The sequence below is a fragment of the Plectropomus leopardus genome, chromosome 24 (genome assembly GCF_008729295.1).
Source record: "Plectropomus leopardus isolate mb chromosome 24, YSFRI_Pleo_2.0, whole genome shotgun sequence".
Taxonomy (NCBI): domain Eukaryota; kingdom Metazoa; phylum Chordata; class Actinopteri; order Perciformes; family Serranidae; genus Plectropomus; species Plectropomus leopardus.
Genome location: NC_056486.1, coordinates 5,397,261 through 5,469,349, shown reverse-complemented (window position 1 = coordinate 5,469,349; position 72,089 = coordinate 5,397,261). Strand labels below are relative to the sequence as shown.

General features: G+C 39.1%; 1 protein-coding gene across 1 annotated transcript; it reads right to left on the bottom strand.

Annotated features, from left to right (window-relative positions):
• Positions 1-12,478: 12,478 nt before the first annotated feature.
• fam184aa (family with sequence similarity 184 member Aa) lies at positions 12,479-70,996 on the bottom strand. The gene is made up of 23 exons (XM_042513178.1): positions 70,697-70,996; positions 58,208-58,285; positions 56,319-56,453; positions 55,963-56,061; positions 54,410-54,616; positions 53,812-53,985; positions 53,535-53,696; positions 52,359-52,494; positions 50,713-50,894; positions 50,438-50,623; positions 43,533-43,655; positions 42,421-42,582; positions 38,096-38,217; positions 37,613-37,763; positions 29,429-29,543; positions 27,547-27,644; positions 24,406-24,559; positions 23,005-23,132; positions 22,688-22,872; positions 20,703-20,849; positions 20,081-20,198; positions 18,256-18,360; positions 12,479-12,562 (listed from the first exon to the last, which is right to left on the bottom strand). Exons 1-23 carry the CDS (start codon positions 70,859-70,861, stop codon positions 12,554-12,556), a joined length of 3,141 nt encoding a protein of 1,046 aa, XP_042369112.1. The 5' UTR covers positions 70,862-70,996; the 3' UTR covers positions 12,479-12,553.
• Positions 70,997-72,089: the final 1,093 nt, after the last annotated feature.

The following is a 72,089-nucleotide window of genomic DNA, read 5'->3' as shown; positions in this document are numbered from 1 at the left end:
ATCAGATGACAAAAGGGATTTAGCCGACAGTGGAGTGCACGCAGCTGCACGTTTGTTATTTCTGCTCACATGCTTTCTGTCTACTTTCATTCATTCGACACGGAGAAGAGCACATCAGACTTTTATGAGGGCAAATGGTTTAAGAGTGACCACCCAACTTTTTAAAAACAGTCCTCCTATTATGCTCATTTTCAGGTTCATATTTATATTTTGGGTTTCTATTAGAAAATGCTTACATACTTTAATGGTCAAAAAAACTTTCTTTTCCTCATACTGTCTGTGCTGCTATAACTGTATTCATCCTCTGTCTGAAAAGCTCAGTTTTAGTGCCTGTCTCGTTAATCCCAATCCCGAAAAAACCCAGTCTGCTCAGACCGACCCGTTCTCATTCTGAAGTCAACACATTTTTGATGAATTGTCACACCCTTTAGCATTTCATAGGGGAAGCACAGGACACTCTTTGGTGCATCTGTGACAAACACCTAAAACACATGTAACATGTGGTTAATATTGTGATCGGATAGATTTAGGCAACAAAACTACTTGGTTAGGTTTAGAAAAAAGATCATATTTTGGCTTAAAGAAATACCATGAAATGCAACGTCATGCAACACAACGGAGCGTAATGTAAAGTTACATGATGCAAATGCGTTACATGAGTGATGTCAATGCACGAGGCCTGTACCTACACAAGTTACATTAAAATGAATGACACTGTGACCGTTAGTTTTGTGTGAACAGTTGCCTTTGGCATCGATATCATGCGGTAGGCGATGGGACAGTTCATAAGAACAGGCTGCTCTAATTTGTCCTCTGCATCTCGTTACTGTGCCGTCATTGCAGCCTGTTAAAATGACTTTAATGTCGTAACTTATTTGGAAAAAGCCTGGGACATGAGGAAGGAAGCATTGTTTCAGCAGGTGAAGGATGTGTATTTAGGTATTTATCCTTTATTTTATTTATTCTTTTTTTTTTGCCAATGTATTTTATTTATTTTATTATGTATTTATTATTATTATTATCATTATTTTAATTTTGTACATATTTATTTATTTTATCATTTTATAATTTCATTTTTTTACCTTTTTTATTATTATTAATTATTATTAATTAATTAATTAATTAATTATTGGTCCCATGAGGGATGGGCCACCAGGTGGCATGACACTAAAATAAAAGCATTCATTCAATCATTGTATTATAGCGGCACTTGTTCATCACTGAAATCTTCACTATTGGAAATGTTCCACTATTAGATGTAGAAGCCGAAATCATGGATAAATTAATAACCGAGATAACATGTTCCCCTGATGTTAACATGTAGCAGTGAATGTTATGTAAACACTTACAGCAGCGTTCGTGGATGACCATATAAAGAGATCCGTCGGGAGATGACGTCAGCTTCTCTGGAGAGCAGAAAAAAGTATTGGAAACAGATTATTCACAACATATTAGAGGTTTTTAATGACAACATTTAAAATGAACACACAGCATTGTAACATCATAAATATATATGAGAGACGATAAGTAAAAGCATAATGGGTCCCCTGCACCTGCTAAAATGAAGGAACATAATCACCGTTGTTGCCTTCAGATAGTAGACCTACTTGAATGAGAATCAATGGGTGAAAATGTGGTTCGTTTAAAGGGTAAATATCTTTATTTAAAGTTTCTGACATCATGCGTTTTAGTAGTCCATGCTTTTTTATTGCACCATGTGAATGCACACCTTGTCAGCCACATTGTGTTGCTGCTACTCGTACGAGAGTCTGGATTAACACGTCATCGGACCTCAGCCGGCGCCTCTCAGTCGCTCTCTTATCATCACACCGTGTGCTGCGATACAGAAAGGTCACACGGGATCTCAATCACGTAGAGGAGGGTGCTGTACAAAGTACCGAGGCAAAGTGAGACTCAGCAGTGAACGACTGTGTCCCTTTAACAACCTTTTTAAACGTGTGTCTTTTTCCAGCAGCAGAGAGAAGACAGAGACGAGGCCTCTGTTTTCGGTTGTGTAACCAGGACTGAAGCACTTCAGGCCACGCTGCCTCAAACAGCTGACCTGAGCTCATCTCCAGACAACCAGCCGCAGCTCGATTCCCTGATTTCACGTCCTCAAACCAGCCTGACCAGCTCAGTCCGGCTTCCCTCAGGCGCAGCAGCCTGAACGAACTCTCTCCTCTCACAATCTCCAGCATCAAGATCTAACCGGCCTCCATGGAGCGCGTTCAGCACATGACCAAGTCGGCCATCCGCCGAGCGTCTCAGATCGAGGTGAATCCACAGGCCAAGAGGAACCTGCAGGAGCTGTTCGTCAACTTCACCCTCATCCTCATCTGCCTGCTGCTCATCTACATCATCGTGTTGCTGAGCAGCTGAGGACGGCGCAGACGCACACAGAGAGTTTGGCGTGCCGTGCTATGGACACGGGTTTGGCTTAGATATGGGCTTCACTGATGCAGACCCAAATTTCTTAAACAATAATACCATCCCTATAAACAGTGGCTGAAGAAGTGTTTAGATCCTGTACTTAAGTAAATGTACTAATACCACCGTGTGAAAATACTGTTACAAGTAAAACTCTCTCTTTAAAAATGGTACTCAAGTACCTGTTGGATTATTCAATTAATAGAAAAAAATCAAAATTATTAAAAATAAATTTAAAAAAATACCCCCAAACTCTAAACTATAAGAAAAAGATTCATAAATCATCAAAATCAAGATAAAAAAAAGAAACAGACTAGAATGTTTATCAAAAAAAATTGAGATTTTTTTGTGACTGGATGGATTGAAAAATCAACTAATCTTTGCAGTTGCATTTCTTGTTAAGTAATTTAATTAATAACAAAACATCATATTTTATAAACTCTCTTTTGATTTGATGTATAAATCTCAATTTGTACAGCAACTAAAGCAATCAGAAAAACTGCAGTGAAGTAAAAAGTACAATATTTCCCTCTGAAATGAAGTAGAGAGCGGTATAAAGTAGCATTTCTATAAATTCATACTTAGGTACAGCACTTGAGTAAATGTACTTAGTTACATTCCACCTCCGCCCGTATATAAGCCTAACCCTGTTTGACAGCGATGAGGAAGATCACGGAGGTCACATGAATCCACGTGCAAACAATATCGGCAAAACTCTCGAATGTTTTCTGTCAGAGCTGATCAGAGATCAGCGTCCCTGCTTATGTTTCTCAAGGGAATGATCAAAAGTGACCCGACACCGACGGTTTAACCTTCACTGATATACCGTATGTATGTATGAATATCTGCCTCCCGCTTAACAACCTGCTGATTCACAGAGGAGGTCCTCCATTCAAGACACACTGTCTCCAAAATGTCTCCTGCTTAAGTCATAATAGGTGCAATGTGTTTAATACTGAAATATCAAGACATCACTGTTGTTTAATTTCTGTTTCCCATGAGCCATGTTGCTTTCTGCAGCCCCCCCAAACACCATCAAGAGAAACATAAACTGGAAATATATATTTTTTTCCATTAGCATTTTTATTTCCTCCTTCGTCTGCGGCTGCCAGAGACACCAGAATAGTATCTGTGACATCGAGTTTCTGTATTTTGACACTGCACTGCAGCCATTTTGGCAGTCTGAAATCCAAATTTGACAAAAAGAAAGCGGGATAGCAAAGGAGCAAACGCTGTGGCTGTGACAGGCTGAGGAACCTGTCCATTCAGTGAAGACGCAGAGCGTGACGTCTCTCTATCATCAGTATGACTGACGTGGTAGAATCGTGCATGTCTGATATTACACTCAGTGTGACCTATTCTTGTTTGACATTTAGAAATATAACACTTGTTATAAAACTTGGAGACCAGTCTAAGTACTGTAGGTCTGTAACGCAGTTTCCCTGCAAGCGTTTCTGATGGACTACATGAACATTTCACTTCTATAATTCACTATGTAAAATACGGGCCGCTTTGCTTCGGCTTCAAGTATGCAAGTCAGTTTTTTAAAACACTACACACACACACCACACACAACCTTGGACATACTGTAAGCCTGAAATATACAATACATGCAGTTTGTCAGCTGTAAAAAAGACTTCTTTTTGCATGGTGTGATTTCATTTCATGACTTTTTCTGTTTTTGCCATTAAAGTTCTGTTTCTGTTTGTTCTGTTTCTGATTGTGGCAGCAACTGTGTACAGAAACTGTAAAGTCAGATTTCCAAATCTGAAGTGCTTCATAAAGCCCACAATTTTTTAAATATATATTATTACAAAGAAATCACAATTTTGACAAATTGGCTACATTTAATTTATGTGCACTATTTTTTCCATGGTTGAGAATGTAAAAATAGAAATCACATGTACATTTGGGATTAGAAATAATTGGAAAAAATGCACTTTTGTTTGTCTATAAATGTTTGTAAAATTGTACCACCTGACTTTTAATCTATGGAGCACAGAAGAATTGCATGTCAATAAAATTATAAAACAGTTTCTCCTGCAAGTGTGGAAACTTTCTCTTTTTTTTTTTTTTTTAATTTGTAACACATCCTTATTTTACATTTCTAAAAAAATTGTTTTAACTTTTAATATACACCAAAAACAGCTTCAAAGGGATATTTTGGCCACTCTAAAGCTAATACATCATATAGATAACTAATGGTTAGTACAATTAATTACAGGATTTAGATATCGCAAAAAGAAGAAAACCGAGCTTCTAAAAATATGAATATGAAATAGAAAAAAAATGTGTTTCCTTGTTGTTGGACATCTTTAAAGCTGCTACAGTATATTCAATCATTATGTACAAAAAACACACTTATGCTTAAAAATGAACATCTAAGCTTGATGCTAATGAATTAAAATTTAATCCCCAGGTTTCATTGGTGGAAGAAAAGATGATCAAAAGTCCACAAAAAGCTTTCAAACAGTTCTCCAGCCGAACAAATATCTTCCTTTCTTTACCAATTCACTTAAATATAGTTATAGTCGAGTCATAGAAACAATATTGCCAAAAAGCTAGCCACAGTCCCATCAGGTTTTTAGCAGCTGTTTGTTATGTTGACACCTTGACATTTTAAAAATGGAATATGATTGGTTAATTAAATTTGAGCTTAATTGAAGGGATCCAATCACAGAGCATCCTGACATTTATTTTATCTAGCTAAGGGTCTTTGGATGACCAATATATCTCCTTTTAGATCAATTTCAATGTTATACATTTATATCCAGATGTTTTTTTATGGGACAAATGTAAACTGGCCAGTAATTGACACTGACCCCGCCTACTGCGCATGTCAGTATGTCACGCATGTCACGAGCATGCTACGTAACGCCAGAATTTGTATTTTCCCTGTTAATGTAACCTTTAAGCCGTTAATTGCACTAACTCTGTATTTCATTAATTGTGTTAATAAAGTTTGAAAAAAAAAAAAATTTGTATTTTCCCATTTTCCAAAAAAATCCAACACTTTCGGTTTTAATTGTTGTGGTTAAAACAGAGCAGTATTATTATTATTATTATTTTTTAGATGTATTACTGATGTATTTGAAGCTATAAGGTTATACTGTGGTGAAAACTTTTCCTCTGCAATTGGAAAACTAGTATATTTCGGACAATTTGAAACTGTTTTCAGTCATTTCAGTAGCACTGATATGAGCGTGCTTGATGCGGTGCTGCGTCATGGTTAAGATAATTGTAGATAACTAGCTCACGAGCTAATGTAACTGTTAAGACTTTTAAAAAAAGATGGACACGCGCCCCCGCTTACCCCACAGATGTATTATGATGAAGTAAACTTACCCCGTGATGCTGGAGTGAGATCCAAATATCCGGGTAATGCGCGTTGCCATCTTGCGAGGCTGCTGCATGGATGCGCCTGCGCACCTGCGCAGTGGCGATATCTTCTTCGCAATAATACATCCACGAGCAATATCCGGTGGAGAAGTTCCGGTCCAAACACCAATCCGATCAATCGTGAGCAGCTCTATTGAACGCGAGCGCACGGATTGACTGTCACGGCTGTCAACCAGCCTCCTTTTCTTATAATTTCTTATAATTTAATTTCTCATATTTTTTTTTTATGTGTGTGTGTGTGTGTGTGTGTATATATATACATATATATATATATATATATATATATATATATATATATATATATATATATATTTAGTCTGTTTTACTTGATAATATATTTTTATTATTTTTAACATTTTTATCAATTATTTGTTATATGTTATCCTTTTATTTATTTATTTATGTATTTATTCATTTAATTTATATTTGATCAACTACTTTGAGTATTGTTTTTATTTATTTTACTTATATATATATGTGCCTTTGTACTTTTGTGTTACAGTTTTGCTTGTATGAAAAGTGGCATAAAAATAAAGTATATATATACATTGGCACTGGCATACACAGTAAAAGAAGCACAAGAGAGGGCTTTATCTCACAATCATAATTTTTACTGTTCCATAACATACAACAGAAATGATATAAATATAAATAAATATAGAAACGGCAACTTATTAAAACATAAAATGTCTATTTAGTTTTTTTTATGTGACGATATACCAATCAGGGCCTAGTTCATTTCACTTTCAACTCAAATACAAACTGCAACACGTTTACAATTTCAATTTATTTCATATAGTGTAAAGATGTCACAATCTTCCTTTACAGTTTTTCTGCAATTTTGAAAAAACTGAGTTGAAAGTGAAATGAACTAGGCCCTGATTGGTATATCGTCACATAAAAAAAACTAAATAGACATTTTATGTTTTAATAAGTTGCCGTTTCTATGGTTCACTGATGGTCAGCTAATGCCAGTGGTAAAAAAGAAAAATAACACTCCAGAAGTTTTGCCTAGCAGGTGTTGAAAACAGTTCATTTATGGTTACAACATTTCAAAAAGACTTTGATGAACCTCGGGGTAACAATGGACAAAGGTCATGTGATGCCTGCAGTTATGCTAATGACCACAAGAGGCTCCCAGAAACGGTTTAATGTCCTTAAAAACAACAGTCCAGTCAGGTGAAGGACTAATAAACAAATGCATCAAATCAATCAAACAGTGCGGAAAGAAATACTAATGTGAATGGTAACATTTATGAAAAAAACAGACCAAAAATAATAATAATAATAAAAAATAGAGAGAATTAAATGTTCGTTTTTGCTATTTTCATAACAGCATTCTAATACGCATATTTTTTCATAAAAAAACAATCATACCACAGGGCCCATGTAGTAGCTGTTCTGGAGCTTTTCAATCATATGAGTCAATATTCTCAACTTAAAAGTGCTAAAAAGTGGAAATTCGAACATCTGAAATTACAGGGCAGATTATATCTGCTGATGAAGATCATGTGATAGAATCAAAAGCTCCTGAACAGCCACTAAAGGGACCTCGTGGTGAGATAGTTTTCTCAACTGCTGTTTACAAGAATGAATGTGTTTTACATAATTGCAAGTTAATTACCAGAGATTTTAAAGTTACTTGAGTTTTGCAATCCATGCTTTATTGCAGTGATTCCTAACCGGTGGGCTGCCGTCCAGAAGTGGCTTGCAGGTCCATTTCGAATGGACTGCAAGTGTAAAAAAACACTTTACTTTGAATTTCACAGAATTTTTTACATTTTATAAAAATGTAAAAATAAAATTGAATATGTGGTATTTTATCTAATATGTGGACTTTAAACTCCTTGAACCTTGATCTTCCTGGACTAGTTGGGAACCACTGCTTCAAAGTTTGCGTGTAAGTTCAATATTTTTCAACTTAGACCCTATTTTCCATGTTTTTGTGTCTAAGCAATGGAGGCGATTGGCCCAATATTGAGCGACAGCGCTGCAGCTTGTTAGCTCTAAAACAGGCTGCAGTGTAACCACTCAAGGCATGTTTGCATCGTCAATTTACATCCACTAAAAGTGCTCGGTTTTGCCACCGACATGCTCAGATTGTTATTCTTTGTGTCAACATTGTGGAGGAAGACATTTTTGTTAAGAAGGAAGTTCCTTTTTGTTTAACCAGACACACAGCCCTGAATTTGCTATCGACAAAACCACCAGACTTCACCTACATTAAAAGTAAGTTTAGTGTGAATAGAGCCAGCATATTGTCACGTCCAACGCTGTGAAACAAGGGTTAATTTCAACCAAACCAGAGATGGTGATTGCTGGAACAGAGATAAGTTTAACCAAGACGGCTTTTTTTGAGTTTTATTTTGTTTATGTCAACTCTGAATAAAGTTTGTTCTGTTGTCTGATGTTTGTCGATAGCAGATTCAGGGCTGCGTCTGGTTAAACAAAAAGGTCTATCTCTGTTGGGTTCTTTTCCATTCCTTATCCTTTTAGTGGCAAAAAAACCCACTTTTAGTGGACAAAAATTAAATTAATAAAATCAAAGAAGTTATCCTTTAAGGTATCAAAACAATGTTGACAATAAACAGCCTCCATAAGTTATTTTTTTGTGGATTTACTGGAAGCCAACGGCCGCCTGAAAGGTAAAACACATTCAAAACGTTCTCACTGTTCGACAGGTCATACCCCACGATATGTGCTTCTTGGTTAAGATTTTAGAAACGTGAAATAATCAGCAGGGAAATAAAAGGAGTGGCAGTAAAACTGGATGTGATTGTGAGAAAATGTATTAATAAGAAAAAACTAAGAAGAACCTAAAGACTTCTGCATTGTCTCATGCAGATGTCTAAGCGTAAAATGTCAAGCTATTAACATAGTTATTTGAATATATCTAATCTTCACAGTGTGCATGGAGGAAAGAACCAACTGTGGTTCAGTGTTGGGGCTACGATCCCAGAGAGGATACCGTCGTATTTATTTATTACAGCTTAATATTTACAGTTAAACTATTTAATATGCTGCAGCAGCTTTAATGACACGCAGCTTCACTAAAGCTTCAATGTCACCATGCTGATTTCATGTCTTAAGGGGACAGTTCTGTATTAGGGCACCGTGATCGAAGTTTGCTGAATATTAGAGTCTACGAAGGTGTTTACTATCAGATTTTTTTTTTTTTACTGTATTTCCCATATGATACAAACAGAAATGTCTGCTGGAGGTTCTGTCTCAACCTGGTTTCAGGAAGTGTTTCTTTTTCTTGACTCTGACTAAAAAGTGGCTTTTATTAAAAAAATATGCTGGAATGTAATTTTACCCACAGTTAGATAAGATGAATACATAAACTATCTTCTCATGTGGCTCTGAGTAAGAGATTTTGTCGTCATGGGGCTGCAGGATATTTTGACTGTGTATTTGTTAAAAACACAGCGCTGTTCTCAATTATTATCTACTGTCTGTGTTTCATGTACCATGGCTGTTAGCAGGACCATTAACTCTCCTGCTGATGTAAAGTTTTAGTTCCCTAAAACATGATCTTGAGGCCGTGCAAGGCGTTTTATTTTGAAAAGTCACCAGAAGCACCGCTGCTTGACTTCCTGCCTGGTACGATCTGATCGTGACGCAGCTGCTGTCTGTCTCTGGCAAGAATAGACTGCGTGTATTTTACGCGGAGCAGAGCTGAAAGCTGATTTTGGGACGCTGCCGAGACGCTTTGAGGCGCAAGCGGTGGAATCACACGCATCGACAAGGATGTCTGCAATCGGCTCCGGACGCTGCGTCGTGGCCGTAACGCGCCGTTGATGGATCCGGTGGAATTTCGGGTTTAGACAGAGCTCTGGGTAAATGTGGGTGTTCCAGCACAGTTTGGGGAAAATAAAGTGCTTTCTGAACATTAAAGCATGTAAACATGTTCTAGTAAAAACCCAAAATACAAATACAAACCTGAAAATGAGAACAATAGGTCCCCTTTAAAAACAAAATTGGATTATGGGTCCAAAATAAGAAAATGAACGGACTAAAATGTAAAATAAATAAATAATACTAACATGTTTTGTGAGTATTTTTTAGTATTTATACAACTTAAAAGGTACATTTGTGGAATATTTACAGGGGTCGGATGAAAAAAATAGGAAAACATAACAGTCTAACGAAATTTAAGGGTATAACATTTTTTGAGACTTTGTCAGAGATTTAATTCTTTGTGTTGGGACTGGACGGGATCTTATTATTAAGGTGCATAAATGTGTGATCCATGAATGCAAACGATGACAGTACAAACACTTCCTGAACCATTGAGGCCTCAGTTGATTCTGTTATGAAAGACACGCATCGATTAATGTAACTGAACTGTTTGTGTTATTGAATGGACCCCGGTGGTGTCAGCGTGAGAGGAAGTAAACTCAAACCTCGCGCCTCTCAATCCGCTTATCAAGAAGTAAGAAATGCAGCCTCTCTCGGGCTGACGATGACCATGCAGTTTGGAAACTGTACAGGTTACTGAATGGACTTCATGGACCCTCAGGTCATGAAAATTACGCAGCACGAGAACTATGTAAACTTTCAAGTCAAGTTAAAAAACAGACAGTACACCAAAAAAACGGAGATATGAGGATTTCAAGTGAGTGACAGCAGCATTATGATAGTGTTTCTGTTTTCACATGCTCTATGGCCTGCCCCACAGGCAGAGACATGTCGCCAAAGACTTCAGTCACCGCCATGAACTCCGAGCTCCTCATGAAAGTAAACACTCCTTGGCATTAAAAAAAAAAAAAAAAAAGTTGCAAGGAGTCGATCAACTTCTGCATGTCGCTGACTGAACTCTCTCTCTGTCTCTGGTCCACTGGCATCACAAACAGACCGTAGAAAAACAGTAGCTTGTTACATTATAAATACTGGAATAATAAAAATATGAGGAGTGCTTGATTCACTTCCTCTTGATGTTTCCCCTCCTGAGGTGTCTGGAATGGTAAATCAAGCGCCCCTCAGCTAGCTCGGAGATTTGAAAATGACTTTCAAACACAAACTGTATGTACACACTCTGAGCACTGGGACAGCAAGCTAAAGTTAGTCGTTTTTTGTTTTGTGTTTTTTTGCTGGTGTCGTTATTGTGGTATACTGTAGTTCATCATACTGCAGAGGCCATAAAAACAACCAGAATCAACAGTTAGGTGCGTCCGTTTTCCTCAATGCATGTTTGATTGTGTGTATTTACACGTGGGGACACAGCATTGACGACTAAAGGCGAGTATCAAGGCAAAAATCCGTTTGTCCTGGGTGAACTTTCAAAGCTCTTCCAGTCAGATTACAGCTTGTAAGACACATGTTTATGTAAGAAAAAGAGAAAAACTAACCCTAAAAAGAGCTGAAAACATTACTTTTAATCTACAGTAACTAGTGTCACCACTCTGTCCCCTAATTCCTCTTTGTATGAGCGTAGAATTGCTTCTGCTATAAAGATTAGGAGGGAAATATGTCATTGAGGTTCAAGAACATTTCATTATATAAAGGATAGCTCACATTTATCACAACTTGGATTGTATTTTGGCAGTTTTGTCCATCATTTCCAATCACTTAAGACAAAACATTTATTCACCAAAGTAAAAACTGCAAACCACCAATAAGTAGAAATTGTTCCTTATTGTGTAGTGTGAAACATAAAGTTTTGACAAAACTGCAGTTAACATGTGGTTAGGTTTAGGCAGAAAAAAAAAATACTTGAAAAAGTGGCCTTTAAATTGGCATTTTTTAATTATTTTGATAGTCATTTCCTGTTAATGTTTATTACGTTTCTTGCCGGACAAACTTCTTTTGAGCAATGTCACTGTGTTCCTATTTCTGAGCAATTACTTCAGTGAGCACAATGCTATTTATACAGACAGGAAAGATGGTAAAAAATACAAAAATACTGCAACAACCAAGTTGTAATATATTGGAATTATCCTTTAAAACTGAAATATTTCTGATATTTTTTTTCTAAGACTATTAATATAATCCTCACCCTCAAAATCTGATGATTTTAAAGGTTCATTTTGATCAGTGGACCATGATGTGATAATCAGAAAGTTAACACTTTCCCTCTACATTTATCATTTATTTGGGGGGAAATGGAGTAAATCCAAAGAAATGCTGTGGCTACACATCCATTTTCACCCCCTTTCTCTATTTGTAATCTCTTCCCTGTGTGAAAACCACACACTTAAACTCCAGCTTGAAATTGAAATGTCTCTTAAAAAGCTTCAAGTCTCTTCAATACCTCCACACCTCCTCGTTTCTATATTTATAGTTTACTTTTGGGTCGTAGTTTATCCAAATTCATAAACAAAAAAGTCCTGTAAAGCTTATATTTATCTCTCACCACATTAGAGCTCGTACAGATGTTGTGTTTGGCACAGCTGTAGATGATTTTAATGTGTTTATATCGTCATTCTCACCATGTATGGAAGCCCTAGGGTTTCAATCACACTCACTACTGCACATGATAGATGGGAGCGCTGTGATTAGCCGTGAACGTCTGATATTAATGTCTCCCAAATGACTTTCACAAAAACCTACAGTTTGATTGCTGTCCAACTTTAGCTCTCTGTCCCATTACCTCATTTTTTGACTGTTTTTTTTTGCCGGTCAGAAAGAGAAGTGCTGGGCGTACAGCTCCTCTTCTTTTTCAAGGTGGTCTTTGCTTTTTCCTGCCTCCGCCGCCCTCGGGTTTGATGGTGTCGCGGCGTTTGCCTCAGGAAGGCTGGAGGGGGGAGGAGAAACAGGTCTGTTAGAATGATGCGAGGAGGAGACGGAGAGATGCTCAAACTGTATGTGCAGCCAGATGCACACATTTTTAGTGGGCAAGCATACAGCATGGTAGCTCATTAAGCACCAACAGAAAATAGCAGGGTACGATTGTCTTGTGGGCGATTCCAGTCAGGCAGATCCAGTGAGTATTAGATGCCAAACAAGTGAGGGCCGATGTGATGTCCACAGGACACGACCTTACAGGGACTCAGGCTCTGTTTACATCTGGTACTAACATGCGTCTTGAACAAAGCTGGACAGCTCTGTCTGTCTGTTCACACCTGGCATCAAAGTGCGTCTCTAAATGCCTCCTTTCTTTCATCAGAACTTGGAAAATCCAGACAATACCAATACCAGAAAGCTTCATTCCTGCAGTGTTGCAGGCAAACCGCATCGCCCAAAAAAGTCTGATGCGCTCTTATAGATGCACTATATCCCCTCTGCAAGAGAGCGTGTACTTCTGCTTACAAAGAGGACATCTGTTGAGTAAGCGGCCCTTCAACGTTTACCAGGAGAAATGAATGTGGCCTTATCCAGACCACCTCCAAATGTGGTCTGAGCACTCAGACCTCAAGACGCATTAAGGACTCACTGGGTGCATTCATATCTGTACTTAGAGCTGACACACATTAATACCAGGTGTAAACAGAGCCTTACATTATTTTCCCTGACAGAAAAGGACACGAGACATGCAGAGCAGGAGCTTGGGCTCAAACCACAACCAGCAAACTTTCATCCATCCATTTTCAAAACGGTTTACATTCGATTTGAAATTGAAACAGAGCAAAAAAGAGAGAGGACGAAGACTCCATGCCCATCAAGTTGGAAATGAGCCTCAGCTTTATACACATGTACAGCACATCAAACAACGCAACTGTCAATGTACCTCCGTACACGTTCCTTTCAAATAAACTAAAAAGTAAGAAAAACTTAACTTAACTCCACTTAATTCAAAATAAAACTAAAACAGTACTAACAACGTGTTTTCTCCCCTTGAAAACAGCTCTTCTGAACAAACATCCACATTTCAAACCAAGTCTTTGGTTCGGCTGGTGTGGCGTTTTCCACGAGCAGACCTCCCAGTGTTTCCTAATCAGTGCTTGCAGCGAGCAGCACTCCTTCATGTCCTCTTACACTGTGTGTCCACTGCCTTTTTGCTGCGAGAACAAAAGCACAAAAGCTTTATCTTAATGGTTTCACATTTGCGTCTTGCACTTTTAAGTTACTGCAGTGCTTTTAAATCACTCATTCCTTCACTCGGAGTTTGAGGTCCCACAGAGACTGATTTGTAAGAGCAAAGTTTCAGGGTTGGCTTCTTTTATAAGCCGTTGAGGATTGAGAATATGTTTCAAAGAAGATTCTGTCTGAGATTGTGTGATAGTTTGATGATACGAAAAGGGGAAATGAGATGTTAAAGCATAATGGATCAAAAGGAGATTATATCTTTGTTATATTTCTCTGTTGACCCTGAACTAATGAAGTAAGACTGCAGCAGTCTGTGAAATGAATAGATTTCCTTTTCAAATCCACACACAATGATACAGCATCAGTTTTAGGTGGTAAATTTGTTATTTTTCAACCTGAACCCATTTTTCCATGTTTGTATGTCTAAGTGACTAATGCGAACAACAATTTTGAAATAAGTTTAATATCGCAATGATGCTGCTCTAACCTGTTAACACGGCCGTCGAAATAAAAAACAACAGGTTCCATGACGCATGCACTGCTCATGCATGCAGCTCTGCTGTTGTGTTACTGTTAAACAGAAAGGTCTCTCTCTGTAGGGAGTCTTTCCATAATTGTTAGACACTAATATTTAAAATCTGAGTCTCAGTGGCAGAAATGAGCACTTTAAGTGGATGCAAAGTGACGTTGCTCGATTGCCCGTAGTGGTTACCTTGCAGCCTGTTGTCACAGCTGGCTACAGCTCTCCCACTTGGACCCAAATTCCTATTATCACTTAGACAGAAAAACATGGGAAATCAGGGTCCAGGCAGAAAATTACCCACGTTAACCTTTAAACCCAATTGTGACCAAACATATTTAATAAAAAAACTCTCAAATAATTATCATAAATTTGAGGGGATACATTCAACAGTGTGGGCATGAAAAGCCACTTTTTTTTAAACACGTGCACCAAACTGTGGATGGTAGCTTCCTTGTGCGGTGGCAGTTGTCTGGTGAGGAAAAGAGGAAGAAACAGTGTCTGATTTATTCATTATCGAGCTGTTGTCTATGTAATGGATAGCTGGCCTAGTAAGTGGCTGCAACCATTTACAGATTTTCATTCCTGAAGAGGAGAAAAAAAAGAAGAACGTCACATCAGAGCTGAATAATAAGCATCTGATTTTTGACAAAAGGCCAATGTCTGCCTTTTAAGAAAATAAGCTCCTTCAGGTTTGAGGGAGAGGGGTGAGGATGGGAGGGAGGGAGACTAAAAGTGAGGTGAGAAATGCAGACGGTGGGGGAAGCAAACATCACGTTACTCCCTCCCTGAATCAGGTGAAGTGAACTGAGGGCAGCAGTGGCAGTAAGACAGATTAGTTCTCACCTCCTAAAGCTTTGTAGGCCCTGATGCTGCACCAGGGCTTCCTGAGGATGAGGAGCATGAGGAAGAGCAAGGCTTGGCATGGGATGATGTGGAGGATGAGGAGAAGGAGGAGGAAGAGGAGGATGCTGAGGAAGAGGAGAGAGAGGAAGAGGGCTGAACAGTGGCAGGGGAGGGGGGAGTGAGGAAGCACAAAGTAGCCACCTGGTCCTACCTCCTCCACCTCCCGTCCCTCCTCACCCTGTCCTCTATGACTCATGGCAGGCTGACAAACAGTATGACTGCCTGTTTTTAAACAGACACACTTTTCCACCAAAGCTGGGGCATATAGGCCTGTTTTTGAACACTAGAAAACCCTGTTAAAAATAGGTGATAGACTCATTTCCCATTGCCCATAAACAAGTATGCCTTTTTGTTGTGTTTTTTTTCCCTTTGGTATGTTACATTCAATGTCACAACGTACTGACAAACAGGTTTGAAGAAAGTAGAAAGCCATGACGACCAATTTGAAACTATCTCCGCGCACTGCTTGGCTGGAGACATACAAAATTTGTTGCTAAGGTCACAAAGAGTTGCAGAATTGAAAGAGGGCTAAGCCAGAAAAGACGTAAAAATAAGGGAGTAATGCGGAGTAGGGCTGTGTGATATAGGCTGAAAATTATATTGCAACATTGTTAGGCTACATCTGGATACACAATTTATATCTTGATATTTTTAAATCTCCTCAAAAACACTTAATTTAGGCTAGAACTGAGGGACAAAATCCTACGTTACATTTTTTTTTTTTTTACCAAATTCTCTGTGATGTGACAATATTGTTGTAATGACTATTGTTGCTTTGAGAAAATATTAATAAAATTAAATGTTTGATCAGTAATCCTTAGTAAATTAAGTGTTAACTTTATAATTTATGTTATCAATTTATGTTTATTGTACCTTATTGTTAAGTTTACTTAAAAAAATTATATTTACTTAATTTTGTGAAATTGTTGCAAGTTTAATTAAATCAAACTTTCTAAGTTTTAGCAACTTCAGTAAACCAATTTTTCTGTGCAGTATATCTTTATTCTGCTTATTGCAAAATAGTCATATTTGTATTTTCTTTAACATGTTGAGAAAACACAATTAACAGATTTCCTATTTCTATGACTGACAAAATCCTCTTTATCATGATCAAGTTAAGTCAGACTAACTTAGTTGACTAAAGTTGCTGACACTTAGAAAGAAAGAGGAAATTCCACTTGTCATTTTTAAGTTGTAACCACTTCACAAAAATAAGCAAATACATTTACATTTAGAGTAAACTAATACTTAGATATGAAGTTAACATAAATTAAAGTTAATAGTTATATGTACTTCCCTTTTTTAAAGGCAATCATTCTGCGCTCTGAAAGTGTGGTGCAATGAATAACCAAACAATAAATACATTTTAACAGCACTCATAATGAACGCTCCAGTTTGGATAATAGAAAATCTATGTGGTGCCAGATGTTGATATCATGGCGGGCCATCACAAATACATAAATGTGTGGGAAACCCTGACATCATCACCCTAAAAAAAAGCCTGAATTCAAATAAAGTAGTCATTGGATTAAATGACCCGGTGTTTCCTATTAAATCAACTTTCTTTGATGAATTAATGTAATTCATGAAGCTGTTAGATTGCTGCTAGATGGCCCCATTGTTACAGATGTGGGCTTCCCTTTGTGTGTCGAGAGCAATCTGGGATTTTTTTCCTCTGATGTTGAAGGACACTTTGAAACAGCAAGTAGCAAACTTTCATCCATCCATTTTCCAAAGGCTTGACAGACCTGACGCGCCCAGTTACAGTTGCTAAGCTGTTATTGGAAAACTGCTGTCCTGGGTCATAATGTGGTCATCTGCACAACATGATACACACTGCAATTTATCACAAAAGCACAAAGCAATTTGGCCATGGTAGAAAAGAGAAAAAAAACACACGTTAGTGACGACTAGATTAAATTTGTTGAAGTCGAGGTGTAAAAAAAAGAAAAAAAAAGGTAAAAAAAAAACTGTGAACTGTGAAAAAGCTGATTTGCTGGGGGGAAGGAGGTGTACTGCTGCTGACACTTTCTTGATACTACCACTAGGAGTTGCCAAAGTCAGAAACGTCCCTGCACATGGGAGCTTAGAAGTGTAAATGAGGGAACCAGGGATGTGTATGTCATCTCCCCACAGTGAGCAGCATGAGGAGGAGGAGGAGGAAGGGAAGCAAGGAAGCAGAGGAGTGATGTTATGATGCTGAAATCAAGCATTATTGTTTCTGAATGACTCTGGAGATCAAACAACAGGTATGACAGCTGTGTGCACATGAAAAGGATGATGAGCAGCTTTGTGTGCAGAGATCAGTCTTTCCTGACAAACGTGATGTGAGGCGGCGTGTAATGTTCACACACGCAGCAGGTTTTTCAGGAAGAACGGGGGGATTTTGTGCTTTGGTGCTTAAACAGAAAGATCAATTAAAGGTACGATTAAACAGAATGAAAGTAATTGAACATACCAGAAAACACAGAATAAAATAAAGCACAAGGATTACAAATATTACCACGTGTACATGACTTATGTTTGAGTGGAATAAGGTGCAATGACAGTACAGTAGCTGTCCTTGTCCCTAACTGCATGGTTATAGCTTGGCTGTATATCAATTTCAATATAATACAGACAAATAAACAATAATGATAGCCATCTTTATTCTCTTAAATAATGATCAATAAATGCATTTGGAAAACATAAAAGGTGGATAAGTGCCAAACAGCATGCAGTAGCTGCCGCGGTGCCTTGTGTGCATGTACTTTCTCACTGATGTCGAATTTTGACGTAATAATCTGTGAAAACTCCTGTGCATGTTTTGTCTAGAAGTGTGATTTTAGAGCATGGCAATGGAGAGCATTCAAAAAAAAACCCAAAAAAAAACTAGTGGTCACACACAGTAGTATTTATGACATCGAAAACTGTCTGAGAAATTGTTGTCTGGAGGCCACTTAGCTCAAAGTATCAGCCTGATGATGTCCTAAACACCCACATGCTCCTCCACTTGAACACCACTCACACTGACAAGGGCTCATTAGTCCACTCACCTTGATAAGAGGGTTGATTACACCAACGTTGGCACTGGAATTGAAGACCTTGTTGAACCCCGTCTCTCTGTTGACCAACTCCAGCTGGTAGAACTTCTTGTCGTCCTACAAAACAAGACGACATGTTAAAACGGATACTCCAAAACCCGGTCTTCTGAGAATCAAACTGTCAACGTTGTGCTCCTTGAATTCTTGTTTACCCTGTCCTAATATAATAAGTACAATGCGTATGTTTTAAAAATGTCATTACATGTTTTCCTTACTCTGTCATCACCGTTTTGACATGACAAGACAATGCATTGTGGGTTATTTCCTCGGGGAACGTCAGCAGGGTTGCAGACTAACAGGTAGTGGATATAAGGGCCCGAAAATTAAACTGGAGAGCTCTGTACTTTTTACCAATTTCCACGGTGAAACAGCTCTGAGACTTGACTTGCTGTAGTAGTTGGTGTTGTGCGATGTTGTGCAATGTTTGGACATACACCCATTAAACCGTTAATTGCCCACCACCCCCAAAATTGTTTTGTTTTTTGTTAAATTAAAGCCATTTAGTTCATTTTTGAGTATGTTCATCAAATTAAAAAAAATCAAATTTGCAAAATGCAAAGTGTGTCATCAACGCTTGAAGATGGATGCAACAATTATAAACTCAAAGTATCTGCTCCGTAAAGTTGCAGAAGAACAGCATTAACAGCTTATCATTTCAATTAGGTCATATCAATGAGGTCCAGACGCTCCCACCCTACGAGCAAAGGATGAGATCAGCTGCCATATAACACGGACATTTAATTGTTTTATTGTCACGTTATTTTTTATAAATCTCCGCAGAGGCATATGTTATATGTCACACTAGAGGCCACTGCTGTCGTGTTAAGCGTCATGCTAATGACTCCCGTTGTAAAGAAGTGACTCTGTAGTGGCTCTCTAGCGCAATCGGTGTAAAAAAAGGCTATAGTGTGGAAGCGAAAAATGTTTAAGTGTCAGTTTTGCTATGTTCCAGATTTACACCAAATGCTGGTAGGGAACCTGATAATGTTATCGAGGTAATACCTACAGATATTGAGCATCATTCTTGAAAATCTTTTCTTGTGAAATGTCCAGTGTAACCGTAACACTAGTGATTTCACAAGTTTATTAACCAGCAGGAAAATTTTGTTGAAGAAAAATGACAAATAAATCTTCCTTGTACCTTTACCTGAGAGCGTGTGGACTCAGAGAGGACATTTCAACAAAGCTTTCAACCTGCACATATCAAGAGTGCAAAAGCATATTCTGTGATAGTTTTACAAAAACATCTTAACCCTAGGTCGGTTTACTAGTTTTTTACTTGGCTTTTAGCTGCATCTCACTGCCATTTATCATTTAACACAAGACTGATGCAGACCCTCAGATGCAGTCTGCTCAGTTGCTTCTTTCACTGAACAAACTGCTTATGAAAACAATGAGATGTGGAGAAAATCTGTCAAACTGTAATTCCCCAGTTCAAGAATGAACTTTTTCACTCAAATATTGCTACATATTTTGGTAAAATTGTGCAGTTAGACTAAGACATTATTCATTCTATACACAGTGGAGCGTCTTTCTATCTTTTTTGAACACAAAAAACACACAGAGTGATGAGTGTTTCTCCGGGAAACAATCTTTGATGACACTGATACCACAGTGCACATTTACTGGAATCACTCCGCCTGCTCCAGATAATAAAATCTGCAACAGTTGGGATGTCGGCTGGCGATGTCTGTGTTTAAAAATAAGAAATCTGAATTTTGAGAAAACAATGAGTGTACAAAAGAACAGCAGCTCCCAGACCACCATGTCTACTCACCACCAGCTTTTTCACCAGAGCTTCTCTTTCAGTCACCATCTCTCGGAGCTCTGCTATCACATGCAGGTCTTCTGGTCGGCTTTCTCTGTTTCTTAACTTCTCCTCTGTCCCCTCCAACCTGGACACACAGACATAACAGATGTGAGCAAAGTAGGAAGATTATTTTATTTTATTATGCATTTGTATCATATTTAGCAGAATAGAACATCCCCTGATATAAGAACTCAAATACAAAATAAATAAATAAATACATAAGATAATAAATATTAATAACAAGAAATCTTCATAAATAAATAAAAATGAATATAACTAAATAAATTAATAAATAACAAATAAATTCCAAAATATTAATACATAAATAATAACAATAACAATTTAAAAATGGATATTGCTAAATAAATTAACAGATGAATTAATAAATGATAACCTCAAAAATAATAAATAAATAAATAAATACATTGTAATAATAATTCACAAAAATATATATAAATACAAATATTTTAAAATAAAAAAAATACAGACATTTGAGAGCAATGATTTGAACAGAAAAAGAGACAACTGTGACATTCTGTTAAAACAGTGTCAGCTCAAAGCAGAAAACAACAGACTTTCTCTGACTTACAGTATTTGTAGTGCTGTGATCTTGTCTTTGAGGACCTCCTGGGCCTTGTTGAAGTCAGCCAGCATGATATGTGTTTCTCTTTGATGGACTATACTTATCTCCCCCAGATCCCTCTCATGTCTCTTTGAAAGGTCTTGTTCGTGGGCCCTGCAGCACAGACAGAAGACACTCATAAATAAACCACGGGGCCACATTAGGTCATGTAATCTGTGTTGGATCCTTAAGTGTTGGGCAATATCACAAGTTTACACATTAATCACTCTGTGTGTGTATTTGAGGCTTTTAGTGCACATTGTGGATAATGCTCACAGATGCACTTAATTCCACGGTACAGAGTGATGAGATCGATGCCACATTTTTACTAAATTATAGAGAAGGACGACAAGATGTGCAGCTGCAAACTAACTCAGCTGGGACCGGAGAGCGGAGCTGGAACAGGGAATGTGGGGTGTCTTGTCATGCTAAAAAAATTGGTATCCATGGATACTGAGGGGGAAGTAATGAAGAGGGTGCTGCTTTCACACATGGGAACAAAGTAGAATCAAATTTCCTTTGGTAACATTAATCTTTGCTGGGAAGTAAACAGGATCATGAATACTGCAGACTGCAGGGTTAATGGCACAGGCTGCTAAAGCCATGACCGAGGTGATGACAAAGTCATCATGCTGCGCATCAAGTGGGACATCTCACACTGAAAAATCAACTCATCAGTGCTCTCTAGTCAACAAACCACATAATGATGGCAATGATGTTCAAGGCTACATCCACACTAGCAAATTTAGTATTTGAAATGCATAACTATTGCCACATTTATTGCCCACACTACTCCGACATTTTTTTGGAACTCAGAGTTCGTACAGACAAGGGCAAGTCAAATTCAAGGACTGTCAAGTTCAAGGAAGATGTAGTTTTCTCCACTACTGTCTGTTGAAAGAAAATGGTGCAAATTTATAAATGGAGCAAACATGCTACCAGAGCCTAAAATCAACCAAATATGAATTAACTGGTTGATTATTCTGACATGACTGGCAAAGGACAAAACAGCAGGAAAATACGGAGAGCAAAGCGAAGCAGCTCCCTCATCCCCTTGCAACCAATAAACTAAAAACAAATCCATTCAGCCGCTCCACCATTAACAGTCAGACACACACGGCTGCTTAATTACTGCCCAATTACAACTCAAAACTTGTGTTTAGGGTTGTCACTGCTGTTTTGCAGGCTAGAGAAACATCCAGGTGCTGACTATTCACTGGTGTTTACCAACTGATTGGTGCTCATATGGCATTATTAGAAAATAATTGCAGCACCAGACGTTTTTTTGACCTCAGTTTCCATGCGTTTTAATTTTTTTTATGTATTATTGTAGAATGCCTAATAAAAACGACAACTAGCGAGAGACTACCAATGAAAACTCGCTCTCCAGTTAACTCGGGTACATTTACATTTGTTAAAATGTGGATTAATGTACACTGTCCCTTCTTAAATAAGTTTGTTTTTGAGGCTTGACATTGAAAGGGAAGAAAAGTTAGGATATCTGCTGTTTCAATTTTGACATTTTTGTTTTCTTAATCTGCCTCTTGCAGGTGCCCTACTTTCTTTGTGGAAATACAATCATATACTGTATGCCAGAGTAGCTCTGTAAGAGCATGAACTCGAACAAAAGTGTGCAGGTCAGAGGTTTGTACCTACTGTATCCTGCAAACGCTGCTGACGTCATAGTATTTGATTCGCTTGAAAAATGTGCCACAAAGTATCAACTCATCATGACATCAGAAACACGTCACAGATGAGTTTCAAAGTACGAGCACTTCCCGAGATGATGATTTTAATCATGAGCTGTTCAGATGGTTATTCCCACATGACATGAGATTAATGGTATGTAAACTGGGTCAGTTACTGTTGAGTCACAGTTTACTTCTATCCGCTTCGATAAGATACAACAAACATATTAACTTCAAACCGTCTACTGAACCATTATTATGTACCTTATCTGATGGTTAGCTTCACTTCGGACCCGCAGCACCTCTTTGCCCTTTATCTCCAGCTCTCTGGTCAGAGTATCGATGGTCTCGTTCAGAGAGTGGATCTCGTGGTCCAGATCGGTGATGCGGTTGCTACGGGAACACAGCTCTGCTTGCAGCTCTGAGATGCGACCCAGGAGCTCTTGTTCCTAAAAGGCGATTCACAAATTAACAGAGAAATACAAAAAGCATAAGTCGGAAGATCTTCAGTGGGTCACAAAAAAACACAAGAAAAAAACAAGGAAGGAAACAGACAATATAAAAAGAGGCGACACAGTTACCTGCTGGTGGCTGATCTCCATAGCTTTCTCTAGTTCTCGTTTGACGTTAGTGTTTTCTTTGAGGTGGATCTGCTTTAGGTGCTCTATGGATGCAGCGTGGAGGTGGTTTAGCTCTGCACGAAGAGATGCTGCAAGACAGAGACACCTGAGTTGGAGTGTGTGCGCATTTACACATAAGGTAGAACTGACAAGCAACATCTCAGCATTGTGGGTAGAAATGTCATTAGGGCAGATTTATGATTGGTTGTTAGATAAGCTTTTATCTGACCACATTTTCAATAGTCGAACCATTGCTGGTGTTACTTTTTTAAGGCTGTTAGTCAACCAAAGCGTTTTTCCAAGCACGCCAGGCGGTAATCCGAGAAACGCACTGCTGGGTTGCGTCTGTTTGCTATAATATGGAACACCTTTGTAAGTAAAAATGTTACAAAGTCAAGTACTTGTTCTGGACGAGGGGAAGACTGATGCATGTAGGAAGAGAGGACTGTGTGGTCTGTGTGGCCACAGTATTTTATTTCTCCTCTATTGCTTCTTTCCTTGGTTTTAATTTTGTTTTTGAGGTATCTCCACTGTGATTGGACGGCTGGGTAAAAAGTGACAAGTGGAGCGTCACTGCCCTAGTAACCACAAACTAGAATTTCCGCCTTGTGGTTGTTTGCCTCTGTGAAAGTTACAATCTGCCCATACTCATATGCAGCCATGGCGATGCTTCGAAAGTGGATCTTGCTGGAAAGAAGCTACATTTTCTAAACTTTTGGATGAAACTAAATGACTGTGTGTACAAGTTATCACTAAACGTCACAAATTTACTTTTCATCTTCCTGTGAATCATTTTCCAACAAAAGCAGAGCTTTTCATCATCTGAGGTCTTTTTTAAAATTCTTATATTTGAGAGCCTGATTCTCAAGGTCGCCTTCGTATCAAAGGCAATTATTTTCTATTACAGTCTCTTTATGTCAGATGTTTCAATATAAAGTTCAGTTTTGACTACTTGTACCCTCAATGCAATTAAATCCAGGGAAGCTTTTTAATGACTTGACACAACATGCAGCGGGTAAAAGTTTTGTCACTCTTGTTCTGAGTGTGATTGGCCTTTATCTTATTTTTCTTTTTGAATGCAGTCTGCTGCTTTAGTCTCATTATCACACGGTTTCTCAGAGTCTTTTACGAGTCAAGCGTCTTGCAGTGGTATGCATCGCCTCTTTGATAACGGGTGGTTGTGTTTTTCCTCCATTCTTTTGATAGTCAAGAGATGGTGAATGAGGATGAATTTTTTGCAGGCACCAGTACGGGAATAAGCATCAACACAGCAGGTGGAAACATAATCACCACGGGCAGAAACATCTTCACCGAGGGTAGAGAAGTCATTGAAAACCGTGACGTTTGCGTGTTTTCATTTACCGAGCTTTGCTTTCCCCTCGTCCTCCAGCTCAAATCGCAGCGTCTGTAGCTCTTGGTCTGACTGCTGTCTAAGGATGTCTAAGGTCCTCCTGTGGGCCTCCTTCAGAGCGTGGACCTCCTCCCTCTGCTCCTGCTTCAGACGCTCCTCTAGAGCCTGGCGGAGGGCAGAGAAGCGAAGGAGGAGGGAGAAAGGAGAAAGGGAGAAGACATAGAGGATCATCAAAAATGCATTTCTCCATGTGGTGACACGGTTGTGAGAACTCTGAGGGTGCTCTGACATCTCAAATTTGAGGAATTTTGAGAGCTTGCTAAAAGAAAATATTGCATTTCTGAAGCCGTGTTGTTTTAGAAAATTAAACCCACAAGACGAACAATGAGCAAGAATGAACACTGCAGCTGTGTCCCATTTCCATACTAATTCTCATCAGGTTTTGAGTGTTTCATTAATGACAAAAAACTAATCGCACCCAAAACAGTAAGCATGCAGACTTAATCCGCTTCATTCTGGAGTGTGCTGTTGGACACTATTTGTCCCACAATGCACTGTGAAAAAAGAAACAGCTCACAGTTGCAAAACATAAGTACAAACAGTGAAATGTGGTGAGACAACTCAGCCAAGACATTGAGAAAAATAAGAAAAAAGTATAAAATCATTGTCATCACAATATTTTGCTTTCTCTTTGTGGAGTTTAATTGGCAGTGTCATTCCAAAGTCACAGTTTACCGCAAATAATAAAAAAAATGTGCATCAAAAAATAGCATGATGGTGTGATCAGTAAGAAATTGAGATTGTAAAAAGGATGATGACAATATAGCCCTTTCTTCCATGGAAAACAAGAACTCAGAGAATCTTTAAACGTAGGCACAGGAATAGTTCTTCTTCAGTAAAAAAGCATCATAAGTCATGTGATTTAATAAAATCATATGCAAAATATATGTGAACTATATATATTTAAACGCCATTCTGACTATGCAACCTTCATGTACCATACAATCACTGGTGTAATTTTGAGGGAAAAGAGGTTTATATTTTATTTTTTTCTGTAATGAGGGAGCTGGGTCTGACTCCTGGGGCATCAAAATATGCCACTTTGTCAGTGTCCCCCGGGCACTATTGCCAATTTTCAATTTTCTGCGGTGGGTTGCACACATAACACGCAGTCAAAATGTCACACCTGTCCGGCCCATGGTCCATACCGACATTCAACATTATAATAATCTGCAGTTTTTTCCTAATGATTTACCAAGTTAGTTTTGTTGCCTAAACCTGACTGCCAACCTCTTAAACCTCAAGATACAATTCAAAAAGCTGCTCCCTGGCGTCATTACAGTAAGTCTGGGCTTCTGTGCAGGCTGCAGAATATGAGAAGAAGGGATGAGATCACTTTGAAAAAGAAATCCACAAACAGTTTTTGGGAAGTCAGTATGGATTAGAGCCGCAACTAACAAATATGTTTATTGTCGTTTAATCCTTTGATTATCTTCTCAAATAATCGCTTGTTTGTTTGGTCAGTCAGTGTTTCCTTAAGCCCAAAATGATGTCCTCAAATGTCTTGTTTTGTCAACAACCCAAAGAAATTCAGTTCATTTCATAATTAGGAAACCAGAAAATATTCATATTTAAGAAGCTGGAATCAAAGAACTTTGACCTTTTTCATCTAATTTATTTATTTACTAAAACTTATTAATTGATTTTCACATTAGTTAGGCATTATTTGAACAGTTAACTAATTTATTATTCATTGCAGCTCTACCCTAGTTAAACAAAAACGGGCCTAATTCTGTTTTTCAGCAATATAAAATCATACCTCCTAAACAGCCTCATTTCCACAAAGGTGCATCATGTGATCCATGACCTCAACCAGGAGAAAGCGAAACAACATCAAAAGCTACCAGACACTTCCAGTCATAAACAGAGCACTACAATCACTTTGTTCAATGGGGCAGGACAGGAATCATCAAATGTTTCTGCCTGCAGTGTAATTATATGAGAGCTTCAACCATAAAGTCAACAATAAGCTATTACCACTCTGGCTCATTTTCAATATCACTGAAGAAGGAAATGAGTGAAATTGAAGTAGATGAACCTAATGTTTCACAGCGCTGAAGCTTTCTCGGCTGATTTAATTGCTTTATGAATCTTTAACCTCTAATACACTCTGCAGCAGGAAAAGAAGGATCGTTAAATTAAAATAATGCTAAAAGAACAACTGAAAATGTCTGTGTATTGTGTTGGTAGTTTGTAGAGCATCACTCACAGAGTCTCAACACTTCTCTTTTACACACACATAAAGTTATAATCGCTGTGCTACAGACTAAATTGAAAAAGAAGTCCAAATTACAACACTGGGTACTGCACTTTCCGAACTGTATGAGGCGATAATTTCTTCTCAGGAGGAAATGACTTCGGGATAATGTCGTCAGGAGAGAATCCCAGGACAACAAATCAAGTTAAATGTCAGAGAATATCTTCAGTCTTCATACTGAGAATCTAAGCTCGCACCAGACACACTATTTTAGGGACTTTTGCTGATCACAGGCTGCAGGAGAGAACAGTAAAAAATAGCTACAGCAGCAGCACATTTTTGTCCTGAAAAGCACATTTTCACAGGTGTGCAGGCACATATATATAAAAGCATTTTCAACTAATTCTGCCTGAACTTCAAGGAATACTTCAACCTCAAATGACTTTGTCAATTACTCATCCAAAAACTGTTTTTCTCGCATGTGAACAAAGAATCCAAAAAATGAGAAAATTCTTGATTAATTTAAGTCACATTAGTCCCTGTTTAAAAATAGCAGAACTACATCAAAACATCTGCTTAGCAACGCTCACACAGCAAGTGCAGTATAATCAAAGTCTCATTCATCATGTCGTTGACTGTGAAGGTATGTGGGAAAAATAAAGTTTTTGTTCATGAATTTAAGGTTACACAAGGTGAGCAACTGATATGCAAATTATCATTTGGGGAGTGAAGTTTTCCCTCAACTACCAGAATCGGAGTCTGTGCCAATGTATCTGATTAGTATCAGATTTTGATTCAATTTACTTTTAGGACTGCGGTAAACATGCCAAATCCAAAGCCAAAGAATGCACACCTACATGCATACATGCTTGATGTGCTTGGATGTGAATCCTACCCTTATCTGGTGTTGTCTGGCCTCCTCCATGGTGCTCAGGGCGCAGCAGTGAGCCTCCTGTAGTCGATGCTCTCTCCTCTGATGCTCTCTCTGCATCTCTGCAAACACACACACAAACAGATACATGTCATGTAAAAACACAAAAATGCTAAAACACAAATGTAGCATTTCTGTCTCAACCTAACCTGTTTTGTTGTTTAATTGCAATGAGCTGTCTTTTTCCATCATGCTGGAGAAACCATGACCTTATCTCCTGCTGTTGTGATGTATGTCACAACCGTAGCAGTACAATTGGTGAACAGGGAGGCTTTTACCAATAATATAAAACTGCAGTAACAATAAATAACACCAAAAGTGGGTGTGAAATAATGAAAAACTTAAAATAAAAATAAAAATAGCTTGGCTTTATATAGAGCTTTTCCAGAGACCCAAGTATGCTTTACATTGTAGAGTCAAAAAAGAAAAAAAAGAAAGTAATATGTTCGAGAAAGTATAATAATAATATTTGTTATCATTATTATTATTATTGTAACAATAATAATAATTCTAATAAATATAAGACAGATAATAACAATATAGATAATAATAATTATTACATAAATATTAAGATAACAAATAAAATAGAAACGTGATAGTGATACAAAAATCTGAGGTAAGAATGACTGAAATCCATAAAATAAAATAAAATACTATATCCATCCTGCCCCGGGGCCTCCTACAAGTAGGACGTACCTGGACCGCCTCCAGCAGGAGGTGCCCAGGAGGCATCCTAATCAGATGCCCGAACCATCTCAACTGGCCCCTTTCGACGCAGAGGCTCTACTCTGAACTCCTCCTGGATGTCCGAGCCACTTGTATCCACAATCTCATTTTTTCGGTCACTATCCAGAGCTCATGACCATGGGTGAGGGATGGAACAGAGATGGACTGGTAAATCGAGAGCTTCGCCTTATGGCTCAGCTCAACAGTCCGGTGGAGCGTCCGCATTATTGCAGATGCTGCACCAAACCGTCTGTCCATCTCACGCTCCCTCCGTTCTACCCTCACTTGTAAACAAGAACCCGAGATCCTTGAACTTCTTTGCTTGGGGCAACTCTCTCCCCACCCAGAGGGAACAGTCCATCGTTTTCCAACAGCAAACCATGACCTCAGATTTGGAGGTGCTGATTCTCATCCCGACTGCTTCACACTGGGCTGCAAACCACCCCAGTGCACGCCGGAGGTCACGGTGTGATGGAGCCAACAGAGCCACATCATCTGCAAAAAGCAGAGATGTAATTCTGAGGTCCCCAAACCGGAACCCTTCCTCCCCCTGTCTGCGCCTTGAGATCCTGTCCATGAAAATCACGAAAATCACAGGATCGGAGACAAGGGGCAACCCTGGCGGAGACCAACACCCACTGCAGTAGTATATGCAGTAAAAAAAAAACCTCTTACACTGCTCTCCTCCCTACTATAAACATATTTTTGTGATGTATTTTTCAAAGAGGTAGGTGGCCTCACCACAGAAAAATGGCTACTATGGAGACTAACATCATCACACATGAATAAAATTGGGCTCATTAAATCCCAAGTCTCAGCTTTCCAGTCATATTCACTTCATGCTATTCTAAAACTGTTAAGGGATCTCAGTGTGCAGAAATATTCAAATACAATGGGTGAAAATAACACATTTGTGCTGCATGCATAAAAAAACACAATTTCTGCCCTAATCTGCATTGGATTAGCATAAAGTGGGAAAGACTCATGGGCATCCAAATAATCTATTTTCATTCAGATATTTTGCAATAAGAGCTCTGTGAAAATAGCCATGGCAGTTTTTCCCTCGCTGAAATCAGTTTTAGTATCCTTTTGGAGGAAAGCGTCAGGTCGGACAGCTCACCTTTCAGCTGCTGGCTCAGCAGCTCCCTCTCCTGGTTGAACTGAGACTGCAGCTGCTGGAGCGACGACTGGGACTGAGACAGCTGCAGCTCCAGGGACTGTTTCAACAGAGAGATCTGGACAGAGAGGGAAAATAAATACCAAGAGAAGCAGAAATAATTAGTGGTGTTTATACTGAAGGGCAAAACAGTCATCTAAGTATGTAAAGAAATGGACAAACTGAGATTATTAATAAAATGTAGACAGGTCAGCGTGCCCACCTACTAATAATAAAAACAGTAATTACTGGCTGTGCCTTTGTGCAGCAAAGTCACAAGAAATGTCTTCTTTAGAGCCAAAAAGCCATTTAAGAATTATATATCTCCAGGAAAAAAAACAACTCGCACGACTTGCTGCAAACATTTAATTAGGTCAACATTAAAACATCTTTGTGTTTCCTCCTGTCTTCTTTAATCCTCATATAAAAATATTTTTCCAGCAGATAGTTTTGACTTTACTCAAGATACACAGCGCTGTAGCTGGAGATTACGCCGACAGCTTGTCAGACAACGAGCAACAGCAAACAGAACCAAGTAACATAAAGCCAACTAGCGTAAGCCCCGTCACAGCACACAAAACTGTTTTTGTTTTGAGCAGATATTGGAACTATTAGAGGCCAGACTGACTGCTCTGGCCCCTCCACACGCCACTCTTCCTCTAGCTCCGGCAGCTAAATCCCCGGCGGGATTTAGTGCTGTAGGAGTAGTACATTAGTGACTGCAAGGTAAGACGGGTTTAAAATGAGAGGATGAGGAGCAGGGCTGGGATGAAGTTTGTGCGGTTCGACACTGGATATGGATTTAAAAAGACCAACAGATGACCTGGACAGTATATCCTCACCTCTGTGTCCGCTACATGTCAGTGAAAATGGATTATTTTACAGAAAAATAACTGGACATACAGACTAACAAGGTAAAAATACCTTAAACAACCTGCAGCGTGTGACTGTGTGTCTAACCCTTGATGTTTTAATTAAACGTACTCCTGTGCCGACAGTCGCACAAAGCAGCCCCGGGCTACAACCTGGTAATGAAAATATCTTAATGAAAGAGAAAGTCATTATAGATAAGGATGGTGCGAGCACACACACACACACACACACACACACACACACACACACACACACACACACACACACACATAAAGCAACAAGGGAGTTGAATATATCCAGTAAATAATTTCTATTCCACTCAAACTGTACTCATGGTTGCCGTGCCAATGTGTCAATCAAATGTGCGAAGCTGATGCTCAGTTCAACCTGGTAGTGACAGACAAACAAGACCTGATTTTAGCTGCTTAATTTTGGCTTGTTTATCTCAAAAGTTTAAAAAAAGGTGGATTAATTTGGGAGAACAAACAAACATCTTATTATCAGTGCTGTCTCTTAGAGATAAACTGTGAAGGATTTTAGTAAAAAAAACCCTGTGTATTAATCCCTCTCAATCATTACTTCTGCCCCTCGAGAAGATTGAGGCGACATAGACATCTGCCCAATGTGTTTTCTTCTTCTTTTTGGCTGTAATCAGGATGTTTATGGGCTGCAACCTTTGGGCAGTAGTGTGTATCCTCCTGCCAGTAACAGCATGCAAGTGAGGTCGGGATTTTATAAAAAAAAGAGACAAAAACCATGAACCAAAGAACCATGGGCATGAGTGCCAGTTTGAAATAATGATACCAAGGATAGTTTAACTGGCATGTAAAAATGACACGATAATCAACAAAAACCATGCGGTTGAAAATGAGAGACGGAGATGCAACATCTTCCAACAAACTTGTTTTAACATGAATATAAAACTATGATTTTTGTGTGTCTCATATATTACTACTCTGTTGTTGAGAGCACAAGACATTTTAAGGACTCTAAACTCAAAGTTTAGGACTTGGGATTTGAATGTAAAGAATTAACTTGTGATTTGCAAAACAATGGCAGTCCCAAAAAATTCTGCATAGCACAAAGGACTTCATTAATAACAGGTGAAGAGAGACCTGCATCCAAACAGCAAAGCAGCCAAACACTTTCCCATTTAGAGAAAAACTGTTTTTGTAATGATGCTTTAAGTAAAATATTAAATGTAACTTCTAAAAACAACATGTAAACATGGAGAGTATTACAGTTTATATCAACACCAGACTACAAAAAAGATAATTACACGAAAAAAAACAAGGGACATTAAGAATTAAAGAGCCTGTTTCAAAATAAAAGCCTGTCTCCCTGTGTGGTTAAAGGCTGTCTGAGAATCTGCCTTATAAAAATGATTTTAATATAACTGATAAGTCACCCATCACAGGACAGACTCTCTGTTTTCACTTTGACAGCAGAGAGTCTCAATCATGGTTCGAGTGAGAACAGAAACAGAGTTGCTCAACGCTTCAAATGTGAAGTGAAGTGTTACAGTGGATCTGAGGGGCGTGTGAGTCTCTGAGCCTCCAGTGCTGCTGGTGTTTCAGTGCAGCTGAAAGTAGGTCAATACAGAGCAGATCACTTCACTTCTACCTGAGTCCATTTGTCTGTGCAGCAGCCTTTTCTTGGACAGTCTCATCTATGTTATTATCAATACTGCGAACACAAATAAAAACCAGCATTGAGGTATGCATGAGTTATAATGATAAGTTATTATAAGAGTATTATTAGGCATAGAGCTGCAGCTCAGGGTTATTTTTTATTACTGATTGCATTTTTTTTTTCCTTTTTTAAATATGTGATTATTATTTTTGAGGGAATGGTAAGACTAAAAGCAAAAAAGAAAGAACAAATGGAAAAAGCAAATCCTTGGTGCTGACAATAACCACAGTTATATTTCAGTCAAATGCATAGCAGTTTTTCTATTCAATTACAAAAGTGTATGTACATATAAAAACAGAAAATGCCATTAATCAAATCATATAATAATAATAATAATAATAATAATTAATAATAATTAGTAATATGAATAAATACAATAAATGTCTATATATACTGTATATATATTCTTTAAACTTCTTGGTGTATTCTGTCACTATTTACTGTCCTTGGAGTTTCGGATAAAACTCAAAAATATTTTCCAGCTGAGGTCTTATGTTTATGTTTATAGGAATAGTTCAACATTTTCATTTATTCTCTTTCTTCAGTTGTTTGATGATAATGATGTGTGTGGTATAAAACCACACAAACATACACACAAAATCATTTATTTAACGATTCTTTCTACTGCATATACACTCATATACACATGATTCAGAGTGCTGTCTTCATGTGGCTAAAATTACAAAAGAGATAAAAAATTTAAAAAGCATGATTCACCAAAGCTCTTTGATGAGACAAATCACACACAGAGATCACAGACACACACTCAAACACACAGCCACGCACATATGCACACAGAGTATAAGCTCTTTAGGTATTTGGTCTGTGACATTGTTTGATGTTTATTTTGAACCAGTCTGCATGATCAGTTAAAAATGCAGCTGTGATTCTCATTTTTAGTTACCAAAACTTTTATTAGAGATTCAGACAACTAGAGTCGAACTAAGTCTTTATGAAAGTATTTAGAAGTCTAATTATCTGACCAATGTAAAAGTGTCTTCATGCTATTGTCATAGCTACAGCTGCTGAGGCCCTCTGAATTTTCTTTTTTTTCTTGTTTTATGTGCTGGCATTCAAGTAGCTATGTTCCCACAACAGAAAACAACACATAAAACATTTAAAGATGTTTTAGCTTGTTGCTAGAACAGGGGTTGCTGTTATTGTCGTTCTGTATCACTTTTGGACATTCACAGACTGCCTGTCAATGTATGCTTGATACGATACATACATTGCGTCTTTTCAAAACGCACTTTAGTTTTCACAAGAAATACACAGTTTTTGCGTGTTACATGCATATGGTCTTCAGTTTTTAGGTTTCCTTACACTAAGCAACAGACATCAGTTAAACATTGTCTCCAAGCTTTAGCCCAGTCCAGGATTTATCAGCTACATATGACCCAATTTTTATATTAAAAATAATCATTAAATATATTAAAAACAAATAAAAACCTGTAAATAATTAACAAAAGTACTGCATACCTCCCGAGTTTCCAGTATGAATGTTTATTTTTTGTCATGTACACAAATTCTGTTTAGTCTTTCATCGAGACACAGATTGATTGGTTTGGCCTTAGAACCAATCAATCAACCATCTCAATTTTAATATTGTTAACATGAGACATTTTATTTGGCCAAAACTAATGATGGTTCTGTGTGTAAAAAGACAAACAAGAGCATTTCCTAAAAAGTTTCCTTTAACCTTGTAGCATTTCGCTGTTAGCTTCTTCTGTTCTGTATTGGGCCTCAAGACATCTGAAAAGTTGCCAAGCTGGCATTGCTGGTTGCTGCCTCCAGCTTGTCAGAAATTGTTTATCTAAGGCCACCGGCATTTTGGCAAAAATCAGGCCGAGTCTCTTTCAGGTTTCAGCTGTGACTCAGCTGAGCTCTGAATTACCCAGAGGCAGTATGCTGAGCGCGGACGCGTCCATGAGGATAAGTAGACAAGCGGTTGAGCTTTAAACCCAAACTCAACTACAGAGCTACAGAGCTTTAATTTCCACTTTCACTCCCATTAGAAAAAATCTGCAGTATTTGTAGCTATGAAGAGAACTTGACTATTTATTTCATGTTGCACACACATTCTTCAGATCTTACTCTTTGTATGTGTGTATGTATGTGTATGTACAGCGATGTGTATGAGGAGAGGCTTTGGGGAAAAACTCATTAAAAAAACAAAAGCTGTTTTTCCATTCTGCATCACTCTGCGGGCAAAGAACAGAGAAACTGAACAAAAATAGCACAGGAAGAGAAGTTAAATCCTTTAGTCTTTTCAGGCCGATTTATTGTTGTTGTGGGAATTATGTGAATTGTGAAGCAGGTGAAGTCGCTGTTTATGGCATCGCTGTAAATCACATTCACAGTCAGAGGCAGCAAAGCCTGAGAGAGAGTGCGTGTGTGTGCGAGAGAGACGGAGTTGTATCTCTCCTCGGACAGACACAGTTTGTGCTCCGGGCCGTCTCCAGGCCTTAACGAGTGGAGCTGTCAATCAAAGCGAGTCCCAAAGTGCGTGCAGGGGGAAAGGTCGAGATTGTGGGTGTCGCTGTTTCTATCAAAGCCAGGGACACTTTCTGGTTCAAAATGTTTTCTTTTTTTGGTGTTGTAAGATTTGAGAAAAAAAAGAGTGTTAGTATGAGTAAAAACTACGGAGACCCTTAAGCCTGGTATACACGGTGAAATTTTGGGCTGTCCCACATGAAAGATGACCAACATGAAGAAACAAGGCAATATCTTTGGTTTTGGCCCTAAATAGTGGCCCTACGTCGCAAAGTGACAGAGGTCCAAGGATGGCTGTTATCAAGGTCGATCAAAGAGCCTGGGATAAAATTGTGACAGCATCAGAAATTTGGAATTACCATCTCATGCTACATGTTACGACTTACGTCTGCTAACCAACGAATAGAAATGCAGCATGAAATAATGCACTGATCAGCTCGACACTGGTGCTTAATGCTAGTCGATCGTATGAATACTTCAGCTCTCGTTGCAAAATTTGCGACTCTATGGCCTCTATTCAACAGGCCAGGACTGCATCCACACTGTCCTTCACCTGCTCTTCTTCAGACTTTCTTTGCTCACATAAATGCCACTGTAGCAAGGGCTCGATTTATGTTTGTTTATGTTTTTCTCTTACACCTACAGTGGTGTGGATGGGTGATGCATGCTGACAATATTTTGTTATTGCATAGACATCGATGGACGTATGTCTTAGCCTGCGATTCTGTAAGCGTCATCGCACAGTCTGCATACATCAAACTTGATGTCGTACCCAAGTTTGTTAGATCTATGTTACACAGTGTAGACTCACTAAACTTGCTAAAATCTCACAGTCTGCAGGAGGCTTTAAATCAGTGGTTCCCAACTGGTCTAGCCACTGTGTCCAGATTTCTTCTTCTGGGTTGGGAACCACTGCTTTAGAGCATGCAGTTTATTCTATCCAGTATTTTATTCGTTCACATTGTATTCTTGGTGTATTTCGTTGACAATTGTGATCCAGCCGTCCTTTGACAGCAGGTTTACCTGCAGCCACTTACCTTTGATGGCTTTCTTTTACTCAACCAAAAGTACTTTATAAAGATTTTCATCCTGCTTCATGAATTTATCCGGTTTTCGCTCAGGTATAATGTGACAAAAGAGCAATCAGCTCCTATTCCAAAAATGATCCTTATTTCTTTGGCCAATATGAACAGATCAGAGGGCAGTCCCCAAAATATATGAAAGTGCTTCACCATTGATTTACCACACCGCCTCGAGCTTTCATCCTGTCCCTGAGAACGCCGCTGTATAAATTTCAATTTCAGAGTCACAAAATATCGTATTATGTTGCTCCAGCTGAAAACCCGTCAGAATCTTGAGTTGGTAGTCTGAGCCTGACCCTCCCAAAAATAACATTGAGGAGAGGTTCAATATTCCCCAGTTCAATACTCTGTTAACAAACACATCTATTGTGTTTGGTTCACATATGACCTGTTTCAAGTAGGGCTGCACGATTATGGTCAAAATGATGCTCACGATTATTTTGATCAATATTGAAATTGGGAATATTTCTCACAATTATTCTTTTTTTTCCGGAGACAAAATATTTTAATTGCACACTGACGCTGAAAAAAGCAGAGCGCTGTTTTCACTTTCATGTTGTGCTATATTGCTGCTAATTAACAAATCTTTGCAACAAAATTATATTAGATTTCTTCGCCTGAATTAAGTGCACTTTAAAAGTTGATTTTACTTTTAAAAATAATCTAGTAAACCACTTTCTCTAAAAATGTAAGTAAATATTAATCTTAATTTATGTTTACTTTATATCTAATTAAGTTTATATATAATTTACTCATTTTGTGAAGTTTTTGCAACTTAGAAATGACAAGTTTAAAATAATGCTTTCAAGGTTTTAGCAACTTTGTAATCCAAGTTTACTGGTGCTATATATGCGTAGTCTGTTGTCTTGTAATCTCATGTAGGATGGGCCAAAAAATGCAAAACGCAAAAATAAAAATGAGTGAATGAATGAATATAGTGCAAAAAGCTGCTGCACTTCTATGTGCCCACTGCATAAATCACATATGCAGACCTGAAGGTTTAAATTCTGGATCGTATGCTACCTATTTCAGTACTTTTGCCTGCTGATTAAAGTAAATCCAGTCTTACTGGCCGGTCTGGCATTTCTGACGTGCCAGATGGGTTGACCCACCATGTGAGCCACAGGGCTGCCAGACGCAAAGTTGAAAAAAATTCTGGGGAAAAAAGAAAAGAGAGATAGGCTGTCCTACTCGATGCTGTGACAGATTAGGGGTTACATGGCCCTAAAAATGTAAATAGTCTACCTATTTAAGGCAGGCGCAGTGGTACTGGCCATTGTCACCTCACCCCACAGTCTCATGTGAATCGGTCCATCATGCAATGTCGGAGCTCAAGCGGGAAATAAAATCTAGGCAGACTGGCGTAACTGGAATAAAAACACAAATGAGATGGAAAAAGGAGCCCAAAAAACGAAAAAGTTGGAGCCGGGAAGGTTCAACAAAAAAAGAAAAAAATTCTGGCAGCTGATGCTGCAGGATGTTTTCAAATGTCAGAACTATTTAAAAATAACGTCAGCGTTGAAAATCTTCTTTAGTAGCAGTAATGACAACAATCTGCCGGCAGCACCAGAGGAGGAAAGAGAGGACAGAGGAGCAGCCGCAGGCTGAGGATTCCAGCAAGGAACATGATTTTTTCTCTACTTATTGTGCCGGGGGTCCAGAGGAAAATTGCCAGTGCCAAATTTTGTTCCCAGTCCAACACTCAAGGACCTTGGTCCATTAGTTTGGTTTAACCAGTGGTTCAATTTTTTTCCCCAAGGATCTTCCTGGATAAAAGACAGAAATTCTATTTGCTAAATAAGTACAACTATAGTCACTGCAAAACACATAAATAATATCTGCATCACTTTCTAAAACCAGATACGTGTGTGCATGTAACAGTCTGTGCATCTGCTAGTGCCAGGTGTGTGTGATGCAACTAATTTAGCACACATCGCAAAATACGCTGGTGGCAGCATGACATGCATGTGCTCCTTATGTCGCAGCTTTTGCATTATTCGTGCTTTACCTGTTCCAGCAGGTCCTCCACCTTCCTCTGCCAGCCCTCTCGTGCCGCCATCATCTCCAGTTCCTTCTGCTGCGAGAGCTGAGTCAGCGCTGCCTGTTTGTCCGCTTCATACTCTTCGGTCAGCTCCTCCTTCAACAAACGCACCTCCTCCCTACACAAGTCAAAATGATGTTTTATTACATTTGTGCCCATTCTGCTTTATTTTGCTAGAGCTGATCTGTAAATATTGCATGCCAGTGGAGCCTCAAAAACTCGCTCCGCTGGTGTTCATTTCCAATTATTAATATCCATGAGTGCTTTGGCAAAACAAGTCAACTTGTTATGATAATAACAAGTGTGATTGTGAAGCAGAGGAGGCGAGCGATATGACAGAGATGGATGAGGAAACAAATGGGGAGAGCAAAACACGAGAAAGTGACACTGACAGCTTGACAGAGTCTAACACATATGAGGACTGTTGGGGTTTTTTTTTTTTTTTTTTACCGCAGTGCGTCTCTCCATTTCTGTTCCAAGTCGTCTGCCATCTTGTCCATCTTCTGTTTCTCTTCTGTTCTGATGGACATCACTCTGGCTTCATGCTGCTGTCTCTGGGTCTCGATCTCCTCCTACGAAAACACAAAAAAACAGGTGCACAAAGTTTAGCCGTGATAAGAAAATATCACACAGCGGGATTTTTTGTGTGATCAGGACTTAACTGTGTCATCATACTAAGAGTGCTGAATGGTTAACAGTAACAATGTGTAGCTGCTAAAAGAAAATCTCCAAATTGCCGTACTTGACCAGATGCAGCATTTCAATAGCTGAACGGTGGATGACTCATAATGCCCACCTCCACATCTATTTATAATGTCACGGCTACAGGGCGTTTATAATGTGCAGGTTCTGAGGCAGAAACTAACTTCACCAGGTCAGCTGTTTCCTGTTGAAGAGGCTTCGGGGTTTATCTGCTGATGACTTCATTACAAGACCGAAAAGCTCTTTTGTTCCGCTGCCAGGTGAAGTGCTCAGGTGGTTAAATCCAGAGTCAAATGTTTATAAAGTTATGTTAAAGATGACAGTTCCCATCTAAATATTTTGGAAAAATAAATCTGTTACAGGGATGCAAATAATTTTGGGTGTGTCTAGAAGATTTGAAAGCTTTTTTTGTGTCTGCTGCTCAGGTTATCTGGGGGTTTGGATATTTATAGGCCCACTTTGGTCCATGCTGGACTGCATCTCTCACATAAAATGACTAATGGTCTCATCAGCATTAGGGACAAAAAAAGAACAAACACTCAGTGGAGATGAGTCACATTTCACTGTAACTGAGCTCTGCAATTTCATCATAATCATTTTGATTATTTCATTGTTCTGTGACATGCATCATGATTGCAGAAAACCTGCAGGGCAGTCGGAAAATATGACAAATTGTGAAACAGCCTGTGGTGCCTGTGAGTGATATATGGTTAAATATGACATTTTTAGATTGTAATTTGTAGTGAGCAGCATGTTACTGTTGTAGCTGGTCAGTTTGGTAGTCCAGTGGTTCTCAATCTTGGGGTCAGGCCCCTCCATAGGGTCATCATATAAATCTGAGGGGTCATGAGCTGATTAATGAGGAAGGAGAAAACAAAACTTTGTTTTCTGTATATGTTTTGTTCTGTACTCATACTTTGAACTTTTCTCTAATCTTTACTTTTTAATAATGCTACCACTACTACTACTACTACTACTACTACTACAACATAAAATAAAAACCAAAAACTAACACCAATACTACTACTACTAATAATAATACCTGCAGTTTTAGCGCATCAAACACACAAACCTCTGCTTGTAAACGGTAACATAAGCCGGTTCGACTATCATCAAACAGCTAATAATCTGTTGCTGAACCTTGTTCCTGATTGCAAACTCTAACAAGTTGAAGACAAAGTAAAAAATAGCTTACAGAATATCGACATGTTGCTACACTTTGCCTCTCTTCTGTAATTGTCTTGTTTCGCAGAGCATTTTTAAATAATATGGAAAGCTGCTCTGGTTTTTGACGTAAAAAACGCTGTTGACTGCTTATTTTGCCAATAATATTTCTTGTAGCACCATATGGACATGTTAACAAGGTTAAAACTTGATTTTCTCTTGAGAGGATCTTTAATTTTCACAATTTCATGCAACAACCTGACAGACCTTTTGCTGAACTTCTTTGTTTCTTTTTTTCTCTCCTTTCACAAACATAATAAGCAAGTATAAGCTATAAGGGTTCCTCGGCTGCTAAACAATAGCTGGTCTAAATTCAGTGTGACGCAGGGATCAGCTGGCTCACTGCTTGTGTCTCTCCCGCAATGAGCTCAGTGAGAACACAAGATACAATCCCGTGTTAGGCCTTTTTAAACAAACCAAATCCTCTTTTTATAGAACGCAAGCTCTGGTGGGAAAGCAAAGAGCAGCGCTCTGCAATTTCATCTAATTATCACTCTTCATTCACTCTCTTTGTCCTCTGTCTCTTCTAGTACCCTCGCTCTTTTTCTGTCTTTTATTGGGTATTTTGTACTCTGATTTTCACGAGCCAGTTTCCACCAGCTGTGACTTTTTAACTAAATCATGAACCTTATTTTTGAGCATTTTGACTGTGTTACATTCAATTAATTTGCATGTTTTTGTTTACATTTTGATCACTTTTGTTCTATTATTTTGCAATGATCCGATTTTCCAAACAACAATCCTAGATTCATTTTATTTCTAATAAAAATATTAATAAAAAGCGAGCAGTCTCTTTCCTGTCCCTCTTGAACACACTCTTCCTGTCGCTCTTGTACCAGCGGGGCTCTTTTCAAACATGAGACCACTCAACTCAAAATAGCCTCATCATCATTATCTCACAGCTGGCCTTCAGTACGCACTTATTTCTCAGTTAAATCTCATTTCCTAGCTCACAAAACGTTCTTCCTCCCTCCCATCTCCTCATCCTTCCTTTCTTTTTTTCTCACTCCATCTTTGTTTCGATGTAATTTCGGACATGTGTGCAAAGTGCAAAGTGGTGGCGATGAAAAATGAGCGCATCCAGACTGGCTCACCACAACAAACCAACGAAAAGCAACACAGACAGAGAAGCACGACTTCATTTCGTCAGGATGCCATTACTCCGCTATATCTTTACATCGCAAATAGCCTTTTGCTGCCATGTCAACGCTCTGACTGAAAGTCAGAGCCAGGAGTGGTGGGATCGTTACGTGACAGTTCACTGAAACAAGTTGAGGCCACAGTGCAAACTTTAATTACTGACTCGCGGCTCTATGCCTCCGCAAACCAGTCAAGCTGCGCTTATAGTTTACGTCCATGTCTGTGAAAACCCAGCAGCACGAAAGGTCTTTACAGTCTGCACAGGTTCAAGGTGGACACCAAAGATTAGTGTCGCCAATTCAGTATCTGACAAAATGTGTCCCCTTCTGACATATGACATTGAGTAATGGCGGTTTTCGAGCCCAAGTGGACATTTGTGCCAATCTTGAGGAGACTCCCTTAAGGCCTTGTCGAGATATTTTATTCACAAGAATCAGACAGGAAAGGCCATGGGATAGATGCAAGGTCACAGTGACATTGACCTTTGACCATCAAAATCGAATTAGTTAGTCAAGTCCCCGTAGATGTTTGTGCCAAATTTAAAGAAATTTCCTGATGGCGTTCTTGAGATTTTGCGTTCTTGAGATTACCTCCAGCCGCTGCGTAGAGGCACATAAATAAGACATTTATCTGATTTAGGATCACATATGAAAGTCACATTAAAATATAAAAGGTCAGAATCCATATTACATGTGCTGTTCACACTGAAAAAAAAACAAGATCTGAGTCACATATGAGCAAAAAATCTTTTTTGCAGTCTGAATGTAAATAACTCAGCAGGTTACAAGCTTCTTACACTATTTAGGGCCGGAAACTTGAATCTTTATATTATAAAACAGAGGAAAAACAAAAAAAAAACCACTCTAATAAACATGAAACAGGCAAATCTTCAAAGGCATTGTGATGATTCATAACCGAGGTCAACAGCGACCAGCTGGACCCTGCAGGAACAGTTAGCTCACCGCACCAGCATGCAACAAAAAGACTGTATATATTTGAGAAATTACAATAACAACTACAGTTTTCTAAACTGCGACTTAACTTTTCTGCTGATTTTTCTAGATCCAAACAGCTGAGAAAGTACTCATTACTCACACTTATAACGCCTTCATTTAGTTTATCAGTATCACGGCTGAGCAAATATGTAAGTGACTGCCTGTAATAGCAGCACCATTTGTCAAAGACCTGACAGATATATTTGACAGAGACAGAGTATCCTGTCTGTGTTTATTGTTTGAAAGCAACACATAAAAGCTGCGGTAAAAATGCTAACAGTCATCTACTGCTAAATGTTATTTATTGATCCTTTCTGTAAATATTTCTGTTTACACTTTATTGTACTGATCTCTGATTTGTGAATCATTTTCCTGATAACTTTCCAAGAAAGAACTGTCTATTCAATATTAATTGGAGGTAAAGTAGAGTTCAATTGGCATGCTTCTGTTTCATTAATTCTAGTTAATTGTTAGCGCCAGTGTAAATAGTCTTTCAGCTGAACGTGCAAAAATGATAAATTTGTCCAAAGGCAAGTGTATAATTCAACCTACATGGAGACTAAAATATCCAATAATAAATAACAGATGGATATTTCCTTTGGCTACAAGGACATTTATATTTCCATATAATTGCTGATAATGACGTAGTTATTAAAAAAAAAAAAAACATAGCAGGACTTCATGAACATGTAAATCCCTCAGTATTTTCCTCACCTGTAGGTCAGTCAGCAGGTTGCTGGTCTCTCGGACTCGGGCTCTCGTGGCATCGAGTTCTATCTTGAGTTTCTCCTGAGTTTCTCTCAGACAGCTGATCTGCGTCTGAGCTGAACCCAAGTTCTGCTCCCCCTCCCTCACCAGCTCCTGGAGGTGTGACACCTGAGGAGAGCAACACGGGGGTTACGTATTAGTTATTAGAATGTTTGGTCACATTTTTAGGACTCTAAGTAGAGTTTACTTAAAGGTCTAGTACACATCTTTTCTTTTAAAGGTTTTTCTTTTTTATCATTTTGTAGCTTCTTAATTAAGTAGTTTTTTTTGTATTGAAATCATACAAAGGTCATCGAAAAAATGTTTTAGCTTCAAAATGCTATTCTCCCATGTCCTTAAAAAAACGTTTCCCCACACGACTTGATGTAACTTTTTGCATGATGACGTTGCAAAAAAAACAAAAAAAAAAGACCCCAGCACGCCGATTGTGCCTCTTTGTAACTGAGCCAAGCCTTCTCTGAGAATTTTGTGTTTAGTCATTTAAATTAGCTTTATTCCTCTGACACGCTAACCAGCACAGAAGCTAAGCAACGCTCTGCTGTGGACATCATGCAAAGTTCAATTAGAGCTTTGATTCTCCAATTTTATCGTGTTTTTTTTTTAATTTAATTTTTCATTATACTGGCAGCTGTTGTGCATAAAAGGCAGAAGTTTTAATGAACTCAATCAGAGAGGAAGCACGGGAGAAGGACTGCAAGGAGACTTTTTTGGCAGCGTTTGCTTCTGCCTGCCCAGCAGTAGGAGAGATGTGTAAAATGCAGCAAAGAGTGGTGATCTACACACTTCACGGCCATGAACCAACATGCACACTAAACACACATAGGGGCTTGCTGCTCTGCTGAACCTGTCATGCACGAGGCAACGGGCTATTGATATAACAAAGGGAAGAGAGGAAGGAAAAGTGGTACAAGTACAGTCTGACTTAAAAAATCAGAACTATCCCTCTCAGGTATTATTATCAACGCACTAACTATGTCACTGCTTTTGCAGACAGCTGAGTGGGCATCTCCATTTGAAAACCTGCAAAAAAAGGCGGATGGAGTCACCCTTTGACGTACCTCCTGATTGGCCATATTGAGTTTGGCCGAGAGCTCCTCCTTCAAGTTGTCGAGCTGCTGCTGAAGGCGATCTCGCTGCTCCTCCAATGACAGACGCTTAATCTCAAACTCCTGACTCATTTTCTGTAGAGACGGAAGAGAAAGAGAGCATGCAGAGATGGGTGAGAAGAAGAGGAAAGACAACAGGAAACTCATTAGTGCTGAATACATACAGTAGATTTATTCTAACTTTATATTCAAACATCATCACTGACAGAAAAACGAAACAATTTAAATACTTGAAAAGACAAATTATTGGTGCATGTTTACTTTAAAAAGGCCAAGCAGCTCTTTCTCTTCGTTTCTGCAGTATTTCCCACTGAAAGTATAATCTCTAAAAAAGGAGTGGAGTGAGGAAGCTAGTGTAAATCCCATTTGTGCCGTAATATGGAGTCGTGGCAGTTGTTGAGTGTGAAGCATGGCTACTGAATGGAGGAAGGACACGTGAGTTGTCATTTAAACTTAAAAGGCCATCTCATCCGACCATCCCGTTTCTATAATCCTTCAAACCAAAGCACCAAATCCTTTCTGGGCCACTCTGGATTTCTCTTAGAAAATGCTTTCCACGTCTTGGTTTGCCTTAGATATTAATTCCCAGCACTGGTGTATCTATAGTGGATATTTTTAAGAAGTACCAACATCATTGTGCTTTGCTTGTGTTGTTTAGTGCTGTCCTGCTGGATACACAGCACTATAGTTTTCTCAGAGACAGATTTTTTGTGGTCAAATTGTGATCAAACGGTTCTAATATCACTGTGATATCAAATGTTCCACTTAATATGCTAAACATCTGCTAAAGTAATGCTAATTTAATAAATGCACAACATTTCTTGCCCCCACATTTTCAACAACAACTCTGATCACTGTGCAACCTTTCATTAATGCTAGTAAAGCTACTAAATATGGGAATATATTTAATGTAGTGAGGCCATGGAAATGCGTCACTTATTATAGATCATTCTGCAGCAGTTGTGCCTTTAATGTTATAAATGATCCTTGCAGAAAATGATACAAATGAAGATGGAAATACTGTCACCAATATACTCTGATTTATCATATTTTTCTTTCATTAAATGAGCCAAAAAGTGACATTCCCATCTGTTAATTTTATTTATTAAAAGTTTCTCCATTATATTTCCATTCAGTTTGCTATACCACAATCCGTATGTACATCATATCATCATAGAAAGTTGTATTATACACTTAACAGTAGATGGTTTCTCCGTATTGCCAACTCCTATTAGAAAACTGGTTCAGCATGTGAATTACTGATGGTGTGAAACAATGAGGATCTTTCCAAGCTCTATCATCCTTCCCAATATGACGTGAGGAAACTATAAAGCAACTGCCCATCTTATCTTATCCACATGGGAGCCAACCAGTAATCCTCTTTCTTTAACCCAGTTACTGTAGATGAGCCTGTTACCATGTTACTTCCAGCTTTTCACAAGGTTCAAGGTTCAGTTTATTCAACCATAAAAGATGGGAAATTACTGATCAACCAACGTTAATTACAAAAACACTGAGCATGAATACCCATAAAAAACACAGATAAAGGCAACATTAAGCTGTATTACATCATAAAAACTAGGGAGTTCAAAACTTGAAATTACATTAAAAAACCTCACGTTAAAAAAAGAAAATAATCTTGTTAAAGGTGTACTATGCAGGTTTGTTGGTTGCTGGTTGTAAACGTGCTCGGAAGTGAAATTAAAAATAAAAGCCATCCCATTTACTCTTCTTTGGCGCTTCACCTTGACTTTTTTATGCCACTCAAATTCAAATATTCTAAATACAATGTACACTTAAACTGATATTGATTTTTTTTAGGAGGCAGAAATAGAGTGCCCCAGGGTTGACATTTTTCTGTAGGCCGGACTGAAAAAGCCTATGGGATTTTTTGATTGGATTGGATCAATGCAGAAAATAAGCTCCGAGGTGAACAAACATTTACGATACTTACAAGTTTTGTATAGCCAGATTATCTTCACAAATGAACGCTATTTTCAGGATTTTTAAAGCCTTATTGCAGTCACCGGCGACACTATTGCTAAGCTAAAACAAACTATGCTATGGTCACGTTGCCACGGCTACGAGGCTGTAAAGATGTGATTGGCATCATTTCTGCAGACTCATTTAACCACTTGTTAGCAACTGTCTTTCTTAAGTCACAAAAAAAGCTTCAAAGTGGGGTATTTACTGATGTATTTTATGTTATCAAACATATGTGAAAGTTTCTTTTCAGCCACAGACCTTATACTGACTTTGAGACCGGGGAACCGGAGGTGCTGAATTGCGAATGGATTTCCAGGTTTTAGGACTCATTACTGTGGTTCTCTATATGTTTTGTCGCTGTTCCCCATCCATAGCAGTATATTACTTCATTTCTGTGCCTGTACTCCTGCCTGCTTCTCTAAAACAGGGGCGTGCTGACCGCCCTCTACTGTATGAAATACACATGGATGGAAGAGTACCTCATATGACTCCACTTCAAAAGATCTGGACTATCCCTTTAACTGCAGCCCCAGTCTGCACGACGCTCAATGAAACAATCTATTCTGTTGATACTGATGACAGAGAGTACAGACAACAGCTAAAGACAAAATTACCCTCCATCTGCATCTGAAAACAAACCCACCAGATGAATTAATTAATTAATGTACATCGACAGGAGAACAGTAATCAGAAGGGAGATTAGAGATCTGACTGCAAAGGCTCTATCCTGCTGCCGTCTCATCCGGCCTTAACTACACTGTGGTGAATTATGAATTAATACAGCACAAGAAATTTGTAGAATTATTAGTCATATTATTGCCTCGGATTAAAAAGTCGTTAATATCTTGCTGACGGACATGAAAGTAAAAACAGAAGAAATTTTAAAAATGACCAGTTCTGTCCTGTCTTTCTAAATCTTTGTCTCACCCTCTCTGTCTTCCTGCAGCCTCTCTAATTTCTCTCAAAATGAAAACAGACATTAATCTAAAGATGACGAGGCACAGCGCCTCTCTGGCTTACATAATATTTCCTTTTTCATCATTCCTCTTTCCATCCCTTCCCTCCATCGCTCTTTCTTTCAGGGAATCTATAAACACACACCCACTTGCTCACACACCGCTCTCACTTGGCTTGGAGGCAGGATTTAATGTCAATGAAAATCAACCAATTAGCAGTCAGCTTCAAACAGCATTGCAAGCATGAGCTCAAGAGGAAAAAAAGGAGTGTTATGAAAGAGGAGAGATATCGGAGGAGACAGAGGGAGAACACTGAGTTCAAAATTATTTAAAACTCAGAGAGTGTGTAATCATTTCAGAGGCAGAAAATAAGCTGCGATGTTAAAGGAATGGTCTTTTTCAGATACATTTTGTGAGTTGCTCTGTATCATGCTGCCTTCATGCCTCACAGCTAATTCACTTTGACTGGATGTCAACATGCTCCGGTATGAATGGGATTCTTAATGTTCGCTCAATGCAGGTGGAGTCATGTGAGCGTGAAGAAATTGGGTGTAATGTGCTGTAAGGGCTGCAAGCAGCAGAAAAACAAGCGCTCTTCCTCTTCAAACGTTTCAGGAGAAAAACAATAATATTGCCGCTGACCAATCAGATAACGGAGCTGCGCTTCAGTGCCGTCACCATGTGATAGGACAATGGTGGTGATGTCATCCTGCATCATCAGCCCAACCCACGTGGGAAAATCTTTACAGACATCAGGTCATACAGCACTAAACTGCTCCTGCTGTTTATTCACATATTTATGGCTCACCACAAAATAACAGATTGCGGCTGGTGATCAGATATGCTAAATTATGACAGAAATATAGAAACAAGATGATAAAGTCTCACATTGTAAAATTACAGGGAGGATAGTTTCTGCTGACCTGCAAGTACACAACCTTACTTAACTACTTTTTGCACTGTGCCGGCTGCAATTTATCTAAAAAAAATACAATATATATACATCACTTTTACAACGTGCTTAGAAGACCGCTTTCTTGACAGTCTCCATGATCAACAGAAATATTTAAAGGTAGTTTAGCCTCTAAATTTATGCTTAAATCAAACAAAATCACGACTAAAAAACACTGTGGTTGGTCCATTTTGATTCACAGCACAAAATAACTGCACTGGAGATCATTTCAGGTGGGCTCAATCTTATCTCATGCAAACTGTGGACATGTTGCTCTGAGGCTACATCCACACCGATACGCTTTCTAATTAAAATGCATAACTTTTGCTACATTCATAGTATCCACACTTCTCCGGCATATTCAAAGCCCTAAAACACAGACTTAGGAGAACACTGCTGTAACAGTTTACTTTGAAACTCTGGCGTCTCGAGTGACGCAGGGAGACTGTGACTTTTGAAAACGATGACACGGATTGTGTCTCATCACTCCTGGCCAGTCAAGCGAAAACATGCTTTTGTGATTTCATCCTTCTTGTGTAGGTAACATTACTGCTCTCCTATTGCCATGGCTTCATTTGCATATGAGTAATGCTACCATACTGCACACTCTAATATAACGCCATATTTGTGTTTTTCTGTGTCTTGAGCGCGTTATACGTTTTTTTTACAGTCCCACCTTACAGTGCTGATCCAAACAAAGAAATCTCAGGTGATACTTTGTATCATTGCTGTTCGTCTGTAGTTTTTATGGACCTAAGCAACCAATCATGGAGTGGACAACGTACTTCTCGTTTGAATGATGTATGGTCATGTGATATGCATTTTCTGGTGTCTCATAGGATTGGGCGATACATATCGAATATAGTCGAGGTATTGCGGCTTGTTCCACGTGCAATACTGTATATAAAATGACTATATCGTGAACAACAGTAAAAATTGTCAAAAATTCAGAATAAAAGTATTTTATTGAACTTCCTTACAACCACATTTTATTAAATGTTATTATAACAGTAGCATATTCAACTTTATTATATGATAGTAGTTACTTTATTTAACTTTATTCTAACTGCAGTTTATTCAATAATTTTGTATTTTAGCAGTTAACATTAGTTTTAAGGATGTTTAAAATTATGGAGATATATATCATGTATTGCAATATAGCCTCAAAATATAATATTATATTAAAGCCATACACCCAGCTTTAGAGTGTATTATTGATTCTGGTAGATAATCTTGTGTTTAGCACTAGAGCGTGACAAAAAGCTTTCACTCCTGCCTAAACAAACTGAACCAGATGGACGACCACACCAGTTCATTTGAACCTCACAGGTTCGGTGTGAGTGCAGCCTCAGATGAAGTAATCCGCCGATCGAAGGTCGGCGAGCTCTTACAGCTGTTCAGAATGCAGACAGAGAACTACATTTTATACAGAATATTGAATTAAGTCCCACTCTGACTGGATGAACATTACAGGGGCAGATCAGGAAAACTGTGCTTTTCTGTAATTTAACTCATCATTCTGGACGGCATTACGAAATTACAGGATGTGGTCTGTAGAAATGGACGTTTTGCACTTTAATCAGACAAATATTCAGTGATTAATGATCAATGTCATACAGCACAGCTCAAATGGTCAACAGCTCGATGCGGGTGAGTCCGTGGCAGTACACAAACGTTCAATACAGACCTCCTCTCTGCCTAAAACCATTAGTTATTGGTAATGTAATGCTGTTGTGGTAAATGAATCAGGCTAAATTAATTTAAACAGGGTAATTTGATCTGCTGTAGGAAAATTAGGAGGGAGAAAGAAAGATGACGTGACAGAATGAAAGACGCGAAGGGGAAACACAGGGAGAGAGTGATGTTGTTTTCACGTCTTAATATTGACCTAATTAAATGTGTGCAGTCAGTTGAGGGAGCTGCTCATTTCTCAGGGATACATATTCCTTAAACGACTGAGGAAGAAATTAAATTGCTGATGGTGCTGCGCTGAAATGAAAGATACACAAAACCCCGACAGCAACACTCCAGAGCTGGATGCAATTACTGTTTTTATCTGAGATTTGGGAACTTCAGTTGTTGCCTTTTACATGTTTTATCACTGTGAGGTCAAAATATCAGGTTAGTCAGAAACAAACAATAAGACAACCAGTCTCTAGAACTGTTTTCCTCGGTCCGTGTTAAATTGTGTCCACGTATCTTAAAATAGTAAAACCACATGAGAGCAACTCTCGCTGAGCTTGTGATTTTTGCAGCGACACTGACAGCGGGGTTTGACAGCAGTGTGTAAATATAAGATTCAGCCATATGGTAACAAAGAGAAACACAGCCGCCACAGTGTTTCCTTCATCCAGAATAAATGACTTTGTCACTTCTACAGCATTTATTTAAACCAATCTGTAGCTCTGATACATGTCATCTCAAACTGCAGAAAAATACAAACGGGGAAAAAAGCAGTTTCACCACTATTTTTGTCATACTATTTAAACTGTAAAATAAAGATGAACACATGGCTGGTGATTTTCAATTGTCAAAAATGTTCCTTGTATTTTTTTTTTACCTTGTGTTTGTTAAAAATCATTTAACAGACAAGGATTGTCTTTGAATGTCTCTATCTTTCTCTGGCATATTCAACAGATACTGACATTGAAATTATAGTTAAAAGGGCAAATTTTGTGAAGACAAAAGGTCAGAAGCCACAGAAAAAGAATGACACCTACTTGAATTTAAATTTGCATGTAAAATAATTTATATTTTTTACTGACACAATATTCCACTCATGCAATGAGCCCTTCATAAGATGCAATAGTTGGCCCTGACTCTGAGTCTGATTGGCCCTCGGCTTTGTTGAACCATGTCTAAAAGTATCACAATTCTGACCAAAGCAAAGTGAATGTGTGATTATAAAGCACCTCAAAGTGTTACTTTTCACTCACTCTTGTATCTTGAAACATTTAACTTACTGTCATGAGGAGCTTCCTCTCCTCCTCTTTCTCCTGCTGCGCCTCCTCCCTCATGGCCTGGTGTTTCTCCTCCAGCTCCTCCAGCGCTCTGACCTGCGCCTCTTTAAAGCGATGCATTTCCTCCTCAGAGTGTGCTCTCAGCCTGCAGAGCTCCTTCTCATAACCCTGGTGCTCCTCACGCAGAGACTGAGGAGAAGGAGAAGGCAAAATGAGTTGGCTTTATATGATTAATGACCTCTTTTTGACCTCAAACTGCACTTCAAGATTAAAAGTACCTGTTCTAGTTTGAGCACTTGCTGTTTGTGCTGCTCGTTGGAGGCCTGACTCTGGTTCAGCAGAGCCTCCCTCTCCTCCTCCAGCCGGCTGATCTTCTCCTTCAGCCGGCTCTGCTCCTGGTCCAAGTTCCTGATGGTCGCCTCATGGGCCATTTGCGTGGCCTGCAACGAGCCAATCTGACCTGGAAACAATCAAATACCCAGAGGCAGCAATCAGAACATTTCTGATCTTAGTCAAATCTCCAACACAGAGCAAAACAAAAAAACTGATTTGAGTAACAGTTTCATCAACACATCCTCCAACTGGAGTTGCTGAACAGAAGGAGAGCTTTCTGTTAATCTCCTAAAAGTATCAGCTACTCAGAAGTTCCTGTGAGAAACACAGGCTGCTCATAAAAGTGGTAGAGAACTGGTTCATGGGGAGAGAAAGGCATGTGGGGTGCATTGTGACTGAAATCATGTGGGCAGAAAGATAGCAGATGCTCCAAAAAGAGAAAGTAGCCACAGGAGAGTTTACATGATTATCATAATTTGAATTTTACCTAAAATTAAAAAAAAAAAATCACATTTTCTTAATTTTGTGAGAAGTTGTTACATCTTAAAAATGAAAAGTTTAATCAAATCAATCTTTCTAAGTCTTAGCAACTTCATTAAAACAAGTTTACTGAGCTTTATATTTGTATTCTGCAGTTTGCAAACCAGACTAAAACTGGACTTTTGAATTACATGTAAACAAGTTAGTTAAACTGAAATTAGACGAAATCGAATTTCTCGAAATCGGACTAACACATCGGTTAGAAGTCGAGCTATTCTCTCATGTAAACGCCTTAGTCGGACTTTAACTGGACTAAGTGAACTGCAGATGCTCGTCGCCGCCCTCCCTCAGGGGTCAGGGATAGGGACTGTTCATCACTTATAAGGGGGAAGGGGTGCTGCAAAATGGGTCAGGGATTTTAAAAAAATGTAAGCACTGAGGAGGGACCTGTTGGGTGGGACTTAATTTGTAGGATAGCAGATAAACAGTTTTATGAGGATACGTTTTTAGGACAGTGCTAATTTCAACACTTTGTTTCCGGATCTTTCTGAACAAAACTCAGCTGGTGTTTGGCCAATAAGCTGCTTTCAATGTGAAGCTGCAGCATAGGGAAATATTTGCTTTACATAAGCAGTGACTTAATAAACTACAGATATTGAGCATCATTGACCGTCTTCTTGCACAATCTCCGGTGTAACCAGTAACACCAGTGTTGTCACCTTATTAACTCGTGGGAAAATATCCTTACTGTGGCATCTCTACTGTGCACTGGGTGCCTTTTTCATATTATTTCTGCAATTTAGTAGCTTAAAGAAATTTGCTACACCATATGGGATGCACACAATCTAAACTGAAAGTGAGCAACAACCTCATGCTAGCAAAAACAAACCAGGTGTGTCAGATGGCAGGAGTTTATAGGGGATCCTCGCGAACCTCTACAACAAGATGGTGACTAAAATGTTATCATGACATCAATAGTCATAATGGACAGAAACAGAACAAGCCCCAGGCTGATAAATAGCTGGATTTCCCTTTAACAGATGTGTAAAACATCTGTGCACAGCGGTGTATACTGAAGCAGTGAATGACAGTTGGTAGAGGAACATCTTACTGGCTTTATGGAGGATTTCAGTCGCCTGCTGTTGAACTCGTTCCCTGCTTCCCTCTAGTTCATACTCAGTGTCCTTCAGCTGCATCACCCAGATCTCTCCGTCCTGAATGGCCTCCTCCAGCTGCTTGTGCAGGTTCTGCAGACGCACAGAAACACACAGATACAGTACTCAGGATTCAACCACAGCAATCCAACATTCGGTATTTTAAAAACACTCCCACTGCAGCTGAGAGTCACATGAACCTATGCAGCTATTCAGACTGTGCAGCTTTGCCTGCAGGACCATCAGTGCACACCACATTAGATTCCCTACCACACTAAGATTCTTGAAAAACCGTTTTCACCCTGAGGCTTTTACTTTTGTCTTTGTTTCCTGCAACTGTTTTTCATCCGATTTAACCCACTTTCTTTCCCATATTTAACCAAAAAGACGACTCTCATGTTGCAATACTGTAAATACAAGAAAAACTGAGGACTTTGTATGAGCGGCAGCAGTGGCTTCTAAAGATATAATACACTTATTTATTAGCACGAAAAACGCTACATATATAGAGTAAACATGAGTAAACGTGAAACCAAATGTTATCGGTCAGCTTAGAATAGGCCTGATTACACAATGTCATGAGTGATATGTGATTCACTATAAAGTAAACATTTAGTAGGCTACTTCAATCATATGCTGAGCAATACAGTAAAGTCACATGTTAATGTTATTTATAAATAAGGTAGCATGGTAAACACCTGTGATTTCTGAGGCTTTTTTTCAGGAGGAGGCTAAAAGAAAAAGGTGCTAAAGTGGAGCGATTCAGACTGAGATTGTTACAGGTGTTCAAGCTGCTTTGACACTGCCTGTTCAAGGTGGGAATATCACGCCGTTATGCCACCTTGCCTTTCTGTTTATAACTTTAATCATGAAAAAGGAGGACAGAGTGGTCTCGCCTCTGAGCCGGGACCGGAGGTAGTCACAGCCACGAAACGAGGTCTGCGTAAAACATAAAGCAGGAAAAACATGACCATGGGTGACATTAGTGTGACGTGCACACGTATGTGTGCGGCTCATGGCGGGAGATTTAAAAACCAGCTGTTAGTGGCTAATTCAAAGAAGAAGAAGAACAGAAAATGTTCACAAACCCTTTTAAATGATGCGTCATGTTCATCCAATACACACATACACACCTTGATTGTTCCCTCGGCGTTGGCCAGCGATGTCTGCAGTCTGTTGGTCCTGTCTCGGTTCTCTCTGGCCTCCTCCTGTGCTTTCTGGAGCTCAGTTCGCAGCTTAGACAGCGAGCGCTGCAGTGCTGCTTCCTGAGCCTGAAACTCCTTCCGAAGCTCAACCTTTACATGAGCAGAGGATGAAATCAGTCACTCTGAAAAAGCTTTGATAAAGCTGCGGATGCTGCCTGCCCTGCACCAAACAGCAGAGACAGACAGAGTGCTCTGTGTGTTTTACCTCGGTCCTTTTCCAGGCCAGCAGGTTCTCCGTGGTGAGCTGATGCGTTCTTCTCATGGCCTCCAGCTCTCTCTCATAATATTCTTGTGCCTTTCCAAGCTTGGCCTCATACTCCTCCACCAGACGGACTTTATCCTTTGTTATTTCCTCCACCCTCTCCATCAATGCCTCCACCTACACGCAGAGACCGATAAATGAAGAGCAAGCTTTTTTATTTTATATCTAGGCTGCAACAATACATTTAGAAATCTTTGGAAACTGCAAATATATTGTGCACATCTTATCTGTTTTTTTTTTTTTTTAAGATTAGTCTTTGGTTAACCTGTCTTATTGGATAGTTAACAGTTGAGAGGAAAAATGGGAATAAAACAAGGATGACATGCAACAAAAGGTCCAAAATATGACCACTGCAGGTTTATATCATACTGCAAACTGCACCAACAAAACAACCCAATTTTTTCCAATTTTTAATGCAAAAACAGCTCCAAAACAGCAATTACCCCATCAAGTAACTTGCTGTATATACCACAAAAGTCCAGGATAACATGCTTCAATCCAGAACACATCTACCTTCCTTCCTCTCTCACTCTTAGCCCACCTCTTGTCTATGCAGCTCGGCCAGTTTCTCCTGGTCTTCAGTGGAGGAGGCGCTCTGGTTCTGCTGGTTGTTGAGGAGTTCCTCCACCTCCTGGCGGTGGGTGGCCCTCAGCTCTTCCAGCGCTCGCCGCTTATCCGCCTCAAACTGGGCCTGAGCCTGGCTGAAAGCCCGCAGCTTCTCCTCAAAATCCCGACGCATCTCCTCCACCTATTGAAACCACGAGACATATTCTATTCTGTTTGAGTCGTTGACGTGTCGTTGCCAACTCGGTCTCAACCTGTGCCAAGCTAAATGCTCACAGCGTCTCTTGAAAATCCCTCTGTAATCATTGGAAAGGTGCAAAATATTTAATTCTGTTACTTATTGCTGTCAGTATTTGTTATTTCCCTCTGTGCCAAACCGAATTCTTGCAGCGTCCCTGACGTGTGGAAACAACACCAAAAGATCAAAAGATCTGACAGACATGAGGTGGAAAAAATATATAAAAATGTAACATGGGATGTGATGTGATGGCAGCAGACTCGTTGAGGCTGGCTGAGGTAGAGGAGGACAGTGTGAAGGCAGTGGCAGAGAGGAAGACAACACCAAACTAACGTACACCGATCCCGACATAGATGAACTGATGATGAACTGAGCTCATTCAGCCACCAGCTCATCACATCTAGATACACTTCAGTAGTTCATTTATGCCAACTGCCATCAGACTCCAGAAAAGCAGGCAGAGATGATAATGTGTCATTTGAAAGTATGATATGTTTATGACATGATAAATGTGACCATATTGGACTGATATTTAGTCATTTAGTTACTTTTTTAGAATTTATAGTTTTACTATATAGGACCCTAATATCAAACTTTTGACTATTAACACTTCCGATATGCCGGTTAGAATTACATACTATTTCTTTTCAAAAAGTGATATACAGTAGTGAAACAGTATTTATATATCATGCTGATACCAGAGTAACATAATATACCAGTTCAAAATCATCAGTAAGCTGGTGGAAACAAGTGGCATGCCATCTGGCCATGCATTACATTTGCACTAACTTGTCTAAATTACAGAGATGATATACTGTGTATCAATTACTCTCATGTGTTACATTGAATCAGCAAACATTTTTCTGTGTGTCCTTATGTGATTATCCTGTACTCTATATGAATTAACAAACAAAAGACATCTGCGCCCAGAGACAAAAAAGAGAGAGAGAGTTGCCATAGAGCATTTGGAGTTGTTTCTGCAATCTAGTGTGGACAGAGATACTCTGTGAATCAAAGATCATGTGGAGAGAATAACTTTTATTTAATCAAAGGGGTGAAACTGTAGACAGGGCTTTTTACCGTTAGGGTTAGGGTTACTTAAAACTAAGCACGTTAGATAATTTTTATGTTTTAATAGCAATAAACAGGGTCAGTGAATCACAATGCATCTCTGTCGTCTAAGCACAAAAACTGCAGAACAGTTTTTTCAAAAGCCATGTGATTATGTGTGTGTGTGTGTATGTGTGTGTGTGTGTGTGTGTAGGTGTGTGTAGGTGTGAGTAAAGCGTTACCTCTCTGCTCATAGAAACCACTCTCTGGGTGTGCTGGGCCTCCGTGCAGAGCTGAGAGTCCTCCATTCTCTGTCTGTACATCTCAAACTCTGCTAAAGCCTGACAGTAACAGAAGATTACAACAGCTGCATTATTTTATACTCAATTATATTACACATATGTCCAAGTGCAATTTCAGGCAATCACTGCTATATAACATCACTTGATAATTAGATGCCATGCAGCTAAATTCAGTTAATTAATTCCTTGGTCTATGATTTCTGCATGTGTGAAGCTCTGCAAATATATCCACTCTGCGTAAACACAAACAATCAAACTAAATGAAGCCGCTGTGGTGCCCAGCAGCAGTGAGTGACCTGTCTCTTCATGTGTTCGTGGAGTTCGACAGATTCTTCCAGACTGGCCAGCCGCCGCCTCAGGTCGGCCTCGTCCGCCATCTTGCTCTTGTACTGCATGATCTTGTCTCTGGTTTCGGTCACTATGTGTTGGACCTGAGCGGAAGGGAAAAAAGTTATAACAGTGAACACAAAGCTGAAGAAATAATTTAACAGTTTGGTCTCATAGAAGTGAATGCACAGAGCCACTTTGACAATATGACATTGAACTATTATGTTGCATTACAAAACATCGAGGATTTCCAAAACCCACATACAAAGTAGGTGGAAAAATGTAGAAATAAATAAAACCAGGAGGCAGCACAACAACTGCTGTCTCCAAATGTTTCTTGGCAGCAAAGAAAAGTCCCACTTTGGAAATTTAACACTTGAAAGCAACACAAATTAAATTAACAACTTAGACTAAGGTACACTAAAGCTTCACTCTGAAAGCAATACGAGTGGAATTAAAACATTTAAACCATTTATATATGCACTTAGGTCCTGTCCTTGAATAAACTCTGCCTGTCAGTGGAGACCGTGGTTTGATCTGAAGCCAGACTTATTTTCTTTCAGTGACACGAGTCCAAAAATCTTCTGTTTATAGAATCAAAAACACAACTTCTCTTTTTTGGAAGCTGCAGTCTGCTGGTGGTTGAATGAGACTTATTCAAGGTAACACACAGCGATATGACATGGTTAATCACACTTTGCTAATGTGAATCACTCAAATTATAGACTGCAGATGGAGCACATACATCCCAGTGACAAATTATTAATTAGAGGAAAATGCGGAATGATTGGCGAAGCATAATGAATGCAGATGTTTCTAAAAATGGCACGAGGAGCATGAACATGATGTGATTCGTATCCTGTTGCCTCCAGACTCACCTGATCTCAACTCAACTGAACACCTATCAGAGTTTTTGAAGCAATGTGTCAACACTGCCACCATCAAAACACCAAATGAGGGAATTTATTTTAGATGTTGGTGTTCGTCGCTCTAGTAAAGGATCCCAAAACCTGGAGAGTCTATGTGAAAGAGCACTGGAGCTGTTCTGAAGGTTTGTGGTGGGAAAACACATCACTAACACACTTTATGCTTCCTTTCAGTTTTCTGCCATCTGCACCCGGTGCTTTCACATGGCTGTAAAGTGAGTTAATCAGCTGAAAGGACAGAGCTTCACATCTGTAATCTTCACATAATAGATGCTGGTATTACATTAATCAATCTTTACTCTATTCAAATGCCTCGATTCGATGCCTCAATTCTAATGACAAAGTATTTGTTCTGAGCAATTAGGATGAAAAAAAACAACAAAAATGACGATGACAAACAAGCAGCATTAATAAACTGAGTTTGTGCATTTTGGGGAGTCTGAGTTGTTTTTATTTCTTTTCTAAACTTAGATTAGTCTAAGTTTAGACTTTTGTGTAGACGTCCATTATAGTCTGGAGTCTGTAGTCTGGTCCCTCTCTTGTCTGAACAGGAGGGAGACTTGACGTCATCTGCCAGAGCAAATAAAACACGAGCTCACAGATTTATCTGGTTCCCAGGCGATGTGGGAGCACCTTCCCTCAAAATGTGACAAAAACAAGGGAGCATCATTCACAGTGCAGCATTGACCTCCTCCCTGCAGACAGCTAAAATACGGTCAGTCTTGACGCCAAAATTGCAGAGTGACAGGATTGCCTCCTGCTCTTGTACTCCCACTGCAGCACACTGCCAGGCACTGAAATACTGAACAGGCCGGGAGATATTCTCACTCAGGAGGATGTCACTTGACCAAATTTCTCAACTGAAACTAATAAAATAGCAGTTACTGTGCTCTATGTGATCATGGGTGTTTGGTTCTGTGTTGTGTTTGTACCTCGTCCTCGTGGGCTTCTTTCAGAGACTCGATTTCCTCCTCGTGCTCGTCGTTCTTTGTGTTGAGAGCATAAATTACCTGCAGACAGGAAGAGAATGAGAAGACAGAATGACGATGGGATATAAAGCTCTTATTAACTGTTTCAATATCAGATCGATAGTTCTACAGTGAGGAGTAAATCTCAGTTCTGCATTCAGAGTGCAACAAAATCAATACCAATAACATCGGGAAAGAGGAGAAATGGGGTTCACACACTGATTAACGACAGCAGACAGAGTTGTGTATTCACAGCAGAAGTGTTTCGTGTCCAAACTTTTCTTTACCAGCAAGTGTTTTACAAAGAAAGACAGGAAAAGCCTGACTTGGGTAAACCACAAAAAGCAAATCGAGACATGGTGGCTCACTCCACAAACAAGCCAAAGTGAAAACCATCCTGTCAGTCATGCCTGCGCTCTCTCCTCAGATATATAAGTAGGTTATATGTGCTGCAGGTAAATGATATGCAGAGAAGCTTTTTTAAAAAAGCTTAAGCTTCAGCAAATTGAAGCCCCTGGTGAGCAGCTAATGTTCAGTCATGGTCAGCTGAATTACAGCCCCGCCGGCATCAGAACGAGAGGCTCTGCATTTGTTCCACTTAAAAGTGAGGTGAAGTGTTACATCCAGCATGTAATGGACGTATATATGGTAATTATACTCTATAGGGTATAATGATACAGGCATGTAATTATTATAACCCTGGAGGAGAATTTATATTAGGTTGTGTGTTTATTCATCTGTAGATAATTTTGCATAAACTGTTGGACCAATCAGCCTAATATTTTGTGTGTAAATATATGACTGTATGCTCGAGAACCTATTGTGGTTTTGATGATTTACAATTTTTGGAAACACTATTTTAATGACTGCTGACTACTCACTCATGCAATCAACAAACTCAATTAACAAAAGGCATTTCCAGCAGGCAACTAGGCTAAAAACAACAAACCTTACAGCCTGTTACAAACCAGATTTTGTTAGTTAGGCATGATATGAGATTAATAAATTTTGTTTTTTTTTTGTTGTCTTCTGCACCATTTTGGCTATAAGGGAGCCAGAAGGGACAATCAAGTGAGATTCTTCTTTGTAAGAGGAGAGGGAGGTAAGGAGAGGTTTTATTGGACATTGTTTGCAAGGTTTGTCTCCATAAAGCCTGTCTACTCTGGTAACACCTCGATAATGTAACCTGCATATTGTCTCCCCTTCATTCTGCTGTTATCATTTATACATGCTGGACACACAGCCTGTCATGGACTCTCTGTTCTCTGCAAACGCCTCCAGACACACCTGCCAGAGATCTGCACTCTAGTGAGAGCACTCTTCCAGTTACTTTTCAACTTTTAAGCATAATTTGGATCAATATCTTTGTAATAATCACAGCTTGGAATTTTATATTTCATTGAAAGCACCACTGAAACCACTGCTGTGTTACATCTGTACCTCAGCCTCAGATAACAGTTTTTTACCCTGCATAAGTGCCTCATGGGGGTTGCACAATTGATTGACTTGTTATAGTGTTACATCCATATTGCAGGAGGTACATTTTTGTTAATAAAAATGTGTCACAACATGGCACTGTAAATAAAGCATTGTGGTGTTACCGAGACGCCCCAGCCTACAAATAATAAACTTGTTTGCTACAGACCCCATCAAGAATCATATTTTTCAGTGACAAAGAAATGCAAAATTACCCTTCCAACAAAAATCGCAACTCATGTTGCAGTCATAATATCTGCAAAAAGACAACATGGTTTTTTTCAATTTTCGACATTTATGGCTTTGGCAACAAGCCTCCTTCATTAAGGAAATAATTATCATAATGTCCATGTGTGTCTATTAGTGTCTCTGACATAAATGTCATGGTTTCATGTATATTTGGGCAATGATCCACTACTATCTATTATGTCATAATGTCACTCTACAAATTGCTGTTCTCCAAATCAATGATTTCTATCAGGTTTCAAAAACTAGAAAAATAAACTGACAATAATCATGACTAAAAGACTTCATGATAAGGACATTATTGCCATGGGTATATAAAATTTGAAAATAATGTCATCATTATAATAATGACATCAGAGGTGTGTATTATAGTCATACTTGGGAACATTTTGTTGGCTTCAAACCCACAAACCTCAAGCAAAACCACACAAATAGTCAAATTTTAATAGATCTACGTCCAGATTAAAAAAAAAGGATTGAATGTGTTGTCTGACTGAAGAAGTTTTCATACTAGTTGTGATTATTTCAGTCGATACCTTAAAGGAATCAAATACCTAATGACATGTTGACCAACCACATCTAAAGAGAAAAAGTGTTTGAAAGTGTCAGTCTTTCCTTTAAGTGATTCATGGTGGCTGCATTTAAAGTGACAGAAGTAGTTATGTGAAGACATAACGGAGATTAAAACCTGCCTTCGCACACCTGGCCGAAAGGGAGTGATTGTCAGACTGTCTGCTTCCGGAAAGTTACAAAAATTGTCGATGCCACCCCAATTCGGTTGTCAGAAAGAAGGTGGCAGCTGATAGATGACAAGCACTTTGTTTGAAGCACGCTGAGGCCCTGAAGCGACCCTAATGATCACAGATGAGACCTCGTTACAGAAATCATGCTCAGTATGTCTCATGCAGGTTGGCAGCTAACTGTTGCATGACTGGAACGAAGCTCTGCAGCAGAAACACACAATCAGAGGACAAAAAAACTTAAATCACACAAATGTGGAAACACTGACTAAGCAGCATGAACAATACTTGATAATAGGATGTGGTTTTGTCTCTTTAAGGGGGTCACATCATTTAAACTGTAATATCTTTCACCTGAACAGACTGTGTAACAACTTAAGTGATTTATGCTCATTTTGCTTTTTGCTGACAATCACTACCTGCATGTTTTTATTTACCGGTACATCAGCGGTGTAACCTCGACAGTATGTTTCAGTTGGCAGTGAAAGAAGCTAGAGTTAGGTAGGTGTTAGCCTTCTGTTCTCCTCGAGTGTGAGCCTTTGATTCCCAGCAGTAAGCCGGCCATGGAAACGTTCCTTCAATTATACATGATTATTTTAATGACGCTGGTGTGCCTGCCGCTTTCATCTCTCTCTCCTCTCCCTCTGCTCTCACGCTTTTATCTCTCTCCCCCCTTTTTGTTCTGTATCGTCTTCTCTCTGCGCTCTCTCTCTCTCCCGTTCTCCCAGGAATAAGGAGACCTTGCAATACTATTTATGTCTGCAGTTTTAACACTAAAGCTTTCCATAAATAATTGTTCATAATGAAAATTTTCTCACATATTCTGTAGCAAAAGATATCAGCAAGTATTTGCTGATTAAATAATGTATGCTCATAATCACTTCTAACATGGTTTTGGAGATTAATTAATAATGAAAATAGTTGTAGTCTAAGCCATGATAGCTTAACTCAGTGAGTAATGATGCATCATACAACATCTAAGGTGGAATCTGTGGTTGAAATGAGGACAGAAGGTAGCCAAGAAGAAGACATACATTTTTCTATTTGTTTACAAAATATACCTTTGAATCAGGCTTTCACTGAAGTGAAGGGACAAGCATGAGCATTTGCATTCAACAGCCGATGGAAATGTCCCATCTCTAAAATGACATGGGCTAGATCTTCTACAGTCTGAAAACAGAGCCAAGATGAGGTGCAGAAGTCTAGTTTTCACTCAGACCACTTGAATTATAATTTGCCAAAAGGTAATTGTGATTTTTTTGCCCAATTATGTCAAAATTAAACTGCCTACCCCAGCTTTAATCTGTAAAATTCATGCATTAAGTTGATGCATGAAACTCAATAAAACTCTTTGCATGAAACTATAAGCATGGTAAGCACGATCAAAGACGAATTAGTGTTGCCTACATCTGATATGACAGATATTATACTATTTGATTGATTATACTGTATATTTATTACATAATCGATTAACTTGAAAGCCCTTAAGCTCCACTGATTCTGATTTTAATCCTGAGATGTGAAGGAAGTTTTAATGTCTTGTAGTTAATGCTTTTCAGAGGCTTATCCACTCTGACAACAATGTTCTGAAAGACGTCCTTAAGACTTACAATACTTGCGATATTCTTGACATAAAAATGGTCTGTTTTAAAAAACTAAAACTAACTTTTTGCGCATTGTTATCCATTGCAGCACCAAAATGCTTACAGCGAAAATGGTGGAGCTGTTGTGGATTGTGACACTACTGAGTTTACACCTGATTTCAATGCGTTGAAATGCAAACATGCTGTGAAATGTGTTGCTTCCACTCTGCTGAAGAACGGATCTGTATCAACAGACTTAATTGGCATCTGTCAACCAGACTGGTGAAACCTGACAAGCTGTAAAAAGCTGATTAACTTTCTCAGCTGCACAGAAGCACCCAGCCATCCTTAATATTGCTGTTTTTAAACAGTTCTCCACCATACAGGGGAAAAAACTGACAATATACACCAGATTTTTTTCTCCATCAACCAGCTAGGCCCCTCCACAATGAGCAAACATATGAAAGTGAAGCAGAGCATGCACGTTTCCATCCTGAGATATGACAACTTTCACAATAAAAGAAAACAAAGACAGTGACAGTAAATCTGTGCTGGGGGTTTCACAGCAAAGCTTTCCAGCCTGAGGCTCCAATCAAACCGAGCAAGAAGGCGACACAACAGCCTGCAGCTGCTACAGCTACAGTCAATCACTCAGTGAGCAGCGAGACATTTATCGTCCGTCCTCTTTGTGCACCACAGTCCTTCCTGCTGCTGACCTCTCTATTGGCTCAAAGAGGCCGAAAACTACAGCATGCTTCCTCTGAATCATATGATTTCCCCCGAGCGGCTTCTTTTCTCTCGCCTGATGTCAGACAGAATTGTCAACTCGTTACACTCTGTTTCCGTCTTCAGTCTGACACTGGGTCCACCCCAACCGATTTCTGTGGAGGAGGGGAATTAGATTTTCCAAAACCAATCAGTGAGTGCGATTACATGGGCAAGAATAACACATTTATGAGGCTTATCCCGGTTATGATCATATATTGGGGATATGGATTTTACATGAGCACAGAGAAATCAGGTTATTCATAAACTCTGCATACATCCCAGTTTCTTCTAGAGTACTAAAGATAGAATATTCTGGTTTCTCATAAACTGAATATGGCGTTCACAAGCTCAGCCACAAAAAGGGGATACTGCGATCTTTTTTTTATTGGTTTATGTGAACGTACAAAAATACAACCAAATAAAATAAAGACCTTTCAATCATGCAAGAAGAGAAATAAAAAAATAATGAATAAAGAAATAAATTAAATGGAAAAAAAGAATGAACAAATGAATAGGTGTGTCTTCTACATCACTCTGGAATGATAGAAATATTTTTTTGTTATTACAGAGAAAATAAAGCACTGAAAAAATGTACCAATGTGCAGCAGTGCCCAATTCCAGGTATTGATACAATGCAAAAGTGCATAGTACCCCCCCTAGGAAATCTTTTTGATAACACTTGCCATAGTTGTAATTACCCATCATTAGTTCTGGCGCTCCGTCTGACAAGAGCTTGATAACAGTGTTCGTCCCCCTGCAGCGCTCATTGGATTGTTTTTTATTTGAACCAGGAAACCACTGTCTTATGTCATGATGCCAGACAAATCAGTCAACTTGAACTCAGTGAAGTAGGTAGATTCAAAGATCTGGACCCAGCAATCTTTTCACCTGACCTAAAGGAGCCCCACAGGCAGAAAGCACCGAGCACAGCAGATGTAAGGCTTGCATGCAGCTACACAATCACATACATTTAAAAAATGTGCCACTATTGTGCAGGGGTATCATTATTCAAAGTCTAAAACAGTGATGATTCTCTCGCTGAGAGTATTAGAAACGATGAGAAAGATTAGCTTTCTTTCTGCATCCTTTTATGCCTGTCAGAAAGATGGAAAACGTAAACCATTGTGGCACACTAAAACATCCCAGAGGAATCTCATTAAAATGTATCATTAGAGTCCATTCAGCTCCAGCTCTCCCTAACCAGCGTAGCATCGATCGGGGCCGTAATCAATCAAACTGCACTGTATCTACTGTATTACAGAGGTGGACAAATGACTGGCCACTTGCAAATTTTCATCAAAAGGCCAGTTATCAACTGGATTTACAGTCTGGGTCCTTTTATCACCGATGTGTCAAATTCAGAGCAGTTCTGTGCAGAATGAGGCGGAAATGACAAAAGGGCATCCAGGAGGGGCGTCTCTGAGGCTGAAGGACATTTTGTGCAGTCGATCACTATTGACTGGAGTACAGAATAAAGGTCATTAACGTCTGGAGTGGAACAACTGCAGCATTTGGCTCCAACAAAACCCTGTTGCTTTGCTCTCATCATTTTCAGAGGATTACCATCATATTCACTAATTAACGGATTAATGAAAGTCTCATTCTCAGAGGTGCTCTGGTCTTAACGCGATCCCTCGACATTTGAGCTTTTAGTCCACTGTTTTCCTCCACCACACACTCCACGAAGGGGCAACACAGTCTCTGTTACCAATTAGCTGAAGCACACAGCACTTTTACTTTGCGCTCCCAGTCGTGGAGTAAAAGCACTTTGCATCTGCTCCTTCGTTTCATCGTTGTGCTCCTCCGATGCTCCAAGGACACTTGGCGCGCACACTTTTCTCCCTGAGTGTCACTACACCACATCACAAACTCAGTCGCAAACACAGCAGGAGAGGAGAACAAGGGCACACTGTCTCTGTGATAGAGGAAGCATAAGTAGTGTTTTCTGTGATATTGAGAAAAGAGCAGGGGACAAACTAAGGTACAGTGAAGAAAACAGCTTTTGATCCAGTCAACTCCAAAAACTGTTTAGAATAAAAACTGTATTCCTTAAAACTTGCCTTATAATTTGAGCATTAACCAGCCTGACACTGACACAAAAGCATGGACTGTAGGCCTTAATTCCTTTATTTTCAATACCATCAAAAACATAGAGACCCTGTATTATGTCTTTATTTTCTCATTTTCTGTGTTTGGGACATTTATAAGCGTGTCGACCCACAGCGCTTAGGTGAGGTCAGGCCTTTATAATAAGTAAATGATCTGGTGCCAGACCGTAAGCAGCAAACATCCAAGAGACAGAAAAATAAACAAAAATTCAAATATAGCCAGGCCAAAAGCCAGAGAGCATGAATCTCATGTTGGCTTTTACTATCACTTTTGCTGCTGTGCGTGTACAAACAATTACCAACAATCACGCATAGTATACCTCTCTGCAAGACCAAAACTGTTTAAATATCCTATTATGCGGTATAAAATAATGCCTTCTTGTAAATCCACTCTAACATTTTTAGAGCTGTCATTGCATCACCTGGATGTGCCAATCAAAAATAAATGTTTGGATGTTTTGAATGCTTAAATATAGAAAAAAAACTAATTGAAAACTCCTCTTTATTCCTACAGTGTAATACAGACGTGTTTGAAATGTTTGTTATATTTATCATGAAAAAAGTTCACTAAAGTTGCCAGAAGGCAAATTGTTGCCTCAGTCCCCAGTGGGAGGACTGTGTCTGTCTTTGCACATCTGTCAGTTCAAAATACATGTAAAGAAACATATCCTTATACAAACCCTTATAATAAACTTGAACCCTGACTCCTAAACTGGGGTATGAACAATCCCTTTTCTTTTAGTTACTAAAATGAGGTCAGTAGACTGGCTATTGTCAAGCCTCCACCACAGCAAGACAACAACTTGATCCTATGACCTCATTTGGCTGAATTTCTTTCATAAATGTCGAGAGGTTCAGTCCAGCTGCAGCCACTACATTTACTGATCACTGTATTTCTGTATTTGAACCGTAACCGTGCATTTATCACACAAGCTACAAATTAAAATGACCTGGAAAATCAGTGTAGCACAACAGATTTGAGCACTTTGTCCTCCATCAGAGGAGCTAAACCAGCTGCAATGTTGATTAAAGCTATTCAAGGCGCCTCACAAGCGTGTGCAGAAAAGGTGTCTGAAATGTAGAATGAAGAGTCTATACTAAAAGGTGATGGCAGCTCTGACGTCAGAGGATTTTAAACATGTTTCATGCTGTCGATGTGCCACTGTGCAAGCTCTTCACAATGATGTAATGGTATGAAAGGCAAAATCCAGGATGTCTTGTTTAAGTCTTTGAAGCTGCAGAGCACGACACAGGCTACATGTAATCAGAGTCTCAATCAGAACAGAGCAGATCATCTGCTGTACCACTGTGGCAATAACTGACTGATCCTGCACAGCGCGTTTACACGACTCATCAGGTTTCTTTGTTGCCCTCAGGCAGGAGATAAATAAAAGCTTTGAAGCGTATCAATATCAGGTGCTCTGTTGCTTGTTAGATTAAACCGCTTTAACCTAGTTGGCTCTAAAGCTGAAATAATGTGTTTCATTTTCAAGTCAAAATACCAAACCTGTTCCAAATTAAGCTTCTCAGTTATGAGGATTTGCTGCTTGTCTCTACTGTCGCAGGCAAATTTCCAATTTCAGAATAAAATCATGAGCTGTGGCGCACACCTGTGATCTCGATCATTCGGTGTAAGTTGGTAAAAATTGGTCCAAAGCTGTCTTTAGTCAGTATTCGTCTCATCTTAAAGTACCACTGAAGTCCAACATGTTTATTATTACCATAAATTTTCAGTCTTGGCTCACACATAAATTCAATGAGGTGAAAATTGTCAACAACCAATAGCACAGCACCAACAGCACCAAACAGGAAGCAGTAAACAAGACAGACAGTAAACGTGGACGGGACTCCAGGGAGGCGCAAAAACGTGAACAAGTCTCAGTTCTCTTGGACTTTGAAAAGGAGCATGAATCTGATCTATCTTCCAGCACTTATTTTTGTGAGAAATCTTCACTTTTGAAATGGTGCGCCTCTTTTTTTCACCAAAATACTGCAGCTAACCAGCAGAGGCTGGTAATGAGTTGAGGGACCAAATGCAAAAGTTTGTACGCAAATACAGTTTATCTGATTACAGTTTGCCAAATTGACAAGATTACTATCGACATGACACCTTCTTTTGTTAAAATGTCCTATTTTTAAAGGGAGTTTGGCGTGATATTGTCCGCTACGAGCAGGATGGGAAATTATCTCAAAAAAAGAAAGAAAACTAGCTGTGTTCTAAACAGTGACCAAATCCCCAGTCTTTGTTAAATCTTACAGTGTGTGACGAAAAATTCACAGTCTTTAGGTTTGACAGAGTGTCAGACTTTTTAAAGTATTTTAAAAGTCTTCTTGATTATTCAGTTGAGAAAGTAAACTAAAGATTAAATAATGATGAAAATAATCAAATTAATGTTAGCTGGCTTTGTGTCTTAATGTTTGTTTGCAGTAAAAAATGAAGCTATGTAACAGAAAATGTATCAGAGTGAGACTTCACTAAGCTGTCCTGCAGCAGACAAAAAAAACAGATGTGTTGTTTTTTTCTGTTAAAATAGGAGCTTCTGTTCATCATCCATTTCACTTGTTTAATTTGTCTTGTTGCTGTTGTTACAATTGTAATAAGGGATGTCCTTCTGTGTGCTTCCTTTGAAAATGTCCTAAACAAGGACGGTTCTCACATGTTCAAAAACTAGAAAACATCCTGTTTACCTGCTCTACCTCAAAGCGGTGCTGCATGACAATTATTAAAGAAACAATGCGGTACAGTCACACGCTTCACTGTCAACAAATAGTTAAAGCTATCAACACTACTGAAAGCAGAATGAATTAAGTACACAACAGCCTCGCTGAAAAGGAAATGTAGTTTATGCAAGAATAACCACCCCGAACACAAACACATGAAACACATGAGCAGCGGTGCAATGCCGTCTGAAAACGTTTCCACAGAAGACTAACACATGCGCCACGTTGAGCAGGACGAGGAAACAGACAGAGTTAGCCTGCAGATCCCCCCACACAAGCAAAACACGGAGGCAGAAATCTGCCATAACACCTTCAATTTTTAAAAAGCAAAGACATCTGGATACAGAGAAGAGCTCTTAGCTTTCCAACTGCAGTTAGACACACTCTAATTCCTGAAAGGACGATAGAAATCCTTGTTTAAATACAGTTTCTAGACCAGGGATTCCTTTGACTTCATCAGTCAGGGATTAAATTCGACCCCCGTGGCATCACATTCGACCCTTAAATGATCTGCAAATAATGCTTGAGATATTCACTTTGCAATGCTCTCAAGGAGAAACACCTCACATTAGAAAACCTCACAGAATGATTACCATTTTTTCACTATATTTGGATAGAAATTGCTAAAAAAAAAACATTATCAAAATACTGGGATTGTCTCTCTGTTGATTCCTTTTTCAACTAATTTATTCAGCTCATGAACTTCCTGATAACCTGTACCAGAGTCCACAGCACCATGTCCACCTCTGCCAACCTCGTCACAATATGATACAATTAATGTCGCAGAAAAAGAGCTGCTGAAATTCAGGAGCGTGGGAGCAGCCCCCTCTTTTCTCATCTCTGCCTCTGACCTCAGGGCCTTGTTTACACTGATTATTATCATTTAAAGTACCTTAATAGACGGAGCTGCATGCAGAAGACCAATCTGAGTCCGGCTACAGATAGATTTCCAGAGCGGATAAAAAATTAAAAGATCCAATCAGTAACTTTCTGACAATATCCATCCCTACATTTTCATCCGCTTATCAGGGGCCAGATCAAAGGGGGTAGCAGGCTCAGCAAGGTACTCGAGACATCCCTCTACCCAACAACACTTTCCAGCTCCCAGGCCAGACCAGATATATGAAAAAAAAATAAAAATACCTGAACTCCTTCACTTAGGGCGGGAACTCTCACAACCCAGAGAGGGAAATCCACTGTTTTCCAGCAGAGAACCAAAGACTTAGAGATGCCGACTCTCACTCCAACCGCTTTACACTGCAAACCGTCCCAATGCATGCTGGAGGTCACGGTGTGATGACGCCATCAGAACCACATCACTCACAAAAAGCAAAGATGAATTCTGAGGTCATCAGACTGGACTCCTTCCTCCCTGGCTGTGCCTTAAATTTCTCTTCTTGAGTATCACAAAGAGAGTCGAGACAACCCTGGCAGAAGCAATCACCCACTGGAAACATATTCTTGACAATATTAAACTCAATATTTCATAATGAGTTTAACTATGTGGTGAAAGGCTAGTTAATTTGTGGCTGTTATCAGGTCTCAATCCTTTCTTTGTAAATTTTAGTAGTGTGGTGAATCTCTCGATCTCATTTAGATCAAAAATAGTGGCTTCCAACCATTCATACATACAGTTTATGCTCATTCTGTTCAGGCTCCCGGATACATTAGAAGGGGTGCTTGAGCCTTTCCCAGCATGCACTGGACACAAAACACCTTAAAAAGATTGTCAGGTCCATCACATTCAACCTGGAGTCAACCTAACCTGCATTTCTTTCTTTTAGAGGAGCAGGAAATGAATGTAAATACATTCTTGCCTGCAAAGTGTTAAATCTGCCATTTGTGGACCTTAATTCGCCTCCATTGTCTTGCCAATCTCTCAAACAATTTTAATCAACCGCTGCATTATTATAATCCTGGATATCCACGGTTTCAATCTATTTGCAGTGCAGTGTGTGCAGCTTATCCTACTGTACACACTCTCTAATTCTGTACTGGGATACTACTATCACCATGCCTGTTATGTAAAATCTGTCCTCTACTCTCTGCTTTTGTCTCCCCCTGCGAAGCATTATCGTATAATCGGTTTAATTTACATTTTATCCAGCTTTCCACAAAGTCAAAAATGCCTTTGGTTGCTGCTGCCACCTTAAATATTCTACTACGGCGCTACATAATGTCCCCACACTGGCTTCAGGTGGAGTACAAAGAAGCAGCTCTCCCAAACCTCTGCATCCCTCCAAGATTACATAACTTCCCCCGGCCTTTAAGCGGAAATTGCAGCCCTGGGATGGCAGAGATACATGCACAGGTTAAACAGTGGTGTTTAAAATCATGCAACACATCTGGCAATCTCTCAGCAATCAGTAAATGTTCATGAAATATGGCCACATTTTTTGCAGGCAGAGTACAGTATACAACCAGGCTTCACAGTAGTAGTAAGCTCACAGGAGAATCCAAACTCTTTCTAGGTAATTTTTGCACTGAATTACCCAAAACTACTGAAATACAGCATATTAGCTTAAAAAACAAACCATGCATGAGTATTTAATGGTGACCTATAAACCCTGCAAGGATGCAAAGCGGTGAAATATCATAAAAAATGCTGCAAAATGCCAAAATTTGCATCAAACATCCTGACCTGCACCAAAGTACATTCATAAAATACCACCACATCCTCCCTCATCACCATGTTTACATATGTCATCCCACACCAGCAGCAGCTCTTCAGTACTACTCCATCCACACCCCCACCTGCTCCACAACACTGGACCACAACACCTCTGCCGTCACCCATTCACTCTCACACACCTTCGTCAGCTGTGCTATCTTCTTGCTCATCTTCAAATGCAGGTCTTGAGTGTAGTCCAGCGTCAAACTCCCGTCGTAAAACATGCTGGATGTTGGAGAAGGGGTATATTTGGTGTTGCTAGTCGAGGTGTTGTACGGAGGCTGCCAGCCTGCCCCCGTCGCCATTTTCACGGGAAATAAACCCAAACGCGACGCTTTAAATCTAAATAAAATGGAGCAGCGGCTGCTACGCGTTAAATCCCCCCATTGTTGTGTTTTGTAGTTAATCTTCCGTTTCAGAGACAGAGAGGAGGAAAGATGGGGAGCACGGACAGCGGGGCGCGAGACCGTGCAGTCGCACGCATCCGCAGCGGACGCGAGCGCTCAGGCTGATGAGAGAGGCGGAGACGCGCGCCAGATGCTCAGCCAATGGCAGGCTCAGTTGGATGTAATGCAGCTTTCTACGACTTTTTATTCTATGCCTGCAGAAATTACACACAAATAACAGCACACATGTTAATGAACACGAGAGTGTCATGCTTTCAGCCTCACGAGCTGCATGACGACAAAGAGATGAGGCTGTTTAGATATGAATAAAAAAAGTCTGTTGTACACATCAATAAATGCTATAGTAAATGAAGCGAGCTATTCTGACAGGAATTAAGCCTTTTAAAAATGCTAGCTTTGTTTTATTTCTACTGTATTATTAATTTCGTTTTTATGTCATATTATTGCAAGTTATTTTATTCCAATTTAATTTTTTTTGCATGTTTATTATTTATTTATTGTCCTCATTGCAGTCTTTCTTTTTTTAAAAAAAAAATTCTGCTTCAACCATATGACGCATTTTTATTTAGTTTCCAAAAGTTCTTTAGGTTGTAAGTATGGTTTACTATTATTATTATTACTATTATTATTATTATTATTATGCTTAACATTTTTAAATGACATCTGTAAACCTAGTCTGGCATTTAATTAATGTTTTTTTTGGTTTTTTTTTTTAATTATTATTTTATATCAAGTCTCTCATTTTTTACTATTCTTACTAGTCTCTACATATAATTGATCTAACCTGATCTAATTCATTACCAAACACTGCTATTTCTGGTCTGCTGTAATCAATACATTTTTCACCATATTATGGTATTTTTGGTATTTAAATTGAGTTGGTCAGAGACTTAAATATAAAGCTTCTGCATTATTAGTCTACAGAAAAATGTAGTTCCTGTATTAACAACTTTAAACTTGGAGGGGAGTGCTGCTGGTCTTCATTCATACTACATTGCATTACATCACTCTGAAAATGCTGAAGCTGAGACTAATCCTGCACTGACATCTGCTGGAGATATCTATTAACTGCAAAAATAATTATTAAGTGGAATGGTTTAGCTATTTTATTGTATGTTATAATTAC

Bases quoted from the DNA above. Each gene is read 5' to 3' on its own strand.
- fam184aa (XM_042513178.1), bottom strand. From the start codon at position 70,861: ATGGCGACGGGGGCAGGCTGGCAGCCTCCGTACAACACCTCGACTAGC. The intron at 24,560-27,546 runs GTAGGATTCACA...GCCCTCCGCCAG, and splicing joins CCAGACAACACCAGATAAGG to GCTCTAGAGGAGCGTCTGAA. The intron at 20,850-22,687 runs GTACATAATAAT...TCTGTGCTGCAG, and splicing joins GAAGCTAACCATCAGATAAG to GGCCCACGAACAAGACCTTT.